Below are 69,668 nucleotides of genomic sequence, written 5' to 3' on the forward strand. Positions count from 1 at the left end.
TCTCCCTATTACTTTATGGGTAAAAAATTTACTTACACAATGGGATGTCTACATAGGCACTTCCCTTGCAAATTTATTTTAATGGGCACTGCCACTCTCCCACCACTCAAATTACAGTAGATAGATGGACCACCCTGTTTGGGTGAAGCAATGGCCTCTTAAAGGGTGGGGGGGCGGGACTACGACAGGCTTTATCTATTAAAACTCAATTAATCCTTAATGGTTTACAAAAACTTCTTGGTGGGCCGGCCCCGTGGCTCACTCTGGAGAGTGCAGTGCTGGTAGCTCCGAGGCTGCGGGTTCGGATCCTATATAGCGATGGCTGGTGCGCTCACTGACTGAGTGTGGTGCGGCCAACACCAAGCCAAGGGTTGCGATCCCCTTACTGGTCCAAAAAAAAAAAAAAAAACCCAACTTCTTAGTCATTTTAATTACTCCAGGGGAACCTATTCATTCCATTGTCCTAAACACCCCACATATCCCTACTGGGCTAATTATGCCAATTTCTTCCAAATGTAGGAGTTGTTGCCTATTCCTATTCCTGGTGCTTTAACTATATTTATAGATGGCTCTAAAAAGTCAGGTAAAGGATCTGTTACCTGAAATAAACACGGTTTTGGAAACATTTCCTTACCCTTCATCATAGTTGCACACAACGACCTGAACTAACAGCTTCTATTGCAGCTTTACAACATTTTCCCGATCAACCACTCAAAATAGTGGCTGATTTTGCTTATGTAGTTGGTACTTTACAAGTAATCCAAGATGCATTAATTCATTATTGGAATGATCCCTTTCTTTTAAAATATTTAGACAATTACAAAAATTAGTTCAATGTAAAAATGATCCTTTTTTTGTAACGCCCACTGAGGAAAGACCTAAAATCATCATCCACTACAAGGGCCAAAATGGTCAGGGCCTGCTAAATTGTTAACATGGGAAAGAGGGTCTCTTGTTCTTTCTCCTACAGGCCCCCTTTGATACCAGCAAAGGCCATTCGCCCATATCATGTGACACCACGCGGGCTAAAAACCACCAAAACTCCAACGATGCCGGAAAACCTGTTTCTGGCCATGCTTTCTCATGTAACTATTAATTCAACAGGATGTAAGGTGACATTAGTATTATTAACCTTTCTCATGCTTTTTTCTCCAACTGTAAGTACTCCTATTTATTTGACACATATATTAAACCCTCCTGTTTTTGATTTATTGATTTGGGAGTATCATGAGCCTCCTCTTTCTTCTAATGATACTGCTTATATGGGAGGTAACTGGCTTCCTCCCTCAGGTCCTCTTGAAGACTGTGGACAATCCTGCTATAAGTTAACATGCAATGCAGGATGGCATAAATTTGCCCATGATTGGTGTTTTCTCACTGACAAATTGCCCATTTGTATTACACCCACCTGGACCAATAATGAGTTATGCATCCCTTTTTCCTCTCAATGATATATGAGTTATATAATAAAAAGCCCTGATCATCTTTTGGCTATAAAACATCAACTGTTTATTTCTACCACCAGAGTTCTAGGAGTTTTTCAACATGGGAAAGATCATCCTAAGCCTAATGTTCCTATCTGTTCCCATCCCTGGGTTTCCATTATAAAAGATGGTGGAGATCTGGATTGAGTTTCTTGTTGTTCCATCAATTTTACTAAAAACAATTAATAATTTAACATTAAAAAATTGACGACCACAAAACTTATTAGTACTTCATTCCAACACTACTTGGAATTACACACTTCCTTTCATTTATTCCGGATCCCTTTATAAATGGAATCCAGGTTTGGCTGGTCCAATTTGAAGATTAAAATATGTTACTTATTATTCCCTTCTTAAAAAGACAATTTGGCATCTTGCTATCCCATTCGTCCCTCGCATAGTGAGACAGACAATTTCAAATTACCAATTATAAATTACGTTGGGTAGCTCAAGACCATGTCGATTTAGTTATGATTTGTACTTGTCATCCTTATATATTTGCTATGTTATCTACAAATTTGTCTTTTTCCTTTACTTCAGAATTTAATATTACCCTTCTGGCTAATTTTGCTTGGTTCACTCCTTGCATCACTCATTTATTATTACTACTCTTACTATATCATATGTTCTCATATTAAAACAAAGAGCTGAAGCTTGGCTACCTGTTAACCGTACACGACAATGGATGGGAAATTCAGCTTTAGAACATGTCACTTCTGGGCCGGCCCGTGGCTCACTCGGGAGAGTGCGGTGCTGAGAACACCAAGGCCCCGGGTTCGGATCCCATATACGGATGGCCGGTTCGCTCACTGGCTGAGCGTGGTGCTCACAACACCAAGTCAAGGGTTAAGATCCCCTTACCGGTCATCTTTTAAAAAAAAAAAAAAAAAAAAAGAACATGTCACTTCTGCTCTTGAATGAGCTTGCCCTAAGAGGTTTTTGGGTATTCTCATTGCTTCTGTAATTGCAGCCACACCTATTGCTGCCACAGTGGCAACTGCCATTGTCACTTTAACTCAATCTATTCAAACAGCACAGACAATAAATGATTATTTTCAAAATGTAACCTCTGAGCTTTCATCTCAAACTAAAATTGACCAAGAAATTCTACAAAGATTAGACGATTTAGAGGCAGCTATGTCTTGGATTGGTGAACACCAACAAGCTCTCTGGACTCGGAATCAACTTAATTATGATGCAGGATATAGCTCCATGTGTGTCACATCCCTTTCCTTTAATTCCTTCACCTCTTAGGAGAATGTACAAAAAATGTTACACGGAGCCCTTCATTCTGACTTACATGGAGATATTCAAAACTTGAAAATTCAACTTCTACAAGAAATGACACAGCTTCAAGAAGAAGCTAAACAAATTACTATTGATCATTTAAATAATTTGGCTTATTGGCTTAACCTGACCAATTGGTTTTCTGGTTTAAACATAAGAATTTGGATTATTGCTGGAATTAGTATCTTATGTGTTTTATGTTTTTTTTTATAGTGATTAAACTATTATTTTCCATGTTCCAACAGACACATTGAGCTGAAATAATGCTGACTCTTCTTCATCAAAAGTCTTTGTTTCCACCATTGACTCCAATTCCTTGATTTCTTCTGATTCTTTTTAATAATTAAAAGGGGGGAAATGTAGAAGATTAGAAATCTTGATTCCTATTTGATTATTAGATAGGGTTTTTAGGTAATGCATGTATGGGACAAAAGTCCTCGGATAGGAGGCAAGAGCTTACAGCTTGGGGCAAGAGCCCACTGAATCAATTCTAATCACTGTTTAGGTAAGGGATTACATAGACCGATTGTTAATATAATGGGTTCATTGGAAGATTTTGTGAGAAGGAAACTTACACAGGTCTAAAGCCTTTAATGTGAACAAGAGAACTGAAACAAAACAGGGATTGTTCTGAGGGCAATAACCCTTAATATGACAAAACTAAAATGATGGGAAAATATGTGAGTTAAGATTTCCAAGGACATTTTGCTAGATTAGTTAGTACATGAGAGTTGTTCCACATTTTGCTTTAAGCTGTTTCTTTGAGTTTCTCAAGAAGTCAGGCACTTTAATGATTATCTTATTGTTTCTTTTGCATGTCACATAGCTTAGATTTATGAGTCTTTTGATGGCATATTGTTTAAACAATTTTGAACCATGCATGCTTGGATGAAGATTGTTACATAGCCAATTTCTTTATGTTCTTACTTTAATTGATTAACCATCTTTTCTTTGTCTATAATTCCCGTCTTTACAATAAAAACTGAAGCAAAACCTGACTCAGTGCTGTACCCAGTTTCTCCTTATAATCGAGGAGTTGCTGAGGTGCAGTCCGTTTGGGCTTCTCATTTCATTCATGTTGCTTTGAGTAATCTTTTTCATTTCTCTGTTACACAGCAAGATATGTAAGAGTCATGGAGTCTAAAAACAAAACTTAGACTCTATGCAATCCCATACTCAAAAGAGGACTATAGAATGTGTATTCCATCTTTGAAATTCACCAAATTATTAACACTTCTTTGAAATTCTCCTATTCTCTCTATTCTGTGACCTCTGACATGGGGTCATGACGTGATGTCACAATTCACCTCCTAATACAACTTTGTGAGAATTTCCCAAGCTGGTGATTGGGCTTCCTCCCTTTTTTGCATTGGAGAGGTCTCTGGGAGGTCTCTAGTCTCACCTCTCTGAACACTCAGAGGTAGGATTGCTGTTGTGTTTTGCTCTTGGTTTTATTCCTTTGGCCAAACATGAATAATGATATTAGTGAATGGCTTCTTCTTTCTTTTGCATTTTCATTTACTTATTTGTTTATTTTTATTTTTTGGCCTCTGGCTGGTATAGGAACCTGAAACTATGACATTGTGTTATAAGGCTTTGATGTAACCAATTGTTTTTTGCATTTTTATGGCGTATGTTTTTGGTTTGTGTATCTATTACAGGGGTGGTTATGTTTCTGTTCGGTGACAATCAACATTTACAGTATAGAAAATTAGGAGTAATTACTTGTAATTCAAGTTTTCCCTTGTGGCAGCCAGGTAAGCCTCTTGGGGGCCAATTTACCCACTTCGTTTTTCCTCTCTCCTGGATGCAGGACCATCTGCATAATTCCAGAACCCAGGGCAAAATAAAGATGCAGAGCCTCTTGTTGAGAAAATACTGAGAATTTCCAGATGAGAAGAGCAGAGCATCAAAGGGGAGCCCTTCTAAGCCTAGGGCCCTTTTAAGGGCAGGGCCCTGTGTGACTGCACAGGTTGCTAGCAACCACTAATCTATTTTCTGTCTCTATGGATTTGCCTATTATGGACATTTCATATAAATGGAAAAATACAGTATGTGGCCTTTTGTTCTGACTTCTTTCACTTAGCATGATGTTTTCAGGATTCATTCATATTGTAGCATGTATTAGGACTTCATTACTTTTTATACCTGCATACTAATCCATTGTATGGATGTACCACTTTTGTTGATCCATTCATTCATTGATGGACTTTGGATTATTTCTACTTTTTGACTATTGTGAATACTACTGCTATGAACACTTGTGTGCCAGTTTTTGTGCAAGCATATGTTTTCAATCCGCTTGGGTATATACCTAAGAGTAGAACTGCTGGGTCATCTGGTAACTCTATGATTAAATTTGAAGGACCTGCCAAACTGTTCTCCATAGTGGCTGTGGCATTTTACAGTCCCATCAGCAGTATATGAAGGTTCCAATTCCTCTACATCCTTTTCAACATTTGTCATTATCTCTTTTTTGTTTTAGCCATCCTAGTGTGAAGTGGTTTCTCATGGTGTCATCTTTTAAAATTAATTTATTATTTATTTTCTGGCATCTGGCCAGTACAAGGATCTGAACAAATGACCTTGGGTTATAAGGCTGCACTCTAACCAATTGAGCTAACCAGCCAGACTCATGGTGGTTTTGACTTGCATTTCCATAATACTAATGATGTTGAGCATCTTTTTCATGTGCTTACTGAACATTTGTGTATCCTCTTTGGAGAAGTATCTATTAAGATCCTATGTCCATTTTTAAGTGGGGTTATTTAACATTTTATTGTTGAGTTGCAAGTTGTTCTTTATATTCTTTGGGTAATGGACCTTTATGAGATATACAATTTGGAAATACTTTCATTCTATTGTCCTGTGGGTTGCCTTTTCATTTTCTTGATAGTGTCCTTCAAAGCATAAAAGTTTTTAATTCTGATGAATCCCATTTACCTATTTTTTTCTTTTGATGCTTGTGCTGTTAGTGTCCTATCTGTGAAACTATTGCCTAATCCATTCCTGAAGATTTCCTCCTACATTTTTGTCTAAGGATTTTACAGTTTTACTTCTGACATTTATGTCTTTGATCTGGTCTGGCTGGTTATCTCAGTTGGGTAGAACGTGGTCCTGATAACATCAAAGTCCAGGGGCCAATCCCTGTACTTGCCAGCTACTAAATAAATAAATGAAAGTAAAGACATTTCTGTACTTGAACCATTTTTTAGTTTATTTCTGTATATGGTGTGAGGTAGGGGACATATAATTGTAATTCCTGCTCAGCTTCTGACTAATCATGTGACCTTTGTGAAGTTCTTGAGCCTCAATCTCAATTTCCTCATTTGTCAAGAGGGAATAGGAAATGGTACCAAAATCATATAGTGAAGGTAAAATGTATGTAAAGCAGTTAGCACAGTACTTGAAGCCCTCAACCGTTCAATGCATGTGATCCTTATTACTGTTATAATATGAACAAAGAGTGGATGCTTTCATAGTGGAGATGCCAGAAGGATGGGCAGCATTTCTTTTTTAAAAAATTTTTTATTTATTTTTATTTTTATTATTATTTTTTAATTTTTTAAATTTTATTTTGTCGATATACATTGTGGCTGATTATTGCTCCCCATCACCAGAACCTCCCTCCCTTCTCCCTCCCCCCCTCCCCCCAACAATGTCCTTTCTGTTTGCTTGTCGTATCAACTTCAAGTAATTGTGGTTGTTATATCTTCTCCCCCCCCCCCCCCCCGGTTTTGTGTGTGTGTGTGTGAATTTATATATTAATTTTTAGCTCCCACCAGTAAGTGAGAACATGGGCAGCATTTCTAAGAAGCTAGTTGAGATCGGGGAAGAGGCTTGCTTAGTCCACCTGGAAGAGCAGGTCTGGGATTTTTATGGGATTCTCTGCCCCAGGTAGACTGCTGCCTCATGATCACCTCTAGGGATTGGTACAAATTCTAATTTCCGGGCCCCATCCAGAACCACTGAAAGGAGCCCACTGAGCACGAGTCCCCAAAACCTGCATTAGCATCAGGAAGTCTAGAATCATACTGAAGCTTGCCCGGCAGTGGTGAGCTGACGGTGGTCGTGCGTCCAGGACTAACTATGGCCTGCGGGGGTCGGCGAGGGCCCGGGGCGGCCACGGCGGCTGCGTAAAGCTGTCCCACGCCGGCTCCGCCCCACGTCCCGGCTCCGCCCCACGTCCCGGCTCCGCCCCACGTCCCGGCTCCGCCCCACGTCCCGGCTCCGCCCCACGTCCCGGCTCCGCCCCGCTCAGCTGACAACCCCGCGCACGGAAGAGGCAGTGAGCGGTTTGATCCCGGCGTCTCCAGGCTCTCCGGAGAGTGCGGTGAGGGGGCCCGGGCAAGGGCGGAGGGCGGAACTTTCGGGCCCGGGGCGGCAGGGCGACCGGAAGGTATGATGGGGACCGCGCTCGGGGCGCGCGAGTCAGAGAAGGGCGGCCGGGCCGGGGCTGCTCGGTGGGACTCACCTCCCCAAAGCCGAGACGGGGCGCCCCCAGCCAACCCCCACCCGGGGCGCTCAGGAGGAAGGGGAAGGTCTAGGCCCTGCTCCTCGGTCCCCGGGGCCCGCGCTCAGCTCTCAGAGGCCCCTCCGTGTTCCTAGCGCTGGGGCACATGGCTAGGCTTGGGCCTGCCCCGGGTTGTTGGTGAGTCGCACAAACAACGACTCGGTGGCGCGCGGTAGAGACAGCAGCGGTGCCCTGCTGAACCCGGAGCTGGGGTGACCCCAGGGCGGGAGTCCGCAGGGTGTGTCCTGGAAGAATGAGTAGGATTTTCCCAGGGCGAAGGGACACCCGGCGGAGGAGAGGCTTCCCTCACTGGTGTTGCTGTAGCGGTTTTCGTTTTGTCAAAACTAATATTCAACTTGAATGATCTCGTGTCTGATGGCGCCGGGGTTTATTCTCGTTCCTGTGTTGTAATAAAGAAACAGAATGGTCTGAATCCAGGCTTAGTTATATATTAGCTGTGTGACCGCGGGCCAGAAGGGGACCTAAACTGTGATTTTTCTTGTTTGTGTAACGGAGGGAGTAATAGGACTTGCTTCGTGTGGTTGTGGGAGTCTAGCATCAGCTAATGCATTGGAAGGGCTTAGCACGATGCCTAGCACACGATAAGAGTCACTAATTGTTACTGCTATTGTGACGACCGACGCAACCTCCTGCTTCCAGTGGGATGTGGCGGAGGGGTCACTGAACCCTTCCCTCCTGTTCCTCCATTCCAGCACTGTGCATTTCACCCCCATTCAGTTATAATCTTTTCCGGTTTCTAATGCAAGGCACTGGTGGACGTTGAGAACAGTACACAGATGGAAAAGACTTGGTCCTGGCTTTTGAGAAAGTAATGGTAGGAGTCTGGCAGGAGAGGAAGTGCAAGTTCACAGACTACTGTAATACAAGGTGAGATGTGACAGTGTCGGGAAAGTTACAGTCTGGCTGGATTTTAAAGGAAGACATGGGTCTAATTGGAAAACGCTACGTGGAAGAGGACTTTGGAGGTGGTCCTTGAAGGCTCAGTGGAAAGAATCAGAAGGAAATGGAGGTTAGCGTTTTTAGAACTCTCCATAACCCATCTAAGGACCACACTCCCCTTCCCCATACCCCAGTTAAGAAGCCTGGTTCTAAAGCATGTAGAATAAATCTTGAAAGTTTATGTGTGTGTGTGTGTGCCCTTGTTTTGTTTTTAAGTATTATCCTGCTGCCAAAGTGAACCTAACCTTGGTGTCATTGGCAGGGTTAATTCATGAGCAGAAGAGAGGAAAGCTGGAGGGGGGTGGGAAATGAAGGAATGAAACAAGCAGAAAAGGAAAGGAGAAAAAACCAAAATTCAAATTTAAGAATATGTATGCTATGGGGCATAGTTCCTGTCCTCTCATATGACCTTGATGTTGCTCCTCAGCTCTCAGCTCCTCCAGGGCTGCGGGCAGTCAGATAAGAAGGCTTCTGTCATTGCTGGGGACATGCGAGTGCCCTTTTAACCACATGGCTCAGTCTGTCCTAGAAGAGTAATATGGAGCTGTAGTTTAGGATTGGCTATATGTTAGGATGTGTTTGACTTTGGTGGTGTTTATGGAAATTCAGAATTTAAATTTGGAGAGGGTCCTAACACCAACTTTCGTATTTCTTTTCTGCAGATGGCAGGTTTTCCATAGTATATCTAGTATGAGTCCTACATCTCAGCCTCCTATCCAGCTTGAGCAGTGTCAGCTGCACTGGCTAGCGAATAAATGGTATTTGCATGAATTCCCAAATGAACTGAAAAACAGCGAGCGTTGTTAATATCCTTTTCTTCTAGTTGTTGCTAATAGGTACTAAGTGACCTCAAATAGAACATGTCATTGTGTCTCAGATAGGGATGTCGTTTAAGGAGAGCCATCAACTTCTGGGGAAAAAATTATTTTTTGAAAATGGAATCATTTAAAATGAATTTTTAAAATTGCGTAGTGCCTTTTATAATGTGAAAAACCATGTCCTAAGTTTTCTGTTTTGTACATTTCGATTTTAAAAATATTTTAGTGGAGAGGGAGCATATTTGCAAGTGCAATTATAGTTCAATATTTTCATTGACAGAATGGTAATATTTTTGTTGTTTTGTTAAAGTAATTTTTATAGATTCTCATTGCATATTCTATCCACATTTAAATTATCTGAAATTGTACTACCTCTTTCAGTAATTGCGATTAAAAAAGCAATGATTCACACTTTAATTGTAGCATATTTTCACTCTTAGAGTTACCTAAAATAATGGTAAATCTTCAAATTGATGACCTTTTAGATTTGACAAAATCTGTTATTATTTCAACAATTTAATATTGTTTGCTGCTTTCTCAGTTGTCTAACTTTCTCATACAGTGTCTGTGCTTGTAACATCCTCACCAAGAAGGTTTTCTCAGCTGAGAGCAATCTGCCCCCTCAAGGGACATTGGGTATATCTGGAGATGTTTTTGATTGACACAACTCTTAAGGGGGGCACTAGTGACTTCTAGTGGATAGAAGCCAGGGAATGCTGTTAAAACTCTTACCATGTATAGCACGGTCCCCCACAACGAAAACTTATGAGCTCCAAATTGTCAAAAGTGCTCAGGCTGAGAAAACCTGCCCTGGAGGTTCCTGTAGATTTTGAAAATTCACTTATTTTTGGATATATATCAAATATACTTTGCCTCCTCTTGAGAACAAGGCACTTTGCCAGCTTCAGTGGACAAATCGAAGTAATTTGTGATTTGTTCTTTTTAAAAAGTTTTTTAAAATTGTGCCTTTTTTGTAAATAGTCATAAAATACCTAAGTAGTAAAGTCAGCAGTAAAAGCACCACAACCATCCTTTTGAAAAAATTGTTACTGTGGCAAAGGTAGTGGGATGCTAGATACGGCTGTGATTTTTAGTTTAGCAGAAAAGTCAGAATATCCATTAGTCCTTTGCAGTTGTTTGTGGAGCTTTTTTAAAAGTGTCATTAGGGCCGACCCAGTGGCTCACTCGGGGGAGTGTGGTGCTGGGAGCGCAGCGGCGCTCCAGCCAAGGGTTCGGATCCTATATAGGGATGGCCGGTGCGCTCACTGGCTGAGCGTGGTGTGGGCGACACCAAGCCAAGGGTTACGATCCCCTTACCGTCACACACACACAAAAAATAAATAAAAATAAAAGTGTCATTAAACTTTTTTCAACTCTGTGCATTGTCTGTTCTTAACTGATTTGAATGTCTGTCTTCAGTTCCTCAGAAAATTAAATGTCGTCAGAAGACCGAGAAGCTCAGGAAGAGGAATTGCTGGCCCTGGCGAATATTTATGATGGAGATGAATTTAGAAAAGCAGAGTCTGTCCAAGGTGGAGAAATCAGGATCCATTTGGATCTGCCACAAAATTTCAAGATATTTGTAAGCGGTTAGTTAACAATATTCTTGTAAACAGATTTTTCTCAATAAAGATTATTCTCAATTTCTTTATCTTAAACGATTTGTCACTTTGTGTTTATAGGCTTTAGTGACAGATGGCAGTGTTACAGATGTAATCCATCTTTTTAAAATGAAAATTAGAATGGGATGTAAGCTGTTGCCTATTTGATTCCATCTTTTTGCCCACTGAATTGGGATATTATCCTGCCTATTTCATGCGTCCTAGTCTTATTCTAACTGGCAGTTTATCAGCCATGAGCCATTGGCTGTTCAATCGGGATAATCAAAGAAGAAACAAAATAATGTGTGGAAAAGCACTTGGAAAACTTCACAATACCATGGTGGTGGTTAATACTGTTTGGTTTCCAGAATCATTTCAACTATTGTAAACACATGACACATGCTGGTACTCTGTGACCTTTTGCTTCAGGAAAAACAAAACTGCTGCTTTTGATACAAACTTTCATAAAAGACCTTGATGCACACTTCCTCAAGATGTTTCTACTATGAAGGCATTGAGTACAGAACATTGAGTGTGATCATTTAAATGGAGCTTTGATTGTGAAAGTGCTGTATGCTGTATCATAGCCTCAAACCTGAGGTCATTGTGTGAGCACAAATTTTCCCAACTATGATTCATGGATAGTTGGCACATGCTGGTCTAACTAGGTCGTGGCTGTTTGATAGAAATAACATCCTTTTCTTTAGATTGTGTCTTTAATCATCTACTCTAAACCAACAATGAAACAAAACATTGTGTATTACTTGGTCTTTTATGTTAGAAATTGTATTCAGAAGTATTTTCATGGTGCTTAGTTAATTTTTTTTTTTTTTTTTTTGAAGGTGGTGACTATGAAGTTAAAATTAGTGAATAGAAAGTGTTTTGGGGGAGGGTTTTTATCCCCTCAACTAAAGGGTCTAGTTTTTCTTGAGCACTGCTCTACACTAATGGACACTCAAGTGTTGACCAACTGATCCTTTCTAATGTTTGTTTTTGGTTCAGGCAATTCAAATGAGTATCTCCAGAATAGTGGCTTCGAATACGCCATCTGCTTTCTGCCTCCACTTGTGCTGAACTTTGAACTGCCACCAGATTATCCATCCACCTCCCCACCTTCATTCACACTTAGTGGCAAATGGCTGTCACCAACTCAGGTTAGACCCGAAACTTAATTTCTCCTATCCATTTTTAGAAATTTAAAAAATCATCTCTAAGGGCTGGCCCGTGGCTCACTTGGGAGGGTGTGGTGCTGATCACACCAAGGCCACGGGTTCGGATCCCTATATAGGGATGGCTGGTTCGCTCACTTGGGAGAGCCTGGTGCTGACAACACCAAGTCAAGGGTTAAGATACCCTTACCGGTCATCTTTAAAAAAAAAAAAAAAATCATCTTTAATTGAAGACTACCTTGATGATCTAGAAGTCGGTGCATGAAGAACAAATGGGTTTGATTTTATAATTTTTTTCCCTTGCCTTCATGAATTATAGCATTAATGAATTGAAAATGTTTGATGTTTTAAAAAGGAATGGCACTGATTAAAACAATCATTATGAAATATGGGAGTTATTTTTAGTCAAGTATATTGTTTCTCTTCTGATCTGCTGTTTTCCCATTTGTTCTATTGTAATAGAGACTATGAGATCATTCTCGTTTTTCTTAAACATTGGTATTAGATTTTTTTCTTCTTAAATAATCATTTAATTGTAATTAGGGCTAAGAATTGAGCTAATGTAGTTAGTTAGCAAATTTCCTGAATAAATATATAAATACTTTTCTTTTTAAAAATCTGTATATTAATAACTAGTATGTGTTGACTGCTGTCACATAGACATAAATGTACAAATATACAAAATTGTACAGTTTCTGTAGATATCTCATTAAGGCTTGAAGACTTATATAATAGCCTTCATTTCCTCTGGGTTGTATATTCTTTTCTAATAACAACTGCAACTCTTGATTGAGACATAACTATAACTTGAAGCCAGAGAATTCTGGGATAGGTCATAGATCAATAGCAGCTACTTTTCTAGAAGTTATAATGAACATTGATAGACTGATGTATATTAAGGGAAAAGCTTTCAGAGCTCCTGCTGTGAAGGAACAGCTCATTAAATCTTCCTTTTTGATCATAAAGTTTTCATTCCCCTTCCCACCAGTCTAATCTTTTAGATGAGATTGCTTTTACAGAATTGAGCATATGGTTTAAACATTTTTTTCTTATTTTTTTTGATGGCTAGCCAGTAGGGGGATTAGAACCCTTGACCTTGGTGTTACAAGGAAGCACTCTAACCAATTCAGCTAACCGGCCAGCTCCTATCATTCACAAATAAAATTATACTTAAAAGAAAGGGTAATACATGAGGAATAAAAAGGAATATTCGTTTACATTCTAATATCTTTGCCAGAGCCAGTAGATTCAAGACAGTTGATTATTTGCCCAGGAATATCAAGAGTGTTTGACATTTAGATCAGTGATAGTTGACTGAAACATTTAGATATTTATACTTCCATTTCTCCGGAGAGCTCTTGATCCTTTACATCCATGCATATGGGCACACATGCACAAAGCAGAGACAAATTAACTGGATGTGTGGTTGCAATTTCAAATTCCAGCCTATCAGCATCTACTTGATACGGGCTTTTAGGGGGAGTGCACGGGCGGAGGGCTGTTATTTTATCTTTTATAGCTAAAATTACACTAGCAAGGGTCGCCGAGGCCGTGGGTCAGATCCTATATAGGGATGGCCAGCACTCACTGGCTGAGTGTGGTGCGGACAACACCAAGCTGAGGGTTGCGATCCCCTTACTGGTCAAAAAAAAAAAAAAAAAATTACACTAGCAATTCTTTATCAAATTTTCGTGCATATAATTGACATTTTAAGTGGTCTCTTGTGTCCCTTCTTGGTTCGATTGTTGTGTGTTGCTACCCCTGATTCCTTGGAATTATGAATCTCATCTGTTGATAGTGAAATTGACATGGACTTATTCACTGATTGGGGTAGGTGGATAGCAGGAAGTAGGTTTAGTTTTCTGGCATTTTCCATTATCTCTCACACAGAGAAACACACGGTCCCTCTCTTACTCTTTTCCTCTATCTCACCGTCTACCCTTCACCTTTATGTGCATCCCAAATGCCTCTTTTGAGAAGGGTCTGGAAGAGAAAGGAGGATAGAGGAGAATGGCTTCTTCATTGACTTGGCTTCTTCATTGGACTTGATGGCTCCCACAGGACTCAGTGCTTCCCTTTCTGTATTACATTTTATGGATTTTAGCAGAATTCTGTAGAAAAGCATGGTTGATCTTATAAGCATATTTATGCAAATGTGAAAAGGTATCAGTTGTCCAATTGTAATTTATCAATACGTATTTAAGTTAGAGCCTGTGTGGGATTTAGTTGGTAGCACTGCACAGGAAGGAACAGAAGATGTCCTTTTTTGCACGTTATTTAAATTTACAAAATTTGTTGCCCATCTGGATGGCTTATTTGTGGATGTTTACCTAAAAAAGAAAAGCTGCTTAGAAATCCTGAGCTCTGCTTATGAATAGATGTGTTACATTTCTGATAGAAAATCCTCTCATATTTGCCTTTCAAGTTGAGCAGACCCCTTTGTAGAGGAAAAGTTGAAGTAGTTTACCTCTGGTTGCTTAGCCTAGGAAGTGTGAACTTTCTCCATGGCACCAAACTTTGTTAAGGGCTTGTAATTATGTCCAGAGTTGATATCATTCTACTTCCTTCCATTAACCAGCACGTGATGTTCTCCCAGATTGGTTAGTTAAAAACAGCTTGTAAATCTGAAAAATAAGGGCTCTGAGCTTGATTCAGTTAGTGATGCTTTGAGATGAGTTTGCTTTTTGATAGGACTGGGAGTTAGAATTAATTTTAAAGCTGTTCTTTTTTTAACCATTACTCCAGGGTACCTACAGGGCTGGGACTTCCCAAGGAAAATAAACAGTTCATTTTTGAGCTAGATTTCTTAGTGCTTTACAACATATATAAGGATACTAAAACAGAGAACAAATAAAGAATAGAAAAAGTCTTCCATTTCAGCGGTTCAAATGTAAATCTTTTTCTCCATCTTATGGGGTCTTGCCACATCTCTTGTTTTCATGTACTTCTTCCAGCTTCTAACTTCATTTTCTTCTGTGGCTCATGTTGCTCAGGAGTTTACGAAGTGCCCTGATAAAAATGTTGGTACTGTTTTGTAGCCCAGTTTATCACAGTAGTGTTAGGATATGTAAAGTCCTAACTTACAAGTTTAAAAGATTTCGAGGGAAATCAGGAGTCGGCAGCATGATCATTTTTCAAACTCACCAGCGTCCTCTTGTGTTTTCTTTCTCCTAGCTATCTGCTGTGTGCAGGCACTTAGACCGCCTCTGGGAAGAGCACCGTGGCAGCGTGGTCTTGTTTGCCTGGATGCAGTTTCTTAAGGAAGAGACTCTAGCATACCTGAATATTGTCTCTCCTTTTGAGCTCAAGATGGGTTCTCAGAAAAAAGTGCAGAGAAACACAGCTCAAGCCTCTCCCACCACAGAGCTAGATTTTGGAGGAGCTGCTGGTTCTGATGTAGATGAAGAGGAGGTTGTGGACGAGAGAGCTGTGCAGGATGTGGAATCGTTGTCAAGTCTGATCCGGGAAATCTTGGACTTTGATCAAGCTCAGCAGATAAAATCCTTTAATGGTAAATTGTTCCTGTGCAATATCTGTTTCTGTGAGAAGCTGGGTAGTGAATGCATGTACTTCATGGAGTGCAGGCACGTGTACTGCAAAGCCTGTCTGAAGGACTACTTTGAAATCCAGATCAGAGATGGCCAGGTTCAATACCTCAACTGCCCGGAACCAAAGTGCCCTTCGGTGGCCACTCCTAGTCAGGTAACTGTTTATGGTGCTGATGGTTGTCTCCTAATTCTCTTTCACAAAGGGAGACGTCTTCTTAGGAGCTCCCTTGATAGGGCGCCTGGGGGGCAGTGTGAGGCCTGGAAGCTACCCACAGATTGTTTAGGTGTGTCCATGAAGAATGCTATGGTTTTATTCTACAGTTGAGGCAAATGTAAATGCTTCCTTTGCTGGCCTTGGAATGGGTGGTCCTAGGCAAGGATGAATGTAATTTTAAAAAGTAATAATGAAGTAATTCTGATGATTTACTTTGTGTATCTGCTAGGATCCCACCAACTCTGGGGAGTCACTAGCCTGTCTTTGTGTGAGGTTGGGATCTGGAGGGCCATCCTTTGGAATGTTTAACTGAATCGTGTAAAGACTGCATCATAAGTACAGCCTACTTTTATTTTTTTAATCAATTTAATTAAGGCATAATATTACTTACAAAAACTGTACACATTTGAATTATACAATTTGCTTAGGTTTCACAAATGTGTAGAACCATGTAACCACCATCTCATTGGAGATATATACCATTGCAATTCTTGGTTTGATTTTGAAGTGAGAGGGAGATTTTAATTTATGTGCCCTTCTGGTTTATACTGGCATCCTAAGAATGTCCTTGGGATCAGAACTGTTTTGGGAATGATCAAATCTATGTTATTTTGTATTTCCCCCAGGTCAAAGAGCTAGTGGAAGCAGAGTTATTTGCCCGTTATGACCGCCTTCTCCTTCAGTCTACCTTGGACCAGATGGCAGATGTGGTGTGCTGCCCCCGCCTGTGTTGCCAGCTGCCTGTGATCCAAGAGCCTGGCTGCACCATGGGCATCTGCTCCAGCTGCAATTTTGCCTTCTGTACCTTGTGCAGATTGACCTACCACGGGGTCTCTCCATGTAAGGGGACTGCAGGTACGTTGTTACTGTGTGGACCCAAACTGCACTGCCTTCCCTTACCTCCCCACTCCCAACCCCCCACCCTTCCCAAAGCATTATGACTTCAGGTTTTCACTTTGAAAGTGTTCACTTAAGAGATATGTCTGTGTCAGTTACTGTCCTAGGCTCTGCGGATATAGTAGGGACCAGAAGAGACAAAATCTCTGTGCTCATGGACTTACATTCTAGTGGGAAAGACCGGCAAACAAAATAAATAAGGATATTAGGTGGTGGTAAGTGCTAGGAGGAAAAAAATAAAGCAGGGACAGAATATGAAATGTTACGAAGGGCAGGGAACTTCTATTTTTTTTTAGGGAAACTGGGGTGGCCTCACTGACAACATGGTTTAAGTAAAGACTTGAAGGAAGTAAGGAAAACCATGCCGCCTTGAGGGGGAACATTCCAAGAGAAGGAATGGCATGGTAATTTCTACCTGTAAATGTGGAATAATGTAAATCCAGATGGCAAATGCAGGGCATCTAAGCTGCCATTCTTGTTTCCATGGCACATATGTCTGATGAGTCATCAGATGCTTTCTCACCGAGCACAGGGAGGCCTCAGAATCTTCCTCAGCATGGTGCTTCAGTAAGTCACCCTCTGTTGAAGGAGGCACCGTAAGTGAAACCTGTTTTCCAATTCGATCTAGGTTGGGATTGGGAAATCAGGTCCTTGAAATCCATTTATCTAGACTTTAGTGGCTTAGTCTTTCTCGGGCTAACAGAGTCAATGACAGTAGCTACTTCATAGGGTTATTCTAAGGATGGAAGTGAACTAATGTAGAGCCACTCAAAGTTGTTATATTTGTTATACTGGTCTATGATGGGATGAATATGGAGGTTGAGAGTCAGGGTTAGAGAATTTTATAGCTCTTTCACAGAGTAATTTTATGTCAATCAAATCTAATAAAAATTTAGGGTTGTACTTTTTGTCTTTACTTTCATTTTTCTAATAATTGGTTGGATTATATATTTTACAAAAGTGTTGATCCTTGCCAGACTGGGGGAAAAAAACTGTTCTTCAGCATAGTGAGAAACAATGAGCTAATACACGTAAAATGCAAAATGATAACTATTAATGCTTTTATTATTATAGTACTAATCGCTTATGTTAGCAGACTGTCATTATTTCCAAGAAAGAATCCTGAGAGGAGAGAGTGAGTAGAGAATTCCAGTTGCCTAGGCCAGATTCTTGTAGAGGGTAAGGGCAGGTAGGATGGAGAACTTACCAAAATATAATACAAACCTTTAATTTAGACTTCTATAACGTTATCATTGAGAGGCTGGAGTGCATTTTGGGTGTGTCATAGCGTATTCGGGGAAGAATTGAATATATTCTGGGGGTTTCAGCAAAATTAAGAATCTTTCTTTCTCTTTATATATGTATTATATATTATATGACATACTCACAATTTTATTATTTCAAGAACATTAAAGCAATAAGCTTTGTCCTTCGTATGTCTAGGAACAAAAAAAATGCTTTGAATTAGTAGAGGGATAAAAGTGACAGGATTAGTAAGATCTGTCTGTTGCATTGAAGTTGAGGTGATGGAGCCACAGGAATGCACAACACAGAGAAAGGAAAATAGTGCAGATAGGACTCTGTCTTAAAAGATGTCCATTGCTTTAAAAGGGAGACAGCCCTCTAAATATTATGAAGAAAGTAAACTAATAAAATAACTACAACATTGTTGAGAGACGTCTTTAAGTAATTGTGTTGAAAATTAAGGTTATAGAATTGTGAATAAAAGCCTTTTGTCTACAAATAAAGGCCTTGGGAATGGCTGCCTGTTAAGTGATAGAGCAGTGGATGCCAGGTTGAAGATCATCAAGGGGAGAAGTTGACAGGAGGAACTTTCCAGCACTTATAACAAATCATAGTACAGGTTGAGAGTGAGCATGGTAATTTAAAAAAAAATTTTTTTCTGCTTCTGTTGTTTGAAATGAGCATGGGAAGTTTTATTCACTGGTTTTTTTTGTTTTTTTTTTTATGTACAGATTTGAACAGTTAGTTTTTGCCCTTAAGCCAAAGGTGCCTCTGTGTATTTGTTAGATCTTGTTCATTATCAAATGTTGAATGATGCTGACTTAGAGGAAAATCAGTGTGTGTTTTCAACCTTTGTGTCTTTTAGATAAGTCCATCTTTATCTGTATACTACTAGTTGCTTAAATATATCAACATTAAGAAATCTAATTTGAAGGAAAAAAATGACCTATTATTCTACCACCTTTAGCAAATCCATCTTTTCTAATTGAGGGATTGCTTTCTCTTCTTGTCATTTCTGTAAATGTAATTTTTACCTAGTGTTTCTGGATTCTGTAATGAGTATTTTTGTTTGTTTGTTTTTGACAGCTGGCTGGTACAGGGATCTAGCCCTGGACCTTGGTGTTATCAGCACCATGCTGTAAGCAATTAAGCTAAGTGGCCAGCCCCAGTAATGAGTGTTTTAATTGGGTTGTAGCCATACTAATTATAAGTTTTTAATAACTGAATAATGTCATTAAATGCCTCTTCCACAGTTATTTCCTTAGAAATTTAATTTGTTTACCATTGTTATATGCATCTGCATGTATATGACTTTACTTTGGATTATTTCCTTAGGATAAAGTTCCAGGAATAGCACTAATGAGTAGTCAAAGATTATGGCCATTTTTAATAACCTTTAGTCTGCATTGCAACGTTGTATAAAAGTTAATTTTTCATTTCACTTATCGACTCTCAAGATGATGACCCTGACGCAGATGAGGTCAATAAACGATTGTCGACATCGAAGTATCGTCGGAGGAAGATTAAGAAGGAAGAGATGAAAAGTAAGCAGTGGCTAGAAAATAACTCTAAGAGCTGCCCGTGCTGTGGGACTCCCATACAGGTAAATGTTTTGGTACAGGCTTGGAGGCAAACAGACTTGCAGACATGTTATGATTGCCTTAAGAAGCCTATTGGTTCATTTTATGAATTATTAGTCCATTATTTATGACTTGTACTATGAAAACACATTTGGTATTTATGTAGCCTTCTTACTTGGAAGATACACATTTCACTACTAAATATGGTTATGGACGTTACATGTATTTACACTTCCTTTTTCAAAGTGCTTTCATACAGTGACAATTGTTCTTTTTTAAAAATTTTTTATTAGCATATTCATTGTTGCAAATCATACTTATTCTTTATGCCCCTTATCTAATCTCTCCCCTTCCCCCTCTCCTTTTACCTCTCCTCCTCACCCTTCCCCCTTCCACTTCCCCCGCCCCATTTAATAACCATAGATTTGTTCTCTCCATCTGATAGATTAACTGTTCCTCTGTTGGTTTGTTGCCTGGATGATCTGTCCAATACCGAGACAGGTGTGATCACGTCCTCCCCTATTATAGTAAATCAGATCTTCTATTACTCTGGAGTGTGGTTTGTGGAGAGAGATGACCTCTTTTGTTTTTTTGGTCTCTGCTGGTGCCTTTCCTTGTGTCAATGCAGTTGAGAGTCTGGTGTGCCATCTGCATGGTGGCTGTAACTGCTGCTGTAGAGATTATCTGCTTTTGCAGCAGCCACGGCAATTGCAGTGGCTATGGTGGGTTACCTGTGTGGAAATGGTGTTTTTGGTGTGCTGGTTTGGCTGGGTTCAGTTTCACCTGGCTCCATACCTCAGGATCCCGGGGGTGCCCTGGGGCAGTGGCAGCAGCTTGCCTGGTTGCGGCTGGGTTCAGCTTCCCCCAGTTCCATGCCTTAGGACCCTGGCGGGGCCCTGGAGCAGTGGCAACAGCTTGTCTAGTTGCCACTGGGTTTGGCTTCCCCCTGCTCTGTGCCTCATTCTAAGTTGTTTTTGCAGAGCAATTGAGGGTAGGGGTAGAAAAGCAGGGGGAGGGAAATTATAAGGTGGGGAGAGGAGGAAGGACAGGGGCATGATTGAGGCCCGTGGCACCCCCCTCATTCTGGCAGGGGAGATCAAGGGGCTTCCAGTGGCGGTTTGGTTGTTGTTGGGCTGGATGGAGATGTTGTGGGGGTGTGGCTGAAGTCCTTGGCCCCCACCACCCTGGCTTGGGAGCCCAGAGTGTTTCCAGTGGTGGCTTGTTGGTTGTCACTGGGCTGATGTTGAGGGGGTGTGGCTGAGGCTCTTGGCCCCCCACTTCTGCAGCTTAGGAGACTGGGGTATTTCTGGCAGTAGCTTGGTGGTCGTGCTTGGCTGGTTGAGGATGTCGGGGGTTGGGCATGGCTGAGGCCTTGGCCCCCTACTGCCCTGGCTTGGGAGTCAAGGCACTTCCCGTGGCAGCTCAGTGGTTGTTGCTGGGCTCATTGTGGATGTCAGGAGGGCATGATTGAGGCTCTTGGCTTTCTCCCCTCCCTGGCTTGGGAGTCCAGGGTGCTTCCAGTCCTTCTAGGTTGTATAGGTTTTCTTTGGTGGTGTTAGACCTTTACTAGTTAATATCAAACTTTGTCTCTGTTCTATGGGTATTTTGTTTTCTCTCAGTTCTGTGTTGGATTATTTTCTGTTCCCACGACTTAAACTCTGCACTGGAACTAATTCGTTGTCCATTGCTTACTGCTAAAATGGAGGAATTTCCTTTGGGGACCAGCACTTGAGCCCTGTAGTTGAGCTAAGCTAAATTGCTTCATTGCTGCTGATTCCCTGGGGAAATCTTTTTGTGTAGCTCAGATTTTAATTGTTGACCTCGTATGTACTTCCAGGTCTCATGGGTTCTGATACACCTGGGTTGTGTGGAAAGTCTGGTCCAGACCTGGGTCTATTTTAGCAAACTGCAACCCCTGCAGTTCTATATTCCTGACCAGTCTCCACTGAAGGGTCCTGCACTGATTGGAGGGCAGATCAACTGTCAATGCTGTGCCCCAATGTTCCCCCAGTGGGCCAGTCTCCCTCACCACCCACACTCCAAACAATTCCCATAGGATGGGTCATGCACCACTCCATGCGATGACACACGGTCTCTGAGTGTCTCATTTTCTCTACTGTCTGTAGCTCTTCACTCCTATGTTGGTCCACAGGAACCCGGTAGTGGTCTTGCTGGCCTGGAGGCCACCAAAGCCCTTTTCTCCCCTGCAGCCTCCAAGCAACTTCATATGCGGCTTTTGCCAGCTCTTGCTCCCTTTGCTTACCAGGGGCCAGCCTCAAAGTGGACAGGGCTTGAAATTGTGTGAGAGGTCCTTTCTTTCTCTCATCGTGGCTTTTCCTGCCTTCATGAACTCTGTAGATCTCTCCTCCTCTTCTCCTAAACTCTAGTGGCCCCAGTTTTGCTGTCGTTCCTTTTTAATAGTTGTAAATTGGTTGATTTGTGGGAGTGAGTGACGCTGGGGGCTACAATCGTCTTATATTATCTCTACCTCAATTCGAATGGGTTATGAGAAGGGCACACTAGAGCTATAATCAACTCTTAACTCATCTATATGATTAAAAAAAATATCACATCTGACTTCTCAGAACTATTTATCCTGAAATGTAGCACATCTGATGAATACACTCAGTATACACTCAGAAAATGGAGATATTTTTTCAGTAAGCTGATTCAAAATAATTGGACAAATCTATTGCTTCTTGACAATATTTTGACATGTTTTGAAATCAAAATATATCTTTGCATCTGATTCTATTGTTCCTGTCTGTTATATCTGAATTGACCCAGCGGTATTCCCCAGTTACTCCATTAAGGAAACTGGCATTGTATTTAACTACTTCTAACATGCCTTAGTGCTATCATAGAGTGGAAGACTTGATACCAAATGCTTACTTAGATTTACATAAAAATGTAAACCTCAAACATACTAAATCTGAACATTTTAATATTAATCTAACTACATGTTCCAGTCATAATATGTGTTTGATTTGTATCTCCTGTTTATCAGAAGATATTTTTCTAAGTATCTAGTTGTAGGGACACCTGCTAGATATTTTCTGTGTTTTACTTGTAATGCAAAATAGTAAGCATTATAGTTATCCGTGTGTTACCTATGTATCTCAATCCTGCGTGAGAAAAGACTAGGAGAATGTTGTACTGAATCTTTTTGGCTTGTGCATTTCTCTTTTGCTTTTACAGCATTGATGTTTTTCTCCTTCTATCCCTTCCACCAGAAAGTAGAAGGATGTAACAAGATGACATGTCCTGGCTGTAAGGGATATTTCTGCTGGATTTGCATGAATTCCCTCTCTCAAGAAAGACCTTATGATCATTTCAGTAATCCTGATTCCCCGTGTTTTAAACGGTATGTACCCACACAATTTGTTAGGCTTGGCAGCAATTTTTAGGACGTGATTTGCAGACTCAAATCCCTTTTTTACTTAAGGATTTAGGCTTACTTAGAGAATTCTCCTACATGTTTTCCCACATATATGAATTTTTATATTATTTCTTGAAAGTGAGTTTGGTAATGAGATATGCACTATCTGAAAATTCTTATCTTTTATACTCAACTTTTTATACTGAAAATTTTCAAACATACACACAAATTGAAAAGATAGGATTCAGAATCCTAGAACACCTTCCACCTAAATTAACAATTGATAATACTTTGATGTATTTGTTGTCTTTATTTTTTGCTGAATTACATGAAGCTGAGTTGGAGTTATACGCTTCAACTCTAAATACTTCCGTGTGTATCTTCTAAGATAAGAAAATGCTTTTATGTAACAACAATGCTTTAAAAAGTTTTTAAATAATGGCGTACTATTGTTTAATAGCACAGTATATGTAAAACTTCTCAATTATCCCTAAAAATATCTTTTAAAGCTATTTTATTGACCTAGGGTTGAATCAAGTTCACTCGTTATATTTGGTCTCTTTTAGTCTCTTAATGGAGAAAAGTTTTGACCCACCTTTTGTCTGTGTATTAAAGGGACACTCGCTTATTGAAGAGTCCAGGCTAGTTGTCCTATATAACATCTTACCTTTCAGAGTTTTGTTTCTTCACAGTGTCCTTTAGCTTCTTTCTCTGTCCTTTATTTACTGTAAACTGGAAGTTAGGTCTAGACTGAAGTTTGATTAGATTTAGAGTAACATTTTTGATAAGACGCTTTATGACGGGTGATGTATACATTGTGCCACATCGGGAGGCCCATATCAGGCTGTCCTTCTGTTAATGTGATGCTCAGTTCCATCATTTGCTTTATTGAAAAGGTATATTTTCCATTTTGTTATTAAAATCTGTGGGGTGATTCCTTGGCACAATGTGAATGTCCAGTTTTCCAACAGCTCTCCAATTAAAGCATCAGTTGATGATCTTGTTAATAGGTATCTGTGGAGCACCCCAATCATTTGTGTTATGAAACTATCAGAGAAATTGAAGAAACAAGCCCTTCCCATGAATTGTTGGAAATCTGGTGTTGGAAATTGCATGAATTTTAGGTAACACAAGGGAAGGAAGACAAGCTGGTAACTGTAAAACATTCTACAAATGGAGAGTGCAAGGACTGAGGAGATAGACAGAGTGATGATCAGCATGTAATAGAGATACAGTGTAATAAAAGAAAAAGAAAAAAAAAAAACCAAACAAAAAAATAGAGTTATACTGTCTTGAAAGAGTTTAGCTTCTTCTAGATAGCCTCCCTTCCCCAATCTTGGCTTATTCCACATAGTGTATACATTGAGCATCAGTTTTGAGATACCCATCCCCCTTATTGTTTATCCTTGGCCCTAGAGAGTTTGTCTGGATCCTAAAAGGGCTGTTCTTGCAAATGTAAGGCAGTTTGTTCAGGGTGACCTAAATTTCAGGTCTTCTCAGTAGAGAGATTAATGGAAATGATGTACAAAGATGTTATCAGAAGAGTATAGAAAGGTTTTTGGAGAGAAGGAAAGACATTATATTCAGTTTTGTCCACGTGCATAAAAATGTACCTTATTTTATGCTTCCAGGTGTTAATATCCTGTGAATGTTAATAGAAGACTAGTTTCCTCGTTCTGCTCAAGATATGGAGATGGAATGGTTTGCCCTAGTCTTTCATCCGGTGCACAAAGCAACCTTGCAGGATATATAGAGTGCCATTCATTCACTCTTCCTGTGTAGAAGATATGGAAGAACAAGTTTTATATTTTCATATAGTACTACTGATTAAGACACATTCATACATTTTTTCAGTGTAACATAAATTGAGAAAAATTATAAGCCAAAGGTTCTGAAAATGAAAACTTCAGAATATTAAATATTTTAATATGCCCAAAGCTCTGAATAGTTAAAAATTAAATATTTATTTTCTTCCTCAAGCTGTAGGTAAGGAGGGGTAAAGAGTTAAACTTATTAGACCCTTTTGTCTCTGAAAAGCATCCCTCTAAGACATTCTGCTGGAGCCCCCTCAGTACTACTTCTTACCACTGGGGAGGGTAGAAGCCTTATTAAAAGTGGACTGGCTGGGCCGGCCCGTGGCTCACTCGGGAGAGTGTGGTGCTGAGAACACCAAGGCCCCGGGTTCGGATCCCATATACGGATGGCCGGTTCGCTCACTGGTTGAGCGTGGTGCTCACAACACCAAGTCAAGGGTTAAGATCCCCTTACCGGTCATCTTTAAAAAATAAATAAATAAATAAATAAAAAATAAAAGTGGACTGGGACCTTATCTCCTTTAGTCTGTGTTAGTCACATTCCATCCAACCTAAATTTCTGCTGAGTTAATTCTTTCCTTGGGGGAAGCCCTTTACTCTATAACTGACTGCATGCCCCAGTGTCATTTTGACTTGCTGCATTTCAGAATAGAACTTTATAATAATTTTTAAAAATATTTTTTAATACCACACACACACACTGTGGGTACTTGATATTTATTGGTGGGGTATACAGTCCACTGGTTTAGAGCCAAGTCTAGGATTTAATGATACTGGCTCAGAAGAATTTCAGCCCTGTTCAACTTGCCCGGTCAGTAGAGCCTGGATTCAAAACGACTTGCCTTTGCTACCTTTTGCTCCACCTTCTCTTTGTTTACCCTCACCCTGCTTTCTGTTGGGAAGGACAATTTTCGTATTAATTCCAGCAGCAGTTACTATTATTTCCTTTGTGGAATAGGAGAAAGTCTAATATATTTCCCATCTGAACAAGCCAAACATTCTTTAATTATCTGCTTTTTGAACCTGTTCACACCAGAAAAGTTCCTAATTTGCTAACTTCCTGTATTATTTTCTGAAGGTTTTCTCTAAATAGCTGTGAGAATTTGGCTTTTTACCTGCTTTTGCAACAGCAGTGTTTTGGGTGAGCATTTTGGCTTGATAACTATATTCCTGTTTCTGGGTTTTGTTGGTGTTTTGAAAAATTGTCTTTGCTTATGGCTTGGTGAGTGGCTTGGTAGCAGAATAAGATTTTTTGAAAAAGAGACAGCAGAATTCCACTGCAGCTTGTGAACATGTTCTTTTCTGCTACCTCGTTATTTAAAGTTAAGGAATCAGTTTTAACTGTTTTAGATGTGTGTGTCCAAAGAGGCAGCAAGGACTGTGTACTGGATCGTCAATGAGGATGCTTAATCTTAAAAAATAAAAATAATTTAAAAAATCACCTTAAAAATATAACTGAGTTGCTGCTATTTGTTCTGTCTCCAAGGCAACTGATCACATTTTAAAAGTCTGTTTGGCATGGAACATCTTCTTATGCGAGAAGAAAGTCATGGAACAGCACCTTCTCTAATACCTGGGCTAGTGAGTGAGCTTAGGGGTTAGGGCCCAGATTTTGTTTAAACCAGATAGTTTCACGGACTTCCATTCAGTACCTTGTGTTGAAGAGCCAAAGTTAATGTAAGAGTAGTTGAAGATAAGAAATGAAAATTAAAACAATTATACAGTATGTACCTGGAAAAGAGACTTCTGTGATTGAATAGGAGTTTAATTCGTAGTTTTTCAGTAGTAACCACTCAGAAACTCTAATTTAGTTCATGAGCTGGTTGATACTTGCTGGAGATCATTTAATTTGAAGTTGTTGTATGTTATGTTGAGGATGTCATGGAAGTAGGAAAGAAGCCTTTAAAATATAGTTTTATGAAAGAAATGGGAAGGTTTTTTAAATTTATGATTTAAAAAACATAACAGAGGTGTGTAGTCTCAAAGAATTGTTTGTTCACCTGAGTATTTCTTTCTTCTTTCCTCAGGTACAAAATCTTCATCCCTCAGTTTTAACAGAAACTGTAGAGCTTCTAAAATCTTATTTTTGAGCATGAGTTATGGGCCAGATATAAGATGGAGTAGTTTTGGTTGAGTACTTTTGTCTCTGAATGAAATGAAAAATTTGGGTAACTCCCTGAATGAATGCCCTGTGAAAACAATTGGGTTTGTGGAAGGTGGTGGTTTCAAGAAAGTGTATGAGAGAATAAAGTGTTTTGTACCTGGCTTAATTTCATGAAGGCCCTTTTCCCAAGTGGCTGAGATTTGCCATAAATTCACATGAACCTCATTGTTCCTTTTGGTGGGAGTTTGGAGAGGCCCTGTCCCTTGATTTTATATAAAAGGTTTGGATCTAGAGCTGATAAATGACAATAAATTACTACATAATTTTTTTTTTAAGTCAAAATAGAGTCTCTGTGATTTTTTAAGCTCATGATTGAAGAAGTAACTTAAGGGCCTGCCTTTCTCAATTGAGAGGCATCTTCTCCATCCTTTTTTTCAAAGAAACTGTTTACTTTAGAATAGTTTTAAATTTACAGAAAAACTGTGAAGATAGAATAGAGAGTTTCCATATAGGCCACACCCAGTTTCCATTATTATTAACATCTTTCATTAGTATGGTACATTTGTAACAACAGTGAACCAATATTGATAGATTATTAACCAGAGTCCATACTTTATTCAGATTTCCTGAGTTTTTTCCCAATGTCCTTTTTCTGTTCCAGGATCCCATCCATTTAATGGGTGTTTTAGTCCATTTTGTGTTACTTTAACAGAAATACCTGAGACTGGGTAATTTATAAAGAAGAGAGGTTTATTTGGTTTACGATTCTAGGACAGTTGCATCTAGCATGGGCCTCAGGCTGTTTCTACTCATGGCGGAAAGTGGCAGGCAGCCAGCAAGTACAAGCAGATCACATGGTGAGAGGAAGCAAGAGAGAGAGAGAAGGTGCCAGGGTTTTTTTAAGCAACAAGCTCTTGTGGTAACTAATAGAGCGAGAACTCACTCATTAATCCCCCCTCTCCCAGGGAGAGCATGAATCCATTCATGAGGGATCCGCCCGCATGACTCAATCAGTTTCCAACACTTCCACATTTGGAGATCAAATTTCCACATGCGTTTTGGAGGGGACAACACATCCAAACTCCATCATTCCACCCCTGGCACCCAAAACTCAGGTCACTCTCACATACAAAATACAATCATTCTATCCCAACAGTCCCAAAAGTCTTAGCTTGCTCCAGCACCAACTTAAAAGTCCATAGTCCAAAGTCTCATCTGAGACCAAAAGCAAAAGTCCTTCCAGCTGTGAACCTGTAAAAGTCAAAACCAAATTTATCTATTGCCAAGATACAGTGGTGGAATTGGGTATACATTCCCATTCCAAAAGGGAGGAATAGGCCAAAAGAAAGGAGAAACAGGCCCCAAACAAGTCTGAAACCCAGCAGGGCAGACATTATGTCTTAAAGCTCCAAAATAATGTTCTTTGACTCCAAGTCCTGCATCCTGGGCACAATTGGGCATCTGGGCCCCCAAAGCATCAGGCGGCCTCATTCCCACAGCTCTGCCAGGTGCAGCCCAGTGGGCCACCCTGGTGCCTGTGGCTTTTCCAGGCCTGCTTTGCACGTTACCAGTGGCCCCGAAGTTCTGGGGTTCTGGCAGCAGCCCTGCTGCCTTGGCTCTACTAGACGTTTCCCTGGGGGGCTTTCTGTGGGGGCTATGACCCCACTTTCTTGCTTGGCATTGCTCTAGTATATGACCTCTGTGGTGGCTCCACCCCTGTGGCAGGTCTCTGCCTGGGCCCCCAGGCTTTTCCATACACCCTCTGGAATCTGGGTGGAGGCTGCCATGCCTCCACTGCTCTCATGTCCTGCCAGCTTGCAGACTTAACACAACATGGACGCTACCGAAATGGGCCTCTACTCTCCAGGGCAGCTGCATGAACCACACTTGGGGCTACTCCAGCTGGAGCAGCTGGGTTGCAGGGAGAAGGATCCTGAGGGCAGGTGCACCCCAGGTCTGTCCTCCAGGATAGCTCAGTGCTTCTAGGCCTCAGGGTCTGTGATGGGTGGGGCACCCTTCCAGACTTCTGAAATGACTGCAGGGCTTTCCTCTCATTTTCTCCACTGTTAGCATCTGGCTTCCTCACCGCCAAGATAATGTCTTTAGCAACCAGTTTATCTACTTCACCCTTGCATTGTTCTCCGGCTCTCTGTTTCTTCAGCATGGCCAGGCTGCAAATTTGCCAAATTTGTACACTCTGCTTCCCTTTTAAATTCTGGCTTATGTCATGCCTTTGCTGCCATAACTCAGAATAGGCTGTTAGAAGTAGTCATGCAGCGCCTTTAATACTTTGCTGCTTAGAAATTTCTTTGGCCAAATGCTCTGGTTCACAACTCTTAAGTTCCAACTTCCACAAAGTTCAAGGGCATGGACACAATGCAGCCAGGTTCCTTGCTATGGTGTAGCAAGGGTGATCTTTTGTCCAATTCACAATAAGTTCCTCATTTCTATCTGAGACCTCATCATCCGCATGGCCTTTACTGTCCGCGTTTCTATCAGCATTCTGCTCACCACCACATAAATCTCTAAAACATTCCAAACTTTCCCTCATCTTTTTCTCTTCTAAGTCTTCCAAACTCCTTCAACCTTTGCCCATTACCCAGTTCCAAAGCTGCATCCACATTTTCAGGTATCTGTTTAGCAACACCCCACTCCTCAGTACCAATTTTCTGTTTTAGTCCGTTTTGTGTTGCTAGGACAGAAATACCTGAGACTGGGTAATTTATAAAGGAAAGAGGTTTATTTGGCTTACGATTCTGGGACAGTTGCATGTAGCACAGGCCTCAGGCTGTTTCTACTCATGGTGGAAAGTGGCAGGCAGCTGGCAAGTACAAGCAGATCACATGGCGAGAGGAAGCAAGAGAGGAAGCAAGAGAGAGAAAGAAGGTGCCAGGGTCTTTTTGAGCAATGAGCTCTAATAGAACTAATAGAAGCTAATAGAGCGAGAACTCACCCCCAGGGAGAGCATTAATCTGTTCATGAGGGATCCACCCCCATGACTCAATCAGTTTCCAACACTGCCACATAGGAGATCAAATTTCCACGTGCGTTTTGGAGGGGATAACACATCCAGACTCCATCAATGGGGTACCACATTATTGCATTTAGGCATCATGTTTCCTTAGACTGCTCTTGGCTCTCATAGTTGTCTCATCCATTTTTATTGCTAGTGTTCTTCAAACATCCACTGGATCTTGATGTACCTGGATTGCTCAGGAGCAGAAAAATTTTTCTTGAAGACTGATTATGTGATTGTAGCAGCTTCAGCAAATCAAAGAAATTGTTTTTGATTGAGGTCTTTTTGTAGCTTTAAATCAGGGATTTCTCAGGACACTCACTGGCTGTGTATGTAATTTTTGGCTGCTTATCTGTTATGGTCATTTTCTTGCTCAGTTTCATGAAAACAGTGGACAAGTTGATCATGCTCTTCCGTGGGTCAGCTTGTCCCACGAGGCTCTGCACTGGTGTGAGAGGATTATTAGCCTACTATCTCAACTAAATACATGCCTTCTGTGGACGTATCTCTTCCTGTCAGTTCGTGAATGGACAAAAGACTCAGAAACCATGTTCTCAGAACCGTAGCATTGTCAGCAAGATCATTTTTTTCATAGTAGAGGGTTCTAGTTTATATTAGAATTCCCATAATATACTTCCTATTTATTTTTCTGTCCATAGTAATGAGAGTTAATCAGAAAAGATAATCAGCGAGCTATTCATATGGCTGCTTCCTTTGAAAGAAAATTTCAAAATTTTGATTGGCATTTGAATCTCCCACCATTAACTTTGTCATAAACATCACCAGTAGGTGGCAGCAGTTTCCTGTTATAAAAATACAGTAAGTAGCTAAGACAAAGAGTAGTGGTTTTTTTTTTTTAAAGATGACCAGTAGGGGGATCTTAACCCTTGACTTGGTGTTGTCAGCACCATGCTCTGACAAGTGAGCCAACTAGCCATCCCTATGTGGGATCTGAACCCGTGGCCTTGGTGTTATCAGCACCGCACTCTCCCAAGTGAGCCACGGGCCGGCCCCAAGAGTAGTGTTTTGTTTTATACCTTGGTAGACACAATGGTGTCTAAGGAAACCAAGACTAAAACAGCACTATGACCAAAAATATTAAGGCCACTTAAATGTATTTAAATAATAGTTGACTTCTTATGTAATCGTTACGTAGCAAAGTGTCACTCCTATTAGTAGTATTTACCATCAGCCACCAAAGTAAGTAAATTAAATTATATATGAAGCTTCTAAATAGTACCAAGGAATTGGAACACTTTGGTGCCCTCTGATACCAGTAAGAGTAGTCAAATAGTCTACTCCCTAAACTTTGACTTAATAAAAAAAAATTGGCCAGCAGGTCAGGCTGAAGGTCTGTTGTCAGAAAGCTGGCTACAGGAACTTTAGGGGATGTTCTTAACAAATGTTTATGATCATTATCAACTTTCAGCACCCATGCTTTGGATTTTTTACAGTTATTCATGTTGCCTGAAGATTCACACTCCAAGGGTTCACATATTTCCCTGAACCAGAGGATGCTTTGGTGAAAATTGTACAATTGAATACTTAGAATCTCATGCCAAAGTTGCTAAGTACAAAGTCTGCACACTTACTTCTTTTCGGTGCTTGGATCTCTTTTTTTCTCTTCCTTGTAAAAACAAATAAACCAAAAAACAAAAACAAAAACAAAAAAACGATGGCTGGCTGATTAGCTCAGTTGGTTAGAACTTGGCGTCCATAACATCAAGGTCAAGGGTTTATATCCCCACACTGGCCAGCTGCCAAAATAAAAAAGAAAAACCAATTAACTTGTATTAACACAACATGAATTCATATAAATTTAAAAAGTGATTGTGTGTCTTACAGCCAGTTCCATTCCACATCTTGCAACCTATTGCATTTCCTAAAATAATTCAATCATTTAACAAGTATTTATTGAGCACCTCACAACGGGCCACACTGTTTTTCTAGGTGCTGAGAATGCAGCAGAGAATGAGACATAACCTACCTGCCCTTGTGGAACTTAAATTCTGTTGGGAAGAGAGAGGCAATAAGGAAATTACATGGTTCATCAGAAGACAAGTGCCATGGAGAGAAGTAGGGGAAGGAATAGGGAGTTAAGGGAGGCAGGGCAATGTTGGAGATTTAAATGGTGGGGAAGACTGTGTCAAGATACCACTTGAACAAAGGCTCAGCAGTACAAGAGGGAACCTCATAGATTGGTGGGAGGTGAGAATCCCAGGCAGAGGGACAGCAAGGGAAAAGGCCCTTTTGGACAGGTGCACGTTGCAGGGCTCCAGAAACAGCATGGTTGCCAGTAAGAGCTGAAGCAGACCGAGGAAGGGAGAGTGGTAAGAGCTGGGATGCTGGTGGGCGGTGTTGCGGACCATGTGGGCTTTGTGTGAACTTTGGCTTCTACTCTGAGATGGAGAGCCATTGGAGGCCTTTGAGCAGGAGTGACAAGGTCTGGCTTATATTTTAATGGTAGGGTGAGCAAGGTGGGAACAGACTAGTCAGGAGGCCATTTGCAGTACCTCAGGTGAGAAGTGCAGTGGCTTGTACCAGTGTGCCAGCAGTTGGACTCTTGAGAACAGGTTACATCCTGTCCTTACTTGGAAGGTAAAACTAGTTTACTGATGTACTGGATGTACAGTGTGAGAAAGTGAGGCATCAGGGTTGACTTCTAGGTAGGTTTGAGCAGTTGACATGGAGAAACCTGCAGGTAACACAGGTTTGAGGGTGAAGATCAGGAATTCAGTTATGAACAGAAAAGTTTGAGATGCCCGATAGTTATCCCAGTGGAGATGTTAGATAGGCCCTTGGGTATTCTAGTCTGGAGTTCAAGGGAGTGACCCAGGCAAGAGATGTAAATGTGGGAGTCAATGTACAGATGGTGTTTAAAGCCATGAGAGTGGATGCGGTTACCAAGAGAGTGAGTTGTATGTAGAGAAAGGTCCAAGGACTAACTCTCGGGTCACTCCGGATGCTGAGAGGCCAAGCAGATGAGGAGAACCAGCAAAGGAGATGGAGTGTACGGTAACGTAAGAAAACCAGCAGAGCGTGATGTCCTGGAAGCCAAGTCAAGTTTGAAGGACGGAGTAATCAACTGTCAGATGCTGCCAATAGGTCAAGTAGTACGAGCTGTAACACTCGACTGAAGCGGTCAGTATCGAGGTCACTGGGACTGAAGTGGTCAATATCGAGGTCACTGGGGAATTGGGAAGTGCTGTTTCAGGCCCAGGGAGGTAAAAGTCTGGAGTGTGTTTGAGAAAGAATGGGGTGTCCTCATAACAATAAAGTTGAACAAAGTGAAATCAGCAACTTTCCTCGGATGCACCAGAGAATTAAGGTCACAGGGTAAACCTCCACCATAAAAACTAAAGAGACAGGAAAATACAGATCAGCCTAAACAAGCTGGTGGAGGCAGTAATTGGGATGTAAATGAATTGCTGGCAAATCAGTGTGCACTACCTTGACAGTTATAAACTGGCAGTGGTTGAAGTAAGCTCACTGCTCCCACCTCACACTTTTCTGTGTTTTACCTCAAGGAGCCCCGGCAGGTTCTCACTGTGAAGATGACTGAAATCCCTTATACTTTGGATAGCAGGAGGGGAAAAGGAACCATTTTGAAATACATCCAGGGACAAAGTAGCCCCAGAGCTTTCTGTTGTGCACGGCAGAGGCCTGCCCTCAGGGAAACTACTTTGCTGGAGCTTTCTCTGACCTAGGATAAGGGCAATTGAATGGCTCAAAACCCTCTAGCCTTCCTCTTTCACGTGAGAGGAGAAAAAAACAAAGGCTAACAAAGTTTTCTGAGGGTCCCAGCCCAGGGACTCTAGGCCACTTAACAATAACAACAAAAGACAACAGAGATTTAATCATAAGATTGTAGAATGCTGCTTCTCCCCAATGATATACCATCAGTTGGGCCCCAGGATAGTAACAGTGGATTACAACCGAGAGAGCTTCGAGACAGATTCTATTGTAAGGAAGCCTTTCTAGGAAAACCCAAAGTAAGAGAAGAGACAAAAACAAAGTCACTGAGGGAAACTGAAGCCTCTGACACCTACAGCTGCAGCCAACATCGAACACAGCCTTACCGTTAGCCAGATAAACAGAGGACTTCACACTAAAGTGCTATTCACCTGGGTTCCGATTACCCAATACGTCATGTCTGGCTTTCATTAAGAAGGTGCAAGGCATGCTAACTGGGAAGAAAGTGAAGCGACAATGCGAGCATCAGAACCAGACTCAGATGTGGTGGAGATTTTGGAGTGCTCAGACTGAAAGTTTAAAATTACTGGGATTAATGTGCTGAGGTCTGCAATGGAAAAAGTGAACAACATGCAGGAATAGTCAGGTAATGTAAGCAAGAGATGCAAACTCCAAGAATCCAAAGAAAAGGCTAGAAAGAAAATATTGTAATGGGAATGAATGCTTTTGACGGGCTCATCAGTAGACTGAACAGAGCCGGGAAAGAATCAGAGAGCTTGACGTATGTCAATAGAAGCTTCCCAAAGTGAAATTTAAAGACTCGAAAAAGGAATGCAAGAAACCCCAAAACACATCCAAGAACTCTGGGACGATTATAAGAGGTGTAACTGTGGAACAGAAATATAGTAATCCCCCTTATCCACAGTTCCACTTTCCACCAGTTTGTTACCTAGGGTTGACCATGGTCCCAAATAGGTAAATACAGTAAAATAAGATATCTTGAAAGAGAGAGAGACCAAATTCACAGAACTTTTATTACAGCATATTAAAATCCTTCTCGTTTACTATTAGTTAATTTCTTACTGTGCCTAATTTATAAATTAAGCTTTATCATAGGTATGTTTGTATAGGGGAAAACATATTGTGTACAGGGTTAGGTACTATCCTTGATTTCAGACACCCACTGTGTGTCTTAGACTTTATCCATGTGAATAGGGGCCTACTGCAGCAGAATAAAGAGTGGAAAGGGAGAGATTAGAGTCAGAGTAGAGGTAACTCCAGAAATTTCCCTATGAAGGGATCAGAAGAATGAGGCTCTAACTGGGCAAATGGGCAAATACAAGTTTTGTTTTTAAGTCTTGTTTTGCATGCTGATGGGAGTGGTCCAGAAGAGGAGGACAAGTTGAGACTACAGGTGAGAGAGGGGAGCCTTGCCAAAGCGATGTTCTCATGGAGGCGAGAGAGGATGGGATCTAGCACACAAGGAGAGGGCTTGGCCAAGAGCAGGTAACAGGACGAGGGCAGAGTGTGAGAGCAGGGCTGGCACGTGCATGTGTGTGATGGCGGGACATTGTGGACTTTCCTCTGCTCACTTCTATTTTCAAGGTTACCAAGTGAGAGAAGAGCTGGGGTTGAGAGGTTAGAGGCTTGAGACAGGAGTTCGTCTTCAAGGAGATGAAATGGACTAGATGTGATTATTAATATAGGATGATTGCCAGCTGGTGCTGAGGGCTCTCTTGAGGTCCGAATCACCATGTTCTGTTTTGCTTGCCCGTTATTAAACTGTCACAGTATGTCCTATTGGAAACTTATGCATGCTTCACTAGCATCTCATCCTAGTAAGGATTTTGGTTCCCAGGTCTGCAAAATCAAATTTGCAAATTTGGATCTCTTCAGTCTTACAGTTCAACAAATGACAGTACCTACTAGGTATCAAGCACTATTTGCGGGCCAGATAGAGCAGCATTTCACAGTCTGCCTCCTTGGAGCTTGCATTTAGTGGGAAATAAAATGTGTCAGGTGGTAAATGATTCTGAGAAAACAAAGCTGGGCAAGAAGGATAGGGAATCAGGAATCACTCCTTTATACTGGAGCATCAGGGAAGATGCCTCTGACACATGCTGTTTGAGCAGAGTCCTGAAGGAAGGACACAAGAGGAATCGTGGGCCAGGCCCTTGTGTCCTTCTCTACTTTATATACAGACATATTTCATATGTCTGTTAGTAAGGAAGATGACACCCATTTTGTCAACACACTGCCACATTTTACTAAATGTAATAAAACTTTAAACACATTCTATCCAGTCTTCCTGAAATACAACTCTGTGTACACATTATATTACCTTTTCCCTTTTTGAGTATCAGACTTGCTGGTTTACAAATTCAACTTATTCCAATATGCTGTATTTACCATTTCCTTTTTTATCGAATTGTCACAACCTGGCCAGTGCAAGCCCCATTTATCTGTCTGCTTTGTCCTCTCCACACTGCCTAGACATTTTTGAAATCACCCTTGTTTTCTGGCAATAAGATATTCCAGGCCCACTGCGATCCCTGTCCCAGAACATATAATTAGCTCCTCTCCAAGAAGCCTTTTGTAGTATTAGAGACCCAAGCTGGCCCAGGGATGTTCTTCTCACTTGATCCACATAAGCACTGGTTGTAGCAAGATGACGATGTAGGAACGACAGAGCAGATCTTTTCAAGGTTCCAGTTCATACAGATGTCTCCAATTTAGCTGTCAACACTAAATCCTTTTTCACTTCACTCTGATTTTTCTTTTTTGATATGTCTGAAAACATTTTTTTAATTAATATTATTTTTTTACATTCTGTGATGTTGCAGAGCAGCTGGGAAGGAGGGGGAAAGGGGAAGAAAATGGGATGGAAGAAGGAGGAAGGTGGACGGGCAGGATCGAGGCCTGTGGCAACCCCCTCATTCCCACAGGGGAGATCAGGGGGCTTCCAGCGGTGGCTTGGTCATTGCCAGGGTGAGTGCGGATGTCAGGAGAGGGAGGCAAAAGCCCTTGCCCCCCACCAACCCATCTCGGGAAGCCGGTGCAGTTCTTGCTTCTGCTCCGTGGTCGTCTCTGGACTGGTTGCACATGTCAGGGGGCTGTGGCCGAAGCCTTCAGCCCCCACCTTCATGACTGGTTGCAGGGGGTGGGGGGACATGGCTGAGGCTTTCTGGCTTGGTAGCCCCGGGGACTTCCGGTCCTTCTAGGTGTTATAGGTGTTCTTTGGTGAAATGAGACCTTTACTAGTTAATATCAAACTTTGTCTCTGGTTGTGGGTACATTGTTTTTACTTTCAGTTCTGTGTTGAATTATTTGCTGTTCCCACCACTTAGACTCTGCACTGGAACTAATTTGTCCTTTGCTTACTTCTAAAATGGGGGAACTTCCTGTGGGGAGCAGTACTTAAGCTCTGACATTGAGCTAAATTGCTGCTTTGCTGCTGATTCCCTAGGGAAGGCTTTTTGTGCAACTCAGGTTTTAATGGTTGCCTTCATAGGTACTTCTGGATCTCGTGAGACCCAGTGCACCTGGGTTGTGTAGAAACTGGTCTGGGCCTGAGTCTTCATCAAACTGCACCGCCTGCCATTCTGTATTCCTGACCAGTCTCCTCTGAGTGGCCCTTTGCTGATTGGGAGGCAGATCAGCTGTCCTTGCTGTGCCCCAGTGTTCTCCCATTGGCCCATCCCCCCCACCGACTGCACTCCAAACACTTCCCATGGGATGGGCTGTGCTCCAGTCCCTTGCGATGACTCACTGGCCTCTGAGTGGCTCCTTTTTATCAGTTGTTGTGGTTCCTCACTCCTATGTGGGTCCATGGGAACACTATTAGTGGTCTTGCTGGCCTGGGGGCCACCAAGGCCCTCTTCTCCCTTGCCACCTCCAAGCAACTTCATCCGAAGGGCACAGCTGTGGCTTTTGCTGGCTCTTGCTCCATGCGCTCAGCAGCTCCAGCCTGTAAGTGGCCAGGATTCAAAATGGTTGGAGCAGTGTTTTTTTACGCTCTCATCGTGTCTTCTCCTGCCCTCGTGCACTCCATAGTTCTTCTCTTCCCCTGAGCCCAGGTGGCCCCACCTTGTTTGTCATTGCTTTTTTATCATTGTAAATTGGTTGACTTGTGGGAGAGAGTGACGCTGGGGACCATCTATTCTGCCATCTTGACTGGAAGTCCATTTTCAGTTCATTCTAATATAGTTAATTTTTTTCCTGTAACATACCATCTTAAAATGTAAACTCTTCTTGACTAGATAAACAAAATGGTATACTGTCACAATGCAGTACTATTCAATGATAAATAGAAATGACTACCACTACATGTTATATGGATGAACCTCAAAAACACCGTTGTTTGGTGAAAGAAGCCAGACACAAAAGATATCATGTCATATAAGTCCATTTATATGAAATGTCCAGAAAAATTACGTCTATAGACACAAAGCAGATGGTGGTCACCTGGGGCTGGGATAGGAGCAGGGAGCTTTCTGGAATGATAGAAATCATTCAGCACTGTGATAAGGAATTGCACACTCCTTAAACTTAATAAAAACTATTGGACTTAGGTTTAAAGTACAGGTAAATTTTAAGAGCATATAAATTATACCTCAAAATTGGTAAAAAAATTTTCAACACTGGAACATGGAAAAAGATAGTTATAGAATTGAACCCTTCCTGCAACTTCTCCTTGTACTTCCTTATTTGCATGTATTGCCCCAACATATTCCATTACATTGGCTGACAAAAAAAAAAAAACTGAATGTTTTCCACACTTTGCAGTTTTTAAATCCCTTATCACACACCTGCCTCATTCTTTTTACAGCTGTATCCTTTTTGGATCTCAGGTATAGAACATGACAATTATTGCTCATCTGTTTATTCCTACCCTATTTCACATAGGTGCTTCATTTTCATAAAGTCTTTTGATTGCTTTTCTCCCTGATGATTGAATCAGAGGTCAAGAGATAGTTGCTATGGTTGTGACCTTCCTGCAAGCTCTTCTGAGGACTGAGAGTGAAGCTTCGCTCATCAGCTATTTTCAAAACTATATAAATGTCAGCCCAGACGACCTTCTGAACTTTTGTGGTAGAATGCACAAATGACACATTTTCTTTGAAAATATTGGATTTAATAGAAAACATCACGATGTAAACAGGTCCATCGATCCATCAGCTTCAAACACAATGACAGCACAATCACGTACAAAAGTTAAGGACAAAACTCTAGTACCAAACATAGCAGCTCAAGAGAGGCCTGAGCCAGGCTCTAAAAGTCCTTTCCCAGAAACAGAGGCAGCAGTGGCTTCAAACAGGCACAAAAACAGGGAGGAGGCTGTGGCGGTGGCGGTGTCCACAGCACAAAGGCTTGAGAGAGTAAGCAGAGGGCAGAGCAGCAGACCTTCTCGGGAACAAGGAGTGAAGGGTAAATGGCAAAAGGGTTGTGTTTCCTGATGTTCTGAGAACATCAGACCACACCACGGGGACCTGGTAGGGTTAGAAGAGCAGGGTATTTTTAGTGAGGAAACTACTAGAAGCATCTGGCATGTTGGCTTGGCACTCAATTCGTAGGGAAGCAGGAGAGCATGGCACTTTGCTGTTGAGACTAAACTCCTATTCGAGCTGCTCGCCCAGCCTGTCACCTTAGCTGAACACAAGAAGGATATTGTGGCAGTGCCTGTTTCCCAGTGGACCTCCTACTAACCGATGAGTCTGTGCAAGAGAGGAGCCATAGTGACACCTTTGACAAAACACGGGGTTCTGGTGGGAAAAGGGTTTCCGCCTTCCTCCTGTGGGTGCTGGAGGATCCCTGGGGGAGAGAAGTATGAGGTGGCTGGGCCGCTTGAGGCTCTGGGTTTATCAGCAAAAGCCACCTTTTTAGGCCCATCCACGCAGATCCTCCACCTAGGAGACCTCCCAGTTCATTAGAAGGCCACTGTGAGAGCAGGAAAACAATGGGGAAAGGAAGTAAGGGAGAGTTTTCTTCCCATGGCACCTGTTATGAGCAGAGCGACTGCTTCCTTGTCTTTATTTTAGATATTGAGAGACTTTCTTATTCTGTAATCTCAAATAAGGGGCAGACCTGCTCAAGAGGGACTCTCAAGACTCTCCAAAGAGGTTGTGTCTGATATGCACAGGCCCTTAATTCCCTCCCACATGAGAATCAGTGCATGTAAAGACAGAAATTCCCGACAGGAGTGTGTTGTCCATGTGACAATGGCCAAGACACAACAAAAAGTTAAAAGTCCCTAATCTGGATGTGGTAGGTGTCAAAATGATGGAGTACATTTTTCAGAGATTCTTTTCCGATTAAGTTACATACAAGTCATTCTTATACCTAAACTCCATCATTAGGCTGCTAGCCTCACAGCCCAGAACAATCAAATTCACCCGTTTATCTGGAGTAACCACATACTGGATTCACAAAATACAATTCTGTTCTCCTGAAGACAATTTCCAGAAAGGCCCGCTGTCCCTATGAGGTACTTAATACTCGGTCCCAGCACAGCTAATCACTGTATGGTTTCTTAGAAGACTGGCTTTTCTCAATTTCTTTCTCTTTGATGCTGTACAAAGGGTCCACCAACTTGTTATGAACAAGCATTAAACCTAAAAAAATTCAAAACAAATAGTTAATGCAGGTGGGGGCAAGAGTTCCACGCTTATCAACAATACAATGTAGGAGCACTCCAATTGTGTCCTAACAGTGACACATGTGTTTTCTGCATGATCTCCAAAGGATACACACCCTTAGAGTAGAAAAAGAATTTATTATTCCCAGGGAATGCTAGAGTTCATGTGCTTTTATAAATTCAGTCACCATGGGTGTTGGCGAGTTAAAGGTTTATCTTTTCAGCCAAGAACAAATTCCTCATTTACCTCTTTAGTAAATGAGTCTTTTCACATAAGTTTGCTTAAAGCAGTTTGTGTCCTTGTATTAGCAAAAGAAATAAAGACCTTCATGAGAGCTAGTTCCGTGTCTCGCTTAGAGGGGAAAGGCCTGTGTGAGATCTTGATAGAGAAAATCTGATGCTCAGTGTCACTGCAAGATCACCATTTAGCCCTGGGACTACATCTTTGTATTGTCTTTCCTTCTCCTCATATCAAACAGATCTCCAGAAATGGATCCTTGCAGTCATGGATGGAAGAATAATGGCTGTGTATTGTGAGAGGGTTTGATTTTATTAAGATCATAGTTGTTGATTAAAATGACCAGAGCATGAAAGCTAGGTTTATTCCTCACTCTTATGACCCCTGAGCTTGACCACCTGCTCCTAGACTCACCCCTGCCTCACCTTTGAAGTACTTGACGGTCTTCACTTTCAGCTCCAAGGTGGCATCCTCGTCACATACAAACACTGTGCGGGGATGCTGCTGGAAGGCAGACACAGTCCACATGTGGTTCACTCCCTCCTCAATGGCCTTGTACAGAGCAAATGCCTTGTGAGCACCTGTGATGAGGATCATCACCTGGGGATCAGAAAACAAGCCTGTGATGGAGGACAAGAAGTCCAGACACCTGACTCCAGCCACCCCAAGTGCTTGTAAGGATTATTGGGTTTTCTTGGTTAGTTTTGTTTTGGCAGCTGGCTGGTACAAGGATCAAACCCTGGCTGGACCTTGGTGTTATCAGCACTATGTTCTAACCAACTCACCTAACCAGCCAGCGCAGGATTCTTTTTTTCCGTGACTGGCTGGTACAGAGATGGATTATTGTTTTTAATATCACATTGTACATAGTTACCAGGCAACACTCTGGGCTCACTGTTCCACGTGTTTCATCACTCAAATAACCTGACCGTAGGCAGCATCATCAGCTCCATGTTATATAAGGAAATGGACTCCAGGGGTTAAGTATCTTGCCCAAGATCATTTGTGACCCCAAAGTTTATGCTCTTGACCATCATGTCACAGTGCCTCCCCAAATCTTTGATAACCGTGAAGGTACCCTGTGAATACATCTGTGGTACAAAGGCCCACACCTCTTATCCCAACTGCTGGGTGAGTTTTCCCAAGAACAATCTGTGAAAGAGGGGTCCCAATCTGCACCACCTACAAGGGGGCTTTGGAAGCAAAGGTGGGAGTTATCTAGGGGTGGAGTGGCTAAGGTTGAATCCCAGAAAGGTCGCCACTAAATCTCTTCACTTTCAGTTCAGAGCATTAAGCCCACTAATGTGGCTTGGGGTGATGCTTTTGGTTTATGTAAAACAAAGGCACAGACTCCACACATTATCAGTTACATTAACTGAGCTAATGGTTAGCTCAGTTAGATAAAGTGCAGCCTTATAACACCAAAGTCACGTGTTCAGATCCCCATACCGGCCAGCTGCCAAAAATATTCAAACAAACAAAAGACAGTTACATGGGATGGCCAGTTAGCTCAGCTGGTTAGAGTGCAGCCTTGTAACACCAATGTCAAGGGATTGGTTCCCTGTACCAGCCAGCTGCCAAAAAAAAAAAAAAAAAAAAGAGTTACAATATCAAGAACGTAAGTACTGGAAAGTGGTCCAAGCAAACTCAGCTCTATAGATTTCCTTTCATTTTAATTCACTTGTACCATGGAGATTTGAACAGGATTTCCTACTCCTTTCGTAGTAGATGACAACACAGAGATATAGAGAGAATGTGACTATTTGTTCAGGAAACCCTAGGAACCCAGAACTCGTTTTATTTATTTACTCTTAAACTTTTTTTTTTTTCTTTTTTTCTTTTTCGTGACTGATACTCAGCCAGTGAGCGCACCAGCCATTCCTATATAGGATCCGAACCCGCGGCGGGAGCGTCGCTGTGCTCCCAGCGCCGCACTCTCCCGAGTGCGCCACGGGGTCAGCCCTACTCTTAAACTTTTAATTTATTTTTACATTCTAAGATGTTGTAGAGCAATTGGGGGGAGTGGGAAAGGGGAAGACAGAGGGTAGGAAGAGAAGGAAGGGGGGCATGGTTGAGGCCTGTGGCACCCCTCTCATTCTAGCAGGGGAGTCCAGGGGGCTTCTGGCAGGTTGGTGGTCATCACTGAGCTGGAAGTGGACATTGGGGGGCGGGGAGCGTAGTAGAAGCCCTCAGCCCCCCACTGCACTGACTCTGGAGCCCGGGGACTTTCTGGTGGCAGCTCTGGTCATCTCTGGGCTGGGTGTGCATGTCAGGGGGCATGGCTGAGGCCCTCAGCCCGCCATCTCCCCAGCTCAGGAGCCCAGGGCGCTTCTGGCTGGGGCCAGGTGATTGTTGCTAGGCTGGATGTGGACATTGTGGGGGGTGTGGTTGAGGCCCTCAGCCCTCCCCCAACTCTGGCTTGGGAGCCCCAGGGGCTTCAGGTCCTTCATGGTGTTAGATCTTTACTGGTTAATATCAGAACTTTGTCTCTGATCTGTGCGTTTTTTGTTTTTCTTTCAGTTCTGTGTTGGATTATTCACTGTTCCCACCAGATGACTGCACTGGAACTAATTTGTTGTCCTTTGCTTACTTCTATAATGGGGGAACTTCCTGTGGGGACCAGCACTTGAGCCCTGTGGTTGAGCTAAATTGCTGCTTTGCTGCTGATTTCCTGGGGAAGGCTTTTTGTGCAGCTCAGGTTTTAATTGTTGCCCTTGTAAGCACTTCTGGGTCTTATGAGGTCTGGAATACCTGGTTTGTGTGGAAACCCTGGTCTAGACCTGAGTTTTTTTTTTTTTTTTTTAAGGTGACCGGTAAGGGGATCTTAACCCTTGACTTGGTGTTATCAACACCACGCTCTCCCAAGTGAGCCACGGGTCGGCCCCTAGACCTGAGTCTTTTCAGCAAACTGCACCCCCCCCCCGCCCCCCAGTTCTATATTCCTGTCTCCACTGAGTATGCTTGTGCTGATTGGAGAGCAGATCAGCTGTTCATGCCGTGCCCCAATGTTCATCTGGTGGGCCCGTCTCTCCTACTGCCTCCACTCCAAACACTTCCCATAGAATGCACCATGTGCCGGTCCCTTGCAGTGACTCACCGGCCTCTGAGTGGCTCCTTTTTTCAGTTGTCTGTGGCCTCTCACTCCTCTATCAGTTCATGGGAACCCTGTTAGTGGTCTTGCTGGCTTGAGGGTCACCAAGGCCCCCTTCTCCCCTGCAGCCTCCAAACAACTTCATATGAAGGGCACAGCAGCTGCTTTTGCCAGCTCTTGCTCCACATGCTCACCAGCCCCAGCCTTGAATTGGTCAGGGCTCAAAACAGTCACAGCAGTCCTTTCTTTCTCTCATTGTGGCTTCTCCTGCCTTCATGAACTCTGTAGGTTTCTCCTCTTCTTCCCCAAGCTCTAGTGGCCCCAGCTTGGCAGTTGTTGCTTTTTTTTTTTTTTAAGATGACTGGTAAGGGGATCTTAACCCTTGACTCGGTGTTGTCAGCACCACGCCCTCCCAAGTGAGCTAACCGGCCATCTCTATATATGGATCCGAACCTGTGGCTTTGTTGTTGTCAGCACCACACTCTCCCAAGTGAGCCATAGGTCAGCCCTAGTTGTTGCTTTTTAATAACTGTACATTGGTTGATTGTGGGAGAGGGTGACACTGAGTACTGTCTATTCCACCATCTTGACCAGAAGACCCTAAAACTCATTTTAGAAAGGAGAATTTCCCAATTTCCAGTCCCAGGTCTTTCTCAGATCAAGATACCCTCACATGATAAGGATGGCCCTCAAACTCTAGTGTGTACACGTGCAAGGTCAAAACCACCAGAGTAACCCCTTCAGTACCGATTCAAGGTTACCCAACAGAAATATGGATGCCTTCATTTATTTACAGACATTCTCTCTAAACAGGGAACTTCTTCACTGATTTAGATGCTAGTTTATAGACTTGGGCAAGAAATCAGAAGGTAAAATGTCTATAGCTGCTTTCCACTGAACATACTCTCAGAAAGGAAGAGAAAATGCTTCTAAAATTCTAATGAAAGACAAGAAGGAAATTGGAACCATAAAAAATTCGAATCCAAATGATACCAAATTTTCTAGGGGTAAAACTAAATTCAGTTTGAGACACTTATACTTTAATCACATTTTTCCACATGCATCAATCCCCAAGCACAGAGCTATAATCGCAAGCATACCTGGTTCACAAGAGGAGCATCCCTTCAAACAGTAACCTCCACCAAATACAGGGAACAAGAGAGTCCCTGTTAGTACCTGGGCAGGTACAAATTCATATTCCACCATTAGTGATGCTGGGCTCCTCTCTGCCCATGAGTAGCACAACAGGGGCATGTAAGCAGAGGCCAGGGAACATGGAGCCCTGGGCAGTCAGTCAAAGACACAGAAAGATCATTTAAAGGATTCACCTCACATTGGGAACAATGGGTACCTCCAAAGAGGAAGGAGGGACAGTGATAGGGTCAGCTGGGATTTTAGCCTTATTTATAATGTCTTCATCTTTAATAAGAATGAATTCATGTGGTACCAGTATAGTTAAAGTAACGATAAAAAGACAAGTCCACGCCCCACCCCCCACAATACCTGGTGGATTCCTTGTGCCCTTACCTCTCTAGCATCCATGACAGTGCCAACACCCACCGTCAGGGCCATGGTGGGCACCTTGGTGAGATCTCCATCAAAGAACCTAGCATTGGCCAGGATGGTGTCCATGGCCAATGTCTTCACACGGGTCCTGGACACCAGACTGGAGCCTGGCTCATTGAAGGCAATGTGTCCATCGGGGCCAATCCCTGTGGGAATAGATAGCCAGGGCAGCCCTGTGAGTCCCAGGGATCCAAGATATCAAGAATGGACAATCTCTTCCCTAACTAAGGTCTGAAATAAAAAATCCTTGAAAACTATGTCTTTTTCTCATTTGAATCCCTGGGCAGGCACCACTTATGCATGTGACCTGCCCCCTCCCCACCATTTCTGTTTGAGGCACAACCAGACATGGTTAACTTGCTCCCACTCTCAAAAAGCTACATAAAGAGCACTCCAAATAGCTTCTGCTTCCCCAGATCATTGGAAAAGTGTGTCTTCTCTGTCTCTCCTGCCTGTAGTTATGGGGTCCTGCTGCTGGGATATAGTTGCAGTGAATGAAATACACACAGGGGCTACCAAGTTTATAAAATCTCAGAGCATGAGAGCTCCTGGCCTCCTCCTCCCACCTTGAAGTATAGAGTTAAATCTAGAGCAGTAAAAGGCAGTCCAAGTTTACACTCCTGTGGGTGACTTCTGAGGTGGCAACAGATGGACATGTAAAAGGGCAGCCCAGGGTAGGAACAAGAGCACAAATCTGAGAGGCACTCACCCTAGATTCCTGCCTTCTCTCCACCGCTCCTGGCTGGCTGACCTTGAGTGAGTCGCACAACCTCTCTGGGGTTCAACTGGCTATCTATAACATTCAGGTTCTATGTGGAACCTTCTGGAACTACAGGACTCCATGATTTTAAATGTTCAGATAAATTCTATGATTGACCCATAAAACCTTACAATTGGGGAATAGGGAGAATCTCAGAGTCCAAATCTAAACCTCTTGATTTACAGACAAGGCATCAAAGTGCAGAAAGAGATCTCCAAGATCTCACAATTCCTGAGTAGCAGTGCTAGGACAGGGACCTAGGGCTCGCACTTTGATAAATGACTCCACTGTCACTAGCACAGACAGAGGACACTATTTGGAGACAGGCATGGTGTCTTGTCCTTCTCTTTCCCATGCATGGGTTTTTTTTGGTTTGTTTTTTTTTTGTTTTTGTTGGGGGGCAGCTGGCCAGTACAGAGGTCAATTCTGGATCTTGCTGTTATCAGCACCATGCTCTAACCGACTAAGCTAACCAACCAGCCCTTTCTCATGCATTCTAACCACCTGTGGTCTGGCCCTGGATGTGTGCTATAGTGTGTCAAGCTCACCTCCAACAAATAGCTCAATCCCGCCTGCAGCCTTGATCTTCTTTTCGAAGGCATCACACTCAGCTTGCAGGTCAGCTGCATTCCCATTCAGAATGTGGGTGTTATCTGGGTGGATGTCAATGTGCTTGAAGAAGTTGTTCCACATAAAGGAATGGTAACTCTCTGGGTGGTCTCGAGGAAGGCCTGTGGGGCCATGGGGCACTCAGTCATGCCCAGGATGAACCAGAGCCTTCCTACCAAAAAGGATGTTAGGACACCACCCCCAAACCTGCAGGGACACTCTGGGGAATGCCCATCAGGGAGCCTTGGGCACTAGCCTTCTGAATCCCAGTCTCTTGGGATAGGTTGAGCTAGTGTCCATAAATGTCCAGCCACTCACTGCCACCACCTATGACCACAGGGCTGGGCTGGAGTAGCTACACTCCAAGGGCATGGGGAATGCCCTCATTCTCATCTCCTTTTCACAAGGGAATTACCATAGGCTGGAGAAACTCTGGAATTCTGGAGGTGGTCTGTACCTGGAGTAGCACTGGGTCCATCTGGGATAAGAAGCAAGCACACTCTTCATGCTATACCTCCCACCCCACCATTCACCACCAGTTATATCCCACTCAGCCTGATCCCCAACTCAAACACGAGGTGGTCAGAGAGAATTATCTCAGGGCCTTCCCAAAATGGATTTTTTTTCAGCCAAGAAGAAAAAGAATGTTTAAAATGAATGTTTAATGTTAAGCATTAAGAATATTTAAAGTCACCCTTGAGGGAGGGGAGAAAAGGAGGAATTGGTAAAGGGAAATAAGGGAAATGAAAATCATCTACATTGTATATTGATAAACTAAAAAAAAAAGTCCCCCTTAAAAAGGAAGGAAATTCTGACCCATGCTAAAACATGGATGATCCTTGAGGACATTATGCTAAGTGAAAGAAGCCAGTCACAGAAAGAAAAATACTGTATGATTCCACTTATATAAGGTACCTAGAGTAGTCAAATTCATAGAAATAGAAAGTTAAATGGTGGTTTCTTGGGGCTGGGAAGAAGAGGAAATGGGGAGTTATTGTTTAATGGGTTTAGAATCTCAGTTTTACAGGCCAGCCCGTGGCTCATTTGGGAGAGTATGGTGCTGATAACACCAAGACCATGGGTTCGGATCCCTATGTAGGGATAGCCGGTTAGCTCACTTGGGAGAGCTGGTGCTGACAACACCAAGGCAAAGGTTAAGATCCCCTTACCGGTCATCTTTAAAAAAAAAAAAAGAATCTCAGTTTTACAAAATGAAAAGAGGTCTGGAAGTTGGTTACACACAATGTGAATGTACTTAACACTATTGAACTGTACACATAAAAATGGTTAAGATGGTATATTTTATATTATATGCTTATATATATTTTACCACAATTTTTAAAAAAAGAATGTTGAAAGTAAAACCATTACAAAATGATTGGGAGTGGGGAGGTGATAGAAGACAAAGGTGTGGCTTTTCAGCTGCTGAAAAGACACCAGTGTACCTGCAAGAAAAGGGAGCTGGAGGATGCATACTAGAAAGTCCAGACACAGACTGTGGGGGACACACCCTAGCCAGGATCCTATCTGCGATGTTTGTTCCAGAAAGAAATGGCATGAAGTTTCAGGAGAAAGCAGAGGAGGAGGAGATACGCTAATATTTATGGTTTATTATGTACAACAAACTTCCCCATCTATATCGATATCATTTAATGTGAGGTCAGTTTTATTAGCCCCATTTTATTCTTTTTTTTTTTTTTGCAACTGGCCAATACAGGGATTTAACCCTGGATCTTGGTGTTATTGGCACCATGCTCTAACCAACTGAGCTAACCAGCCAGCCGTATTGCCCCATTTTATAGCTGAGTAAACCAAGGCCTAGAAGGGATAGGTATTGATAATTGAGCCTGTCACCAAATGTCACAGGCTCCCTGAGACGTCCTGTTCCTCTCCAGGGCTGAGCCTGTGACAGGAGAAGTATGATTCTTCTGGAATCAGGGAAAAACGTTGAAAGAAAAAACTCACCCACATACTCATCCATGTTGAAGGTCTTCACATATTTAAAGGACAGGTCTCCATTCTTATAGTACTCAATCAGCTTCTTATAGCAGCCAAGTGGGGTGCTCCCTGCAAGAAAGGCCACAGCCATGAATGCCCCTTCAGCTCCAAGCTCCTGGAAGCCCAGAGGCTGCCCAGGAACAAGTCACGGCTGCTCCACAAGGAGAACCTGTCAGATCTGAGAGAAACAAGTCAAATCTGAAGTCCTACCCAATGCTCCAATCCTAACTGCCAGCTTCCCGTTAACGGCTTGTTTAATGCCTATTTCCCCACTGGACTACAAGCTCCAGGAGGGCAGGGCTGTGTCTGTTTTGTGGACTGCTGACTCTCCAGTACCCAGCATACTGATGATTGAAATCACTCTGACTAGTACCTGAGTGAATGTTTAAGAGACAGGATGTTAGTGTAGCCCCCACAGGACCTGAAACATTGGTAGTTTCACAGGTACAGGCATGTACCACTCCCACAAACCACTAGAGAACAGCTCAGTAAACTTTGGCCCAAAGGCCAAATCTAGCCTGCTGCCTGTTTTGTATAGCTTATGAGTTAAGAATGGTTTACATTTACATTTTTAATAGTTTTTATTTTTATTTATTTATTTATTATTATTTTATTTTTATTTATTTATTTTTTAAAAGATGACCGTAAGGGGATCTTAACCCTTGGCTTGATGTTGTCAGCACCACGCTTAGCCATTGAGGTAACCGGCCATTCCTATATAGGATCCGAACCTGTGGCCTTGGTGTTATCGGCACCGCACTCTCCCGAGTGAGCCATGGGCCGGCCCAGTAGTTTTTAAAAATCAAAAAAAGAACAACATTTTGTAGGGGCTGGCTGGTTATTTCAGTTAGGTAGAGTGTGGTGTTATAACATTAAGGTCAAGGGTTAGGATCCCCGTACCAGCCAGCCACCCCCCTCAAAAAAGAAAAAAAGAATATTTTGTGGCATGTGAAAATTATATAAATTCAGACTTCAGTGACCGTAAACAAAGTTTTATTGGCACACAACCACACTCACTCGTTTATGTATTGTCTACAGCTTTCACACTACAAAGGCAGGCAGTTTCAACAGAGACTGTATGGCCAGTGAAGCCTAAAGTATTTACTATTTGGCCATTTACAGAAAAAGTTTGAAGACCCCTACTATAGTGGATGGGTCAGGTAAAGCCATTGGGGCAAGTCCACCCACCTTTGAAAGAAATAATCAGGACATTTACCTTGAGGAGCTGGGGTCAAAATATCTTCCTGTAAAGGCAACATTCTGATTTTTTTTTTCCCAAAAGAAACAGGGACTGTTTTTTACTCATGTCCTGCGTTTAATTAAGCCTTACAGAAAATTATTTGAAGCAACTAAACCAACCCATAAAGGAAGCTGGGTCCTCTGTTTGGTGTGTGCAGCCGGCAGTTGAGTGCTCTCAGTGACAGTGCCTCAGAGCCCTCGTTAAGTCCCTTTGCTGAGTGAGCCCACATACACGGCCCCTTAAAAGTCTCTGATGCCCGCTCCCTCCACCCCTGTCCATGGCACCCTCTTCATCCTCCAACGCACCCGTAGGGAGCCCCAGGGTGAAGTATTTGTCTGGCCCTGGGTTAAACTGGATGATGCGGTTCCTGATGTATTTGGCCGCCCACTCGCTGGCCTGAAAATAGTGGTCGAGGATAATGAGCTTCATCCTGTCCTGCAATGGGGGAGAGGAGATGACAGAAGGAATCACTGGTAAGAAGCAGGGGCAGAGAAAGGGATGGGAGGGCTTGAAGTGGGGGAAGAGCCCCTATCACCCAGCAACAACGCCTTTTCCAAGTGTCTGAGGCACTCTTAACAGGTTGGGCACAGCGCCCCCACCATCCACCACCTACCACCTCCACCCACCAGGAGGCGCTACTGCGGGGGCACACCTGGGGTCTAATCTCAGCTCCTCCATTTAGTTCTCTGAGCCCATTTCCCTCTGTGTAAGAATGGGGACAATTGTACCTACTTCACCGATCTCACGATGGGAAATATTAAATGAGAGAATGCATGTGAACCACATAGTATTCAATATGTTAGCTATTATTATTGTCTTGTAGCTCGACTCAGCACCCCCTCCCCACACCCCTACCCCCACAAGGGCTGGATACTCCATCCTATACCCTTCCTCAAGAAGTAGCGGGGTCATGGGGTCATCTACGGTCACTAGAGCAGGTGGGGCAATTGGTTCTGCCTTAGGAGAGGTGCTCCCACAAGCCCGCCTTGCTTTGCGAACCCTTCTGAGTCGTCAGTTTTCCCCAAAGCACAACGGGGTAAAGGTGATCGCCCCAGAAGGAGGGCTTCTGCTCCCCCAGCACTGCGGTCTATCTGAACAGGAAGGCCCGAGGCAGGTGGCCCGCGCGGCCGTCGGTGTGATCGGGTTCCCCCACCCTGATTACGACCCTATCGCCCCTCCAGCCCCGCGGAAAGCGGTGAGCGGCTCGCCGGGGTCCTGGCCCCGGGGTGCCGAAGGACCGGGGCAGCGCCCTGGACCCCCGCCCGGGAGGAGGAACCCAGCCAGCTCCCCACTTACGCGGACGCCTCCTGCGGCGGCTGCAGCGACGGCGCTGGCAGCCTGGGGCCCGCACTGGTCACGTGGTGGCGGGTCACGCGGCGCCTTGCCCCGCCCGCACGGCTGACTCAGAGTGGCCGCGGCTCGGCCCGGACTCTGCCGGAGTAGGGGCCTCCAGCAGCCCAGGCTCTCACCTGGGCCCGGAGAGCGTGCAGGCCCGGGAAGAGACCATGAAAAACACTCTTGCCTGTGGGAGGCGGGGTCGGAGCTTGGTTTTGTGCAGGAGGAGGGAGACTTGGGGGCTCCAGGTTGCTCCCAGGAATGTGGTCCCCTGGCTCCGGCGTCTGGGACGGGTATTCACTGCCGGAGGCGCTACTGGATGGGGAAGGGGGGAGGAAGAGCATAATCGCTGCCTTCAAGTCTCCCAAAGTTGGGCCTGGCTCTGCCTTCAGTTTCTTTGTTTAGATGCATTTTATTTACCTAAGTATTACAACTTATTTGTTTTAAATATAATTAGATTTTCTGTGCCTTTTTTTTTTTTTTTTAGATCAAACTGCAGCAATATGAGGTCCTTCAAAAAGTTCACGGAAGGATTCGTGTTATCTTAATTATATTTTTCCACGAACTGTTTGAAGTACCCTCATATACACTAAAGACAAAGGCAGGTCCCTTATTTCCCCTAACTTCCCACGTCAAGATAACATTGCTAACAGTTTAGAGTACATACTAAATTGTTTTTCTATGGAGATGCTTACACTACTATTTTGCACACTATATATGCAGGATATATATACCAAGGATCAGATATTTGACCTACATTATTTCACTTAATCCTTATTAAACCCCAGTGAGGTAGGTATGCCATTACTCTTTTACAGGTGGGGAAACTGAAGCTTAGAGAAAGAGATTAACTTGCCAGAGGCACAAATAGTTTCTGTAAGACTTCAATTCAGGGTATCTGTCCAAATCCAAAGGCCGTGCTTTTTACTAATAGCCTACACTGCCTCCCAACTGGTATGACAGCAGATTTTGGAAACTACATATGTCAGGCCAAGAGAGACACGTTATTCTTTCAGGTCAACATTCGAGTGTACCAGACTTTGGGGAGAACTTTACACGTTGAGGTTAGAAGGAAGGACTTGATATCCAGCATTAGTAACACCTTCCATTGATACAGGACTTTGCCAAGAGCTTCGGTGCCCGTGATTTCCGTATGATTCCTCTCAATAGGCAGATATGACCACTGCCATTTTACGAATGTGGAAGCTGGGGCTCAAAGGAGTACAGAGACTTGAGGTATATGGTCTCACAGTCTGAGACATTCTGGACTATGGTCAGCTCTAGGGAGCAGTGGAGAGATTTCCCAAATCGGCCTAGGTCTCCAGCAGCGAAAGGCCAAAGGAACACTGGCTTCATGGCTACAGCAACAGGGCCTTCCTCGATCAGCTGGGCGGCCACATTCTGCAGTTCTCGTGACTCTGCTCACTGTGGACAGCCCCAGGTGCTCACCCTATCCCTTGGCCCTGCTGCAGCTCCAGACCACTTTGATAGGGGTCAGCTTCATCTGGTGAGACCCTGATGAGACCAAGATGGTGGAGCTGATACCTTTATACTTTGTGGGACTTGTTCTTTGGCCTCAGTGTGGATGAATTTTTGTTTTCTTGTTTTTAAATTCAGTGAGAAATCTCATTTCAGCAAGAGGCTTGCAGATGTTTCACAATGAAGTTCCAAACCTAATCTTTGAACACATCAGATAACACAGCCTGGTCAGCAGCATATGCACCCAGATCTTTCCAGGAGAATGACTTAATGACTTTAATTGAGCCAGTTTACCCTGAGTTATCCTTTCTGTAACTCAGGGGACTAGTGCAGAGTCTCTGTTGAGCCTGGAGGTTCTGGAGTCAGACAGCTCGGGGACTCATTAGAAAGACCTGGGTTTGAATTCTGGTTTAGTCACTCTCTGGTTTTTGAGTGAGTATCTTAAGCAAGTGACTCAACTTCTCCAGGTCTCAGTTTTCTTATCTGGGACATGGGAATTGAATGGAAATTAAGTAAATATGACCCCATGTCGCTGTTGTATGAAATGAAATATTAGCATAGTTTGGCATTCATGGCCAGCCACGATTACTCCGTATTTCCTCCTAGCCTCCTTACAGTCCACTCTCTAAGCACACTGAAATGCTCTCTAGTCTTATCCTCCTGTCCCCTTGTGCTCTTCCCACTCCATACCTGTGTTTAAACTTTTACCCACACCCATCCTTCCATCCTCTCATCTTCGAATGAAAGTTGGCAAATGAAAAGAATTGTGAGTTCATCCATGCAATAGAACACTCTGCAACTCTGGTATGGATGATTGTTTTCATACCCTCTAACATGCCCTTGGCTTTGGGGAAACACCTGCCCCCATGGTCAAGAAATCCTGCTCAGGTTTATGTGGAGCCGGCCCTATCCTTTGACATAAGATCTCACCAATTAGAGACTCCATGGCCCTTGCCATGAGAGGTTCAAGACTTGGCATGCAGGAAGACACAGCCCCCCTTCTGCCTTGCTGCTTTCCACTATAGAAGATGGAAAGTCAACTACTCTCATAACTAGGGAGTAGCCAGTTAACATAATTCTGACCAGTGAGGTACAAGGATGGCTTCTGGGAAGATATTTTACTTCCTGAGATAAAAGGAGAGTATTGCAAAGACATACTAAAAACAGACCCGTTTATCTGAGAAAAGTTACAAATATCTAAATTACATACCTCTTTCTTTCATTATATTTGGATTTGGCTCCCTTAATAGTTCCTTGTTTTGCAGAATTTGCTTATATAATTCCTTGCCGTAACAGTTTGTGTCACATCTACATGGCTTCTGCAGTGGTCACCTCCAATTTATTTTGTTCTTTTGGCCATTGAACATTTATTAATGAGAAATCATGCTCAATATTGGCATTATGAGACAGTATACCAAACATGTACTGGTATAAAGTCAGCAACTCTGAGAATTGCTCTTCAAATTTGATTGGTCAAAGCACATAATACCATCTTTCATAATATAACTTGCTTTTCCATTCTTCAGGATTACATTGCATCTCTTGATCAATGACTTTTTAAAATGTTGTCCACTGACAAAAAGGAGCATTGTCATCAATCTTTATTCCTTTAACACAACACATGATGATTCCACTTCTTCCTATACTGAAAGTACAACATCCATGTGAAAGAATTGATTTTTTCAAGAGATGAAATCCATTTTAAAAGATAGTCATAACAAGTGCTGTAATAATTATCCACTTTGAGCCAAATTTATTTTCCTGTTCATACATAATGTCCCTTTTAAGAACAGCTTTGACGGTTAACTCATTTGGTTAGGGCACAGTGTTGTAACACTAAGGTCAAGGGTTCGGATCCCCACACTGGCCAGCCACCAAAAAACAAAAAACAAACAAAAAAAACCCAACAAAAAACAAAACAGAAAAATAGCTTTGATAGTTATCAACACCGCACTCTACCGAGTGAGCCACGGGCCGGCCCATAGCTTTGATAGTTAAAGGAATGCATTTTTCACCAATTCTTGTTTAACACATTCAGCAAGTTCCTTTAGCAATGGATACTTCCATAACACTCTTTATTCTTCTTTCAATTTGCATAATCCTATTGCTAAGTTAACATTGAGAACTATGTACAAGAGATAAAGCTGGCCTGTTAGCTCAGTTGGTTAGAGCACAGTGTTGTAACACCAGGGTCAAGGGTTCAGATCCCCACACCTGCCAGCCACAAAAAAAAAAAAAAAAAAAAAGGAAAGAAGTAGGCTTCATTAAGATGGATTATTTAAGAAGTCAAGGATTCGGGGGGTCTTTTCTTCAGAATTAAAGCACAGTTTCAGTGCTTCAAATAAATAGAGGATTGTTTCAACTGCATTTATCAAAGGGAGTCAATGGATTTTTTAATGTGAAAGAAATGAAGAATTCTGAAAGTCAATAAAATCGTAAAAATCTTTAAATCGCTCAGTTAGAACACTACAAATCTTGTATTAGTCGGTTTCTGTTGCTTTTAACAAAATACCTGGAACTGGGTACTTTGTAAGAAAATGAAATTTATTGCTTACGGTTTTGGAGGCTGAGAAGTTCGATGTCCAGGGAACATATCTCATGAGAGTGTTCTTTGGTGCTGGCTTTACAGCAATGCAGGAGTCTCATATGGCAGAAAATGGTGCAGCAGAGAGAGACTCTCACATGCTTTCTTTTTAAAGCCCTCTGAACCATGCTCCTGACCATTATTAATCCATTCACTATGTTTTGGTCCTACAATCTAATCACCTCTTCAAGGCCCCACATTTCAATTACCATAATAAGGTTTTCCACTCTTAACAGTTACAATGGGAATTAAACTTCTAATATATGGACTTTTGGGGAACAATTCAATCAATCCACAGTAATGCTGAAGTAGAACATTATGACAATTACTTCAATCTTGGTAGAAGAAACATCCTATGCTATTTGAGCAGTATTCTACAGAATATGGGCAGGACAGCCAATACCTTCCATAAAATCATCCATGTTTGCTTCAACTTTGAATAAACATTATTTATATGTTTATAAAACATCCACCACAAGTTTTATTTGTATACATCTTCAACAAAAGCAATAAAAATTTTCTCACTAACTCCTAATTCAGTAAGAATGTCTGAAAAAAATTTGCTACTGTTTCTGAAGTCTAATATGGAAAGAATTCTATCTGCAATAGCCTTATAAGCAAGCCTTTTTTATGAGAAAAATATTGTGTGAAGAAAAAGTTGTTTCTGTATTGTGATTACTTGTTTTGTGGTTACGCCATAACAAGGTGAGGCATTTAGATATTTGATAATCTATGTAATAATAAATGGAGCTATTACTTTTCTTATGACAGTAGATTTTATCCTAGCATTTGAAAATTTGATTGCAATTTTGGAACCAGAGAATACTTCTCTTAGTAGTACGTTCAAACATTTACTTGAGCTGAAAGACTCATAATGATATATAGTGTGGAAGGCCATTACAACTTCTGCTGCGTTTATTTTTTCTTCTTCCTCTGAATTTCTTTAATCAAAAAGATTTGTTGGTCACCTTCCTTAGTACTAGTTGAGGAAGTCTACATCTCTTTTATGCTTAGTTGTTAATATATGCTAGCTTGTATCTGACTTTCCACCATTTTTGGTATTAAATAAGCAATTGCATACTGCACAAAGAGCTCCAAAAACACTTTTCCTCATTTAATAAATGTCCACTGCTCAGAATGTTCATCACAAAATATATGCTTTCTTTTTGGCATTTGGGGATTCAAATATACACAAATAAAAAAACAGATAATAGAAACCACCACAAGAATGGAAGAGACTGAATTTGCTAAACTCACAGCCGCCTAGGTACAACTGTGTCCCTCACAGGTCTGAACTCATAACAAACCATAAACAGGGTTCCAACTGTTTAAAGAGTTGCATTAAATCAAACCTGACTTCTGATGCAAAAAACAGTGAACTTCCTGTTTGCCTGCAAGAGAGAACTGTGCTTGTATGGCAAAATCTCCCCAACATCCCAGAGCTGATTTTATTTAAGTTTTTAGGAAGTCTGGAGTTCAGGGGCGGGTGGACTTTCTGAAGCGGAAGTATTTAGGGATCTATGGACTTCTGCCTTTGACTCTCTGACTTTCCGGAGCTTGGTCACTGGAGTGAGCCACTTGCTTACTGGCTGTTGTCTAGAAGCGAGGCGGCTGTCACAGATTGGCTACCGTTTGGGCTGTCATGGGTTTACTCACTTTCAGGAGCTTGGTTTACTGGAGTGAGGCCGTCCCTGACTGGCTGATTTTCAGAACGTGTGTGCTGATTGGAGGTTTCTCTAATTAACGTGGTTCCTGTTCAGGACTTGGGACTTCTGACAAAAAACAGTGTTTTCCTTTCCTGAATCGGAAAATAAGTACCTTTAGTTCTCAGTCTCCCTTCTGCTCTTCCCTCAGCCAAGACCGTAAGGGATTGTCCAGATCTTTATCTGTGGAGACAGGCTTTCCAACGAGTGTTGCCCCTTAAGTGATTTAAGTGCCAACTGCTGTGGGGAAAAGTAGGTCTCACGAACTTTCAAATTTATTGAAAAAAGCTGAACACAGGACATTCAGGGAATCCTGACAAAAGTCAATACAAGTCTTAGGACAAAATACAGGATATGTCCTGTGTGTGCAAGCAACTCTCTGGGGAAAGTGGGAGTGGAAGGGCGAGGAAGCCCCATCCCCAACAGAAGAACATCGAATTCCTGTTTCCTTTTCGTAGGGTGTTTATTGTATCCCTGCTCGTTAAAGGAAAATATTGGAACAACCTAAATGTCCATCAGTCAGAAATTGGTTGAATACAATTTTGCACATGTATAAAATGGAACACAAAGCAGCCTTTAAAATGGAGACAGTTCCATGCACTGATACGAAGACTACCACAATAGTTAGGTCAAATAAATAAATAAATAGTAAGTAAGTAAATAAATAAATAAATAAATAGTAAGTAAGTAAATAAATAAATAGCAAGATGCAGAACTCCATGTATGGTATAATTTGTCCCAAAATATTCATGAGGGTCAAGGAGGTAAGAACGAGCATATGCTCCTGTACATATAGATTGCCTCTAGAAGGATATTCAAAAAAGAGGTCACAGTGATCTTGTGGGAGGGTAACTGAAAGGCAGGGAACAGAAGGAGTCTTCCTTTTTATAGCATATCTTTTTAATACTATTTGTTTTTTTATCCTTTGTGATACATTACCTATACTAAATAACTTTAATTATTTTTATAACAATAATTTTAAAAAATCAAATGTGTGGCCTGGGCATGAATGGGAGGCACACATAGGTTTAGAGGTGTGGACAGGATGTTTTCTGAGCCTGGTGACCCCTCTGCAGCTGGGTGGACTTCTGGGCCTGGCTGATCAGATGTGGGGGATATTTCCCATGTCTCCGAGTTTCTTCCACATCAGAGAGCACAGGAAACAGCCTGGATGGGAGAGGGGGAATCTTGCTCCCAGCGGGGAGCAGTGTCATCCCAACAACGAATGACTGAGAAACAGAGCTCATAGGGCCGGCCCCGTGGCTCACTTGGGAGAGTGTGGTGCTGGCAGCACGAGGCTGCGGGTTCGGACCCTCTATGGGGATGGCCGGTGCGCTCACTGGCTGAGCATGGTGCAGACAACACCGTGCCAAGGGTTGCGATCCCCTTACCGGTCAGGAAAAAAAAAAAATACAGAGCTCATAATAAATGTGCTCAAGTTCACAGGCAACCAAAGGGAACAGGAACCACTCTATTCTGCATAGATTCACTTCCTGGGAGCTTGCCACTGCTGATGGAGATAAAAACCAAGGAGGGACCTCTGGCACTTCCTTGGAATTTCATCACAAGAAATTTGCTCGTTTGGGGGTCAGCTTGATTTGAAATCCTGTGATACAAAAACAGATATCTTGTTTTCTTGACAAAAACAGTTATCTGCAGCACAAAGTGTATTGTAGAGAGAGCATGGTAAACATTTTTGAAAATGAAGGGATTGGGAGCATCAGAACGCACTATAGTAGATAGTCACCCTCATCATAGCAGCTCATATTTATTGAGAACTTACTATGTCCTAGGGACTGTTCCAAGTGCTTTGTGGGCATTATCATTTCATTTAGTGCTTAGAACAACCCTATGAGGTAGGCACAGTTATTCCAGTTTTATTGATGAGAAAACAAGCATAGACAGGTTTATAAATTCACCCAAGGTCACCTAGCTAGTAAGTTGCTGACCCAGGGTTTGAATCCAGGCTGTCGGTACTCCTAGCCATTGGACTATACTGCCTCCAGAGAAGAGCTTCCTTAGTACAGCCTAAAAACCAATTAAAAACATAAAACATTCTTTGAATGTATACTATGTTCTCCAGGGCTAGGAGAGATGTCATGGGGAATATTTGGCGCTCCTAAATGCCAGCTCCCAGAATGTGATTTTTTGTGTGTGTGTGATAAAATATACATAAAATAAAATTCACCATTTAAATCATTTTTAAGTATACAGTTCAGTGGCTGTAAGATTTTTTAATCATTGAGGTGAAATTCACATAACATAAAATTAGCCATTTTAGAGTGAACAATTTGGAGGCATTTAGGACATTCACAATGTTGTACAACAACCACCTTTTTAATTACAAACATTTTCATCACCCCAAAAGGAAACTCTGTATCTGATAAGCAGTTTCTCTCCATTCCCCCTCCCTCCTGTCACCAATCTTTGTTCTGTCTCTGTGGATTTACGTATTCTGGATATTTCATATAACTTGAATTATATAATATGTGACCTTTTGTGTATAACTTCTTTCACTTACCATGTTTTTGAGGTTCATCCACACTGCACATGTGTCAATATTTTATTCCTCTTTTGACTATGTAATATTCCATTATGTGCATATAGCATATTTGTTTATCTGTTCATTCACTGAGGGAGATTTAGGCTATTTCCACCTTTTGGCTACAGTGCTGCTATGAATATGTATGTACATGCACTTATTTAAGTACCTGTTTTCAACTCTTTTGGGTATATAGTTAGGAGTGGAATTGCTGGGTTATATGGTAATTCTGTTTCGCTTTTTGAGGAACCACCAAATAAGAATGTGATATTTTGACATTAGAAACTTTCCTTGATACCTTGGTGATGGAGTTTGGATGTGTTGTCCCCTCCAAAACTCATGTGGAAATTTGATCTCTAATGTGGCAGTGTTGGAAACTGATTGAGTCATGGGGGTGGATCCCTCGTGAATGGATTAATGCTCTCCCTGGAGTGGGGGAGTAATGAGTGAGTTCTCGCTCTATTAGTTCCCGCGAGAGCTTGTTGTTTAAAGGACCCTGGCACCTTCTCTCTTTCTCTCTCTCTCTCTCTCTCTCTCTCTCTCTCTCTCTCATCTTCTCTCTCTCTCTCTCTCGCTTCCTTTCGCCATGTGATCTGCTTGTACCTGCCAGCTGCCTGCTGTTTTTCTGCCATGAGTAGAAGCAGCCCAAGGCCCATGACAGATGCAGCTGTCCCAGAATCGTAAGCTGAATAAACCTCTTTCCTTTATAAATTACCCAGTCTCAGGTATTTCTGTTATAGCAACACAAAATGGACTAAAATAGAAAATTGGCACCAAGGAGTGGGGTGTTGCTAAACAGATACGTGAAAATGTGGATGCAGCTTTGGAACTGGGTAATGGGCAAAAGTTGGAGGAGTTTGGAGGACTTCGAAGAAGATAAAAAGATGAGGGAAAGTTTGGAATGTCTTAGAGATATGTGGTGGCAAGCAGAATGCTGATAGAAATGTGGACAGCAAAGGCCATAGGATGATGAGGTCTCATATACAAATGAGGAACTTATTGGGAATTGGACAGAGGATCACCCTTGCTACACTATAGCAAGGTGTATTGTGGCTGTATTGTGTCCATACCCTTGGACTTTGTGGAAGGTGGAACTTAAGAGTTGTGAACCAGAGCGTTTGGCCAAAGAAATTTCTAAGCAGCAAAGCATTAAGGACACTGCATGGCTACTTCTAACAGCCTACTCTGAGTTATGGCAGTAAAGGCATAACGTAAAGCCAGAATTTAAAAGGGAAGCAGAGCGTAGAGTTTTGGAAAATTTGCATACTGGCCATGTGGCAGAGAAGTGGAGAGCAGGAGAAAAATGCAAGGGTGAAACTGATAAACTGTTTGCTAAAGACATTATCTTTGTGGTGAGGCAGCTAGATGCTAAGAACCAGGACAATGGAAAAAATGCCCTAAAGGCATTTGAGAAGTCTAGAAGGGTGCCCCACCCATCACAGGCCCTGAGGCCTAGAAGGACTGAGTTATCCTGGAGGACAGACCTGCCCTTGGGATCCTGCTCCCTGCATCCCAGTTGCTGTGGCTGGAGCAGCCCCAAGTATGGTTCGTGCAGCAGCCCTGGAGAGTAGAGACCCAAAACCTCAGTGGCATCCACGTTGTGTTAGGTCTCCAGGCCAGCAGGACATGTGAGCAGTGGAGGCATGGCAGCCTCCACCCAGATTCCAGAGGATGTATGGAAAAACCTGGGGGCCCAGGCAGAGACCTGCCACAGGGGAAGAGCCACTGCTGAGGCCATCTACTAGAGTAATGCCGAGCAGGAAAGTGGGGTTGGAGCCCCCACAGGGAGCCCCCACCAGGGAAATGTCTAGTAGAGCCAAGGCAGCAGGACTACCATGGAGACCCCAGACTTATGGAGCTACCAGAGTGGAACACCAGCTTGGAAAAGTTGCAGGCACCAGCGCAGCCCACTGGGCTGCACCTGGCAGAGCTGTGGGAATGAGGCCGCCTGATGCTTTGGGGGCCCAGATGCCCAATTGTGCCCAGGATGCAGGACTTGGAGTCAAAGAACATTATTTTGGAGCTTTAAGACATAATGTCTGCCCTGCTGGGTTTCAGACTTGTTTGGGGCCTGTTTCTCCTTTCTTTTGGCCTATTCCTCCCTTTTGGAATGGGAATGTATACCCAATTCCACCATTGTATCTTGGCAATAGATAAATTTGGTTTTGTTTTTCAGGTTCACAGCTGGAAGGACTTTTGCTTTTGGTCTCAGATGAGACTTTGGACTATGGACTTTTAAGTTGGTGCTGGAGCAAGCTAAGACTTTTGGGACTGTTGGGATAGAATGATTGTATTTTGTATGTGAGAGTGACCTGAGTTTTGGGAGGCCAGGGGAGGAATGATGGAGTTTGGATGTGTTGTCCCCTCCAAAACGCATGTGGAAATTTGATCTCCAATGTGGCAGTGTTGGAAACTGATTGAGTCATGGGGGCAGATCCCTCATGAATAGATTAATGCTCTCCCTGGGGGAGGGGGGATTAATGAGTTAGTTCTCACTCTATTAGTTCCTGCGAGAGCTTGTTGCTTAAAAAGACCCTGGCACCTCCTCTCTCTCTCTCTCTCTCTCTCTCTCTCTCTCTCTCTCTCTCTCTCTCTCTCTCTCTCTCTCTCTCTCTCTCTCTCTCTCTCTCTCTCTCTCTCTCTCTCTCTCTCTCTCTCTCTCTCTCTCGCCATGGCACCTCCTCTCTCTCTCTCTCTCTCTCTCTCTCTCTCTCTCTCTCTCTCTCTCTCTCTCTCTCTCTCTCGCCATGTGATCTGCTTGTACCTGCTGCCTCCCTGCCACTTTCCACCATGAATAGAAGCAGCCTGAGGCTCGTGCTGGATGCAGCTGTCTGTCCCAGAATCGTAAGCCAAATAAACCTCTTTTCTTTATAAATTACCCAGTCTCAGGTATTTCTGTTATAGCAACACAAAAGGGACTAAAACATTTGGCTTTCTCCTATATAAGAAGAGGAGAAAGCTTCTTTTAGGGTGAGTGGGGGAACATAGTATGGTGTAGTGGAGAGTAGACTGGCCTGGTTTTGAATCTCTGCTCTACCCCTGGCTAATAGTGTGTGCATAGGCTTAGTCATGAGCCTCTTTGAGGTTCAGTTTCCTTATCTATAGAAATGGAGATGACCACACCTTTCATCCATCCATCCATTCATCCATTCGTTGAATCTGTTGAGGGCTTACTGTGGGCTGGGTAATGGGGATAATGGAGTGAGCAGTAATGGAATTCATAGAATGAGGAGTGAAGAGAGAAGGGAGGATCAGAGTGAATTATTTTGCTAAGGGAAGAATGCTGTTGTCGTGCGAATAATCACTCCCTTACATCACGTGTAGACAGTCAGTATCCTCATGTGGATCTGTATCTTATTCCTTCCTATCCCAGCACCCAACACAAGACCTACAGAAAGTGATATGTCAACCAGGGGTTGTAAGTAAGGATTACTGGGGAAAGATTGGGATAGCTCTGGAATCAAAAGAAGAGCTAAACCATCAGTCCTCACAGAGCCCCAGAAAGCCCAGGTAGTGGCAGGAATCTCATCAACAGCAACTTATAACTCAGCCTCCTTGGGGCTCTGCCTTAAATGACCTGTTCCGACTTTTGTCTCCCACCTAAGGGTGCCCTGCCCCAGCTCCCAGTGCATAACCGCCCCAGCTCAGGGCATGTGGGGCAGGGCATGTGGGGCAGGGCATGTGGGGCAGGGCTGCTGCTTATATTTGCAGTTAGGCTTTATACAACTCCAAGTGTTATCATAGTTATCAGAGGTTTACATCCTCATTATGACAATTTTCTGGCAGATAGCAGTAAACTGTCTTGAGGAAGGGTGACTTTGTACAAAGTCACAGTTGGGGCAGAAAAACTAAAACCCTATCTGGGTCTAAAAGTAAAATCAGCTTGGACTGAAAAAGAAAAAAAGCAGGCTAGGAGGACAGAGGAGATAAAGACAGTTGCAAAGCTAACAGGAAACATTGTTCCTTCCAAAGTCATGCAGCAGCTGTGAAATGCTATAAGGACCCCTCTTTGAGTGAACACTGCTCTCTTACTCATAACAAAAGACAAAAGCTAAGTCCTGCTCTGCTATTTGGATCTTCTACTGAGGATAACCAACTGCTCAGCTGCCCTCACCTCATGACAACACTCAACGCCTAGTTAATCCTTTCTTTTCTTAATCCCACATCCAAAACGGCAACCCATCCAGAACTGATTAGCTTCCTTCAGGCCCTCCTTGAATCCTTGAGCAGAAACCCAAAGCTTGCAAGAGAGCTGCCCTCCCTGCAGGGGTTCTCTGGAGTGCCCTACCTCACTGCATGGAGTGAAGAAAACTGATTTCATCAGACTGCAGGATCTTGGAGGTCTCTGACTGACTAAGCTTTAAAGGAAATGTCAGAGGCTGGATTAAAGGACTGTGATTGGCAGCCCCACCAGGACCATGGGATGGGGGTGGGCAGTTCCCCAAAGGAAGATGGAGTACTGTCATCAGGAAAAGGTGAAAGTATTGAGCATTCAGACCAAGAGATGGCTCTTGAAGTAGGAGTTGATTAGTACTGATTATTACTAATAAGTTCATGTTTTTAGAGACACTACAGCAAATTTTATAAAATTATAGATAATAATAATGCCTAATCATGATTGAATATTTATATGTCTACTGCTTCATTTGATTCTTAAAGTGACTTTGCACCTATTTTGTAGGTCTCCACAGTTTCTAGGACACACTTTCTGTGTAGGGAGAGTCATCCAGCATGAATGTCAGTGCTGTCTCACCTGCCAGAGGGACACAGGAGAAGACGGCAGGTTGCTTCAATCTTTGGGTATCATCTTGGTGACTGTGCCAGCCTGATGGCACCCACTGGATCCCTCTGGATCTTCATGGGGTTGTGTGAAGTCCAAAGTGGCTACAGATCCAACTCACCCTACTTCAGGACAGGGGACTCACACTCTGCTCCAACAACACTAGTGACAACAACAACAATGAAAAACACTCAGAAGCTGTTTTCTATATGGCAGGGACTGTACTAAGAGCTTTGCATATATCATTTCATTTAACAAATGAGGAAACTGGGGCCTGAAGATGTTCCTTACGAAGGTCACACGGTTGACATATGACAGAGTCAGGACTTGAACCAGAGGCTATCTAGAGCTTGTGTGCTAAACCACAGATTGCATTGCTTGGCTGACTTGTGACCATCTGTAAATGTGGCCTCTTTATAGTTTTTATTTATTTATGTACTCATTCATATGTAAATATATTTTAATGAAGTACTGTATAAAGCATAATTAGCACAGAGACTGCTCATGAGACCATCATTATTATTGCAGTTGCGAATGGATGTGTTCCTGACAAGTATACAAACCAAATCCTATTTTCTCTAACTTTAGCTTATGATTCTCATTTTACCTTCATTGCCACAGTTCTTAAATGCTGTCTCTCCTCTGAACTCCATCTGCCAACTGCTCTGTCAAGCTCTTACTGTGGCAAACAAATACCTAAAGGCCTGAAAAATAAAAGCATCTCTGAACTAATTGAGGAAGGGAATAATCCTGTTGTTGTGGGATAGGTAAGTCATCACCCTCTAATTTTTGTGTTCATAATCTCAAGAATCTTTCCCAGGATTTTGGGGAAAGATGGAACAGAGACCATGACTGCTATTCCACAGACTTTGGAAAGCCTCAGGGAATCTCTTTGCTGCTAACAGTAGCCAAACTGGCTCCAAGTGTGGGCTCTGGCCACCCATCTCCCCTTCAACATGAGGAGCTGGAGAAAAATGCGGGTTCCTGGGCCCCACCCCACACTGACTGAGGCCGTATCTCTGGGGGTGGTGCCCATCACCTTGCATTTCAAGCACATTTCCTAAGCTGTAGTCTTGTTCTAATATCAGGGGGAAGGAGTCTGGGGCAGGGCTGGAGTCATTGTAAGGGGAGCAAGTATGCTTAAAAAGTACCTCAGGGATGGCTGCCTTTTCTGGGGGTGTCCTAATTTTGCTTTCACATGTCTTCCCTGCACAACTTCCCATCATGGCCTCATTTGCCTTATGGACATCAACTGACTAATTACACTATTGTTCTAAAACTCTGCCTCTGGAGAATGTGATGGGGGAGCAATCACACTCTCTTTCTCCTCCTGAAAGCTGCTTGCACAGGACCTAAGATGTTTCCAGGCCCCTTACCCTTTTTCTCATTTCTTCTAATCTTTTCTGCTGCTGTGCCATGTGGGAGTTGCGGGGAGGTTGCCCCCAGAATGTGCAAAGACCCATTTCCCCTGTGAAACTCAAAGATGAAATTCAGATGTATCAGTTTGACCTTGGATTTGAGACACTGGTATTTTGTACCTAATTTAATACGGACTGATTGAGAGAACTGGAGTTTGGCTTCCTTCCCAGCCCTCCTTCATGCGTTCGTTTACTTCTTGTCTCTAGCTGCTATTGCAGACTTCATTTATCATTCTGGCCAGCCTCAGGACTATTCCCCAAGGATGTCACTCCCTCTAGGTGGGGGAGATGACAACAGATGAGGCAGGGCCTGTGCCTGGCTATGGGTAGGGGACTAATAGAAGACTCTAGGTACATGTGGAAAGAAAGGAATAAATGCATGTAATACACCTTGCTGCTACAACTCAACAACAACAAAACCAAACAACTCAATTTAAAAATGGGCAAAGGACTTGAATAGATATTTTTCCAAAGAAGATATACAAATGGCTGCATCTTCATGAAAAGATGCTGAATGTCACTAATCACTAAATGCAAATCAAAACTGCGATGAGATACAACTTCACACCCATTAGGATGGCTACTATCCAAAAAAATAGAACAGAACAAGTGTAATCAAGGATATGGAGAAATCGGACCCCTTGTGCACTGTTGGAGTTGCTGGAGGGCCATCTGTATGGTGGTTGTGACGTCTAGCCGCTTTTGCGGCAGCCATGGCTATTGTGGTGGCTGTGGTGGGCCATCCACATGGAAGTGGTGTTTTTGGTGTGCTTCTTGCCTGGTTGTGGGAGGAAGGGTTGGTCGGGCTCCATACCTCAGGACCCCAGTGGGCCCCTGTGCTGATTGCCTGGAGGAGGGGTCAGTCCCTGGTTCCATCTGTTTTTACATTCTAAGATGTTGTTGTGGAGCATTTGGGTGGGAGGGGAAGAGGGGAAGGGGAAGGAAATAGGGTGGGAGGAGGAAGGATGGGGGGCAGGGTTGAGGCCCGTGGCATCCCCCTCATCCCAGCAGGGGAGGCCAGGGGGCTTCCAGTGATGGCTTCATCGTTGCTGGGCTGAATGTGGATGTCAGGGGGGTATGGCCAAGCCCCCGGCTACCCCAGTGCCCTGGCTTGGGAGCCTGGGGTGTTTCCTGTGACAGCTCAGTGGTGGTTGCTGGGTGCGTGTGTTGAGGGGACGTGGCCAAGGCCCTCGGCCACCCACTGTCCTGGTTCGGGGGTCTGAGGCACTTCCTGTGGCGGCTGGGTGGTCATCGCTGGGCTGACTGCAGGTGTTGGGGGGCATGGTTGAGGCCCCCACCACTCCCCCTTCCTGGCTTGGGGGCCCAGAGGACTTCCGGTCCTTCTAGGTTTCATAACTGTTCTTTGGTGAAGTGAGACCTTTATTAGTTAATATCAGACTTTGGTCTGTGGGTATTTGTTTTTCCTTTAGTTCTGTGTTGGATTATTCGCTGTTCCCACCGCTTAAACTCTGCACTGTCACTAATTTGTTGTCTTTTGCTTACATGTAAAATGGGGGAACTTCCTGTGGGGACCAGCACTTAAACTCTGTGGTTGAGCTAAATTGCTGCTTTGCTGCTGATTCCCTAGGGAAGGCTTTTTGCGCAGCTCAGGTTTTAATGGTTGACCTTATAGGTACTTCTGGCTCTCATGAGAGCTGGTGCACCGGGGTTGTGTAGAAACTCTGGTCTGAGGCTGTCTTTTCAGCAAACTGCACCCCCTGCAGTTCTATATTCCTGACCAGTCTCCACAGAGTTGTCCTGCGCTGATTGGAGGGCAGACCAGCTGTTCGTGCTGTGCTCCAGCGTTCCCTGATGGGCCTTTCTCCCCACTGCCTGCACTCCAAACACTTCCCACAGGGTGGGCCATGTGCCAGTCCCTTGTGATGACTCACCGGCCTCTGAGTGGCTTCTTTTTTCAGTTATTGTTGCTCCTTGCTCCTATGTGGGTCCACGGGAACCCTGTTAGTGCTCTTGCTGGCCTAAGGGCCACTAAGGCCCTCTTCTCCCCTGCCACCTCCAAGCAATTTCATATGAAGGGCACAGCTGTGGCTTTTGCCACCTCTTGCTCTGTGTGCTCACCAGGGCCAGCCCTGAAGTGGCCGGGGCTTGAAATATGTGAGTGGTCCTTTCTTTCTCTCATCGTGGCTTCTCCTGCCTTCATGCACTCCATAGGTCTCTCCTCCTCTTCCCCTGATCTCTAGTGGCCCCAGCTTGGCTGTTGTTGCTTTTTAATAGTTGCAAATTGGTTGATTTGTGGGAGAGAGTGACGCTGGGGACCATCTTTTCTGCCGTCTTCACCAGAAGCCCTTACACAAACCTTTAAAGTGAGTATACATATATGGGAGGCTACTTCAAATGTTTATGGAAAGATTCATATGATCTTTTTTCAATTCAATTTTTCCATGAACTTTTACAGGTACCCCTGTGTGTATGTGTGTAAAAAAATTAAGAATACACACACACACACACACACACACACACACACACACACACACACACACACTTACTTTTTAAAAAACATTTATTTATTTTTGCTATTTCACAGATGGAGAGACTGAAGCCCAGAGGCACTAATGGTCAATCATCTATTAAACAGTAGAGTCACATATGAAAGCCAAATCTGGTCTGAGTGGAGCCTCTGGTGTAATTTCTGAGAATAGGGACTTAGCTGTGGCACTGCTGTTTCTCCAGCACCTAGAACAGTGCCTGGCACATAGTTGTCTCCTAATAAAATTTGCTGACTGAGTAACTCCAGAGTCTGTGTCCTTGACTTCATGCGATAAAGCATGAACAGTACTGAGAGTACCGCCTAGCACACTGTAAACTGTCAACGCATAGAAAGAATTAATTATCATTGCTGGACAGCAGGGGGCTCTCAGGAGGAGTGTCCTGTCCTCGCAGCCCTGTCCTGTGAGCCAGGGCGGGGCCTTGAAGTGACTCATTTCATTCTTAGCTCAATCCTATGCTTCCTTCCTCAGCTTCCTTCTGCCTTTTCATTGCTCATGTTCTTCTCTGCTCCTAACTGGACTGAGTTCCTTTAAGAACAAGGTGGTAACACTTTGTGTTCTCCTCTACAGCACCACAAACAGGGCTTTAGTCCTAAAAGGCATTGGGGAATGCGTGTGAGGCCCAAGGCATTTTCTGAATAACAGAGGAGTTCTCTTCCCAGTGGGCTCTGAGGTACCCAGAGGAACTTAGCCTGGGACAAAATTCTAACTTGCTGCATTTTTTGTGATGTTGAAAACTAGCTCTGGCATCTGAAGGTAGTTTTATCTAAGTTGGGAAGCCTTCCACTCAGAAACAGGAAAAAAAAGAATAGAAAAAAACTTTCAGAATATTGATAGGAAAGCTAAATTCTCAAAGTGGATCTACTGATAGGATTTAAGAAAGAGATGGGCCACTCAAAGTTAGGGTGCTGTTCCATGCTTTTATTTGTTCAACAATTCAGTATGTGCCCTTCCCCGTGGCTTTCCACTCTGTCAGGCCACCAGCATTAGGGCATTCTCCCCACACTTCTGTTCCTCCTTTTAGTGGAACTGGTTTCTGCTGTACCACACCCTGGGTCGAATCTCTGTCATTCAGTCAAATCAGCTGACCTGTGTGTTGCCCTTGGAACACTGAACTGTGTCCTCAGTTCAGGGCTGGTCAAATGATCTGAGCAGCCTCAGGCTGCTTTTCTTTGCTTGACATGACTCTTAAACATCTTTTTTTTTTTTTTTTGAGTGGCTGGCCAGTACAGGATCTGAAACTTTGAGCTTAGTGTTACCAACACCACACTCTAACCAAGTGAGCTAACCAGTCAGCCCCTTAAACCTCTTTTTAAAAAGGGTCATTTAAAATTTTTTTGTTTATTTTATTGAAGTATAACTTACATGTACAGCTCGATGGATTTTTATATAAGTATGCACCCACGAAGCTACCACTCAAATTAAGATACAGTCTTGTGCTATTCAATACAGTAGCCATTAGACACGTGAGACTACTGAGCAATTGAAGTGTGGCTAGTTGGAACTGAGATGTGCTGTAAGTATAAAATACACTCTCAACAACTTAGTACAAAAAACTAACATATATCGTTGATAACTTTTTTGCTATTGATTTATGTCCAAATGACAATATTTTAGATATATTATATTAAATAAAAACATATCATTAAAATTAATTTCACTGGTTTCTTTTAGTTTTTTTTTAATACGGCTAATAGAAGATTTAAAATTACATATGCAGCTTGCACTATGTTTCTTTTGGACAGACTGATGTGGAACATTCCCAGCACCCCAGAACTCCTGTTTCTTTCTCATTGATACCATCCCTAAAAATAACCCCTGTTCTGATCACTATCATTATAGACTCATTTGTCCTGTTCTTG

The 69,668-nt window shown here is 42.8% G+C and overlaps 2 protein-coding genes across 12 annotated transcripts; one reads left to right on the top strand and one right to left on the bottom strand.

Annotated features, from left to right (window-relative positions):
- Window positions 1-7,036: 7,036 nt before the first annotated feature.
- LOC134369365 (E3 ubiquitin-protein ligase RNF14-like) lies at window positions 7,037-26,955 on the top strand. Of its 6 annotated transcripts, none has more exons than XM_063085787.1 (9): window positions 7,043-7,104; window positions 8,907-9,002; window positions 10,482-10,651; window positions 11,666-11,817; window positions 15,007-15,534; window positions 16,221-16,449; window positions 19,194-19,339; window positions 22,550-22,680; window positions 24,327-26,955. In XM_063085787.1, the coding sequence occupies exons 3-9, from the start codon at window positions 10,498-10,500 to the stop codon at window positions 24,331-24,333; spliced, it is 1,347 nt and encodes a 448-aa protein (XP_062941857.1). In that variant the 5' UTR covers window positions 7,043-7,104; window positions 8,907-9,002; window positions 10,482-10,497; the 3' UTR covers window positions 24,334-26,955. The 6 variants fall into 6 exon arrangements, with proteins under 6 accessions (XP_062941855.1, XP_062941860.1, XP_062941859.1 ...); XM_063085788.1 differs by lacking the exon at window positions 7,043-7,104 and adding an exon at window positions 8,182-8,314; XM_063085785.1 differs by lacking the exon at window positions 8,907-9,002 and having other exon boundaries at window positions 7,037-7,104.
- An 11,485-nt stretch (window positions 26,956-38,440) lies between these two features.
- GNPDA1 (glucosamine-6-phosphate deaminase 1) lies at window positions 38,441-50,812 on the bottom strand. 6 transcript variants are annotated; one of them, XR_010022622.1, is made up of 8 exons: window positions 50,755-50,812; window positions 49,764-49,893; window positions 48,186-48,287; window positions 46,160-46,342; window positions 44,813-44,997; window positions 40,620-40,794; window positions 39,740-39,933; window positions 39,057-39,133 (listed from the first exon to the last, which is right to left on the bottom strand). XR_010022622.1 is itself a non-coding variant. In XM_063086033.1 (7 exons), the coding sequence occupies exons 2-7, from the start codon at window positions 49,885-49,887 to the stop codon at window positions 39,833-39,835; spliced, it is 792 nt and encodes a 263-aa protein (XP_062942103.1). In that variant the 5' UTR covers window positions 49,888-49,893; window positions 50,755-50,812; the 3' UTR covers window positions 39,041-39,832. The 6 variants fall into 6 exon arrangements, 5 of the variants coding, with proteins under 5 accessions (XP_062942104.1, XP_062942103.1, XP_062942101.1 ...); XM_063086033.1 differs by having other exon boundaries at window positions 39,041-39,933; window positions 46,160-46,264; XM_063086031.1 differs by having other exon boundaries at window positions 39,041-39,933.
- Between the last annotated feature and the right edge of the window lie 18,856 nt (window positions 50,813-69,668).

Source organism: Cynocephalus volans, chromosome 2, assembly GCF_027409185.1.
Source record: "Cynocephalus volans isolate mCynVol1 chromosome 2, mCynVol1.pri, whole genome shotgun sequence".
Taxonomy (NCBI): Eukaryota; Metazoa; Chordata; class Mammalia; order Dermoptera; family Cynocephalidae; genus Cynocephalus; species Cynocephalus volans.

Coding starts and splice junctions, on each gene's coding strand:
- LOC134369365 (XM_063085785.1), top strand. CDS start 10,498: ATGTCGTCAGAAGACCGAGAAGCTCAGGAAGAGGAATTGCTGGCCCTG. Junction 10,652..11,665: donor TTTCAAGATATTTGTAAGCG/GTTAGTTAACAA, acceptor TTTTTGGTTCAG/GCAATTCAAATGAGTATCTC. Junction 16,450..19,193: donor TCCATGTAAGGGGACTGCAG/GTACGTTGTTAC, acceptor TCGACTCTCAAG/ATGATGACCCTGACGCAGAT.
- GNPDA1 (XM_063086031.1), bottom strand. CDS start 49,887: ATGAAGCTCATTATCCTCGACCACTATTTTCAGGCCAGCGAGTGGGCG. Junction 46,343..48,185: donor CAACATGGATGAGTATGTGG/GTGAGTTTTTTC, acceptor ATGGCCCCACAG/GCCTTCCTCGAGACCACCCA. Junction 40,795..44,812: donor CTGTCATGGATGCTAGAGAG/GTAAGGGCACAA, acceptor TCTGATCCCCAG/GTGATGATCCTCATCACAGG.